Here is a 72089-nt window from a genome sequence, read left to right as displayed (position 1 = left end):
GGTTAGCATCCCAGCACTGGGGTCTTGGGTAGGGTGGCCATATTTTTATTTGGGTAAACCAGGACACCTGGTGGGGGGGGGTTGGGGGAGCGTTGTGTGTGTGCTCTTACTGTGAGACTGCACTGGAAGGGGGGGAGGGGGGGTCCACGCTGACAGTCACGCTGTCTACTGCTCTCCAGTCCAATGAAGATAATTTAAAAACCAGGACATTTCCTCACTTTTTGAAAAAAACCCGGGACGCGAAATACGGACGTTTGGTCACCCTAGTCTTGGGTTCAATTCCCTATCTGGGTGGAGTTTCCTTGTTCTCTTGTGTCTGCGTGGGTTTCCTCCGGGGACACTGGTTTCCTCCCACAGTCCAAAAATATGGAGATCAGGTACATTGGATACTGAATTGAACGGAAAAATTGAGTACTCTAAAATGTATCTGGTGAGTATGTGTGTGGTATGTATGTAAGTTTTTGTGTGTGTAAATGTGCGTATGACAGTATGCAGTCATTTCTGGTTGAGAGTATGCTGTGCACTATTGGCTGTCGCTTCTCAAGGGTGTGTGTATGAGTGATAAGTATGAATGGTCGCGTGTAAAACGATTAAATTGTAAAGCATACTTGAGTTTCTAGAAACGCGCTATATACGTTGAACTTCATTCATTCATGTGCCCCATGTTATGGGACAGAATTATTATCCTAAAGATAATAATTGTGGCATATTGAATGTGGATGTCATTTCTTGTTCGCACAGGTCATGCCAGTTGCCGCCGGTCACAATCATTTCCATCCACGGCGCTGTCCACTGTGGGTGGTAATGACTTCACATATTGGTATATTCCCTGTAAACATTTGACACTCTGGATCTAGTAATGTTTCATTTCTGCACTTTGGAACTTTGGAATCGGCCCTCGCTCAAATTGTGTTTAACCTCACTCACAAGATAGCACCTCACTGTAAATACAAGTGTGGACATTCCCAAAAGCAGAATTTGGAATAAAATAAAACAAATTTTCAGAGTCCTACACTGAGGTACCAAATTTTTTTTTAATTTACATTTGTGTATTTTGGTATAAATCAGATGTTGACAAACGCAAAACTAATAGAGATAAAGAGCGGATACGCTTCAGTATTGCTTTAGTAATGTTTGTTGTTTAACTATTGTTTAACATACTGTACTGTACTAAGTGTAATTTAGAGAGAGCCACCATTAATTACAGTTAGGTGGAGTGAATGTCTCTCTTCCGTCCGCCGACTGTTCCTGACAGATGTTGATGCTGCTGACGTTTGAGTTTGCTGCTGAAGCCGCCTCTTATTTGGAGTAAACAGGTGTGCACACTTGTAGCTGGAGGGAACTATTTTCATTGCTGAGAGATTTTCACTGGCCAAAAACATTTACCCCCCTCCCTTCACCCTCGTGTGCGTAAGTCAGAATAGTCTCCCATCTGGAGATTTCCATTATGCAACCTATTATACTGAACTGCAGTCAAATTCAGTCCAGCTCGGGGACCTGAATCAATAACGCACAAAACGACTAGTTGTCTAGATCCTGAGGAGGGGATGTCTCTTATTTCCACTGTATTGTTTGAAAGACGAAAAGGTGCAAAAAATTTCGACGTTTAAATCCGCCTAGGTTGAGGGCCGCGTCAGTAATTGGGGAATTTGGAGCGCTTTCAGCAACGTGAGGCAATCCTTTTACAGTTTGCATACTTAAAACCGTTTTACGAGTTTGAAGCAGCGGAAAATAACTGAGCCTCGCAGCCATATCAGCGCTCATGTCTACTTGCGGCAACAGACAGCATGTGCTTGGCAAGGCGCAGCGTATGAGTGAGGGAAAACAGTTGTTAAAGCTGGAATGTGTTAGTCACTGAGGATGACTCAGAGGAAGAGCGGGAGCAGGAGAGCGTAGACTGAAATATTGACCAAGATAAATCAACGGCTGGTGAAAATATGTCTGCTATTTTTCAAGGGTGATATTTTTGCAGTGTCAATGCTCTCTTTTTTTTCCGGGCTTTTTGGAAATGCTCGAGCGAGGTCTGAGGTGTCTCGCCGACAGACAGTAGAGTGAGCGATCGTAGGAAACCTTGGACAGACTCCTGCAGCAACCTCAGAAACGCCTTGTGTGGTGTTCTGTTCACCTGAGTATATTACACCCAAGCTAAGGCAGCTTACCACCCAAGAGAGAGAGGGAAAGAGTGCGAAAGAGGTCTAAAGAGAGTGCATGCTTTACATAGGCTGTCAGTTTTGACATTCTCAGCAAAATTATACAGTGTGGTTTTGCAGGTCTGTTATTAGTGGTTAGGGAGCGAGTAGAGGCAGAAGTGTATTGTAAAAAAAAAAGTATGATAGAGTGAAAGAAAATAAACTTGTGAAACTGAGGCGGCCATATTACGGGCAGATTTTTCACCGCACTTTAAGTTAAAAATTACATAGTCCCTCTCCCGTGGCACATTTCCATTAACTATATAACGACAGCTTGATGATTTAGGACAACTGTCTCAAAAATGTTATTGAATAATATTACTTTTTGGTTTGGTTCTTGGGGGAATAAGATCTGCTTTCGAGCCAAAACCAAACGAAAACTCAAAGCCATGTGTTAACAGAGAAAAATCCAGCTGTTGACATTTAAGATAATTTGCTTATTTTTCTCAGTGTGCTTATACTACACACCGGCTGTTGAACTCTCTAGAGCGCCTCGTACAGACAAACATGGATGAACGCTGTGACATACAGAGGTAATAAGGCCATACCATGCCCATTGTCGAAGAATTCCGTGACGTAAAGGGCGCTGCACGGCGACCAGGGAAGAGTCTTGTTGAGATGGACAAAGAAGGGAGCCATCATGTGGTGTCCATCGATATGCCCAAAGAATTTCTCACAGTTCCTGGAATCATCGTGCGGCATGCTGAGAACGTGGCCTGGGAGGAGAGAGAGGGAGTCAGTGTCAGGGTGACAATGGCGCCATGTGATGCCAAGGTTAGTTGACAGTTGTGCAGAAGTATGTTTCTATTTTACATACTTCAGTATACAGTACTACATACTGATCAAATATAGAAACACTTTGGCGCTCCATAATTACAAACTGTGGTGCACGTGTAGTCCACCACACACTGGTCCACCACAGAGCAGGTATTATTTGGGTGGTAGGTTATTCATTCATTCATTCATTCATTTGTTCATGGTGGTGGTGTTTGGGGTGTTAGTGTGTGTTGTGTTGGTAGTATAAGTGGATCAGATACAGCAGCAGTGCTGCTGGAATTTGTGTCAAACACTCACATTCCTCCACTCTTTTAGACAACCCTACCTACAATAGCTGCTCCACCTTGTAGATAAAGTAAAGTCAAAAAGAGACAGAAGATCTGAATCTGTTGCTGCACAGTTTGTTTTGGTCATATTGGTGATATTTGTAATTGGTGTACTGTTCTCAGTTCAGCAGTGACACTGATATGTTTAAAAACTCCAGCAGCACTGCTGTGTCTAATCCACTTGCACCAGCACAACACACGCTAACACCTCATACACCACCACTTGGTACTATACACTGCAGTATTCAGAATGACCCATTACCCCAACAATCCCTGCTCCATGGTGGTCTATCCTATGGGGTCCTGCCCATTGAAGAACAGGGTGAGAGGAGGATTAATAATAAAGTATGCAGATAAACAGATACAGGACTGCAGTTAGAGAGTGACATTTCTGCAGAAACTGCAAATATGAATGTAGCTCAGCTGGAGCTAATAGCATGAAATATTAGTGTATAAAACAAAAAGGTAGATTTAATGTAGAATTATGTTTGCTGCTGTCCTTAAATGCATAGTACCAGTCAAAAGTTTTATTAAAGACATTAAAATAATTAAGGAACACATATGGAATTACGTAGTAAACAAGTGTTTGTCCTCCACCTGACCTAAACCCCTGATCTAAACCTGATGAAGTGAGATGGTGATTTGAGGTGATTTAGGATGAGCTGGAGCTTCACAGCTTGAAGGAAAAGCAGCAACTATTGTTCAGCACCTCCAGGAACTCCTTCCTTTAAGACGCTGACAAAACTATTCCAGGTGACTCTCCCTCATGAAGAAAATGAGATTAAAATACCAAGAGTGTGCAGATCTGTCCTCAAAGCTGAATGTGATACTTAGAAGAATCTAAAGCATAAAACATATTCAGCTTTGTTTAACACTTCTAAATATAAATAATTAATTATAAATATACATATGAGACAAACTTTCCTTTGGCACAAACAACAAGAAACTCAATTCCTTGATGCTAAACGCTTTGCAATTAAGATGATCTAATGGAGCATAAATATTCCCTTAAGTCATTACAGTTCGGCCGTTCCGTAATGGTACAACTATGGCCATGGAAACTGTTCAAGCGAAGCTGAGAAGGTTCAACACACATTAATGAATGACTGGGTCTAAATTTGGGGCATCCACTCTGGTCCAGACACTCAGTGGGGGTGAGATGTCAGCCAGAGACATGAAGTGGAGTCTGGTGGCATTCAAGCGTGTGTATGTATGTGAGTGTGTGTTTGTGTGTCAGAAAGAGAGAGAGAGTGTGTAGTATCTGTATATATGTTACCCATACCAAGCTCATGTGACACGGTGAAGGCTGCTTGGAGGCCGTTGTCCTCAATGACTGAACAGCTTCTTTTGGGGTCACACATTGTGCCTACGTCCGCTACGCCAAGGGTATCACAATGCTGGTGACCACAAATATCCTGGAGGTGCAAAATAAAGAGAAAGTTATGGAGGATAGTGGCCAGATTGAGAGGAGGACAGGCAAGGGAAGGAAAGGGTTAGACCGAAGAGGAGAGGGGGGACAAATTTCAGACACTGATATCCAGACATCGCTCCATTAGTTCCAGACAGACCTTTTTTCCCCTAAGTAGACTCTTGCCAGCAAAACATATTTGTCAGTGTTTCCATCGTAAAACGAAGCAAATACATGGCAGACTGTGTGCTAGAAAGAGAAAGGGAGGGAATTTAACCGTGTGATGGCCGGAACACATGGTACACTTCCAGGGCCTTTCAGACGGCTTTCAGAGATGAGCATGTGTCGACCCTGACTCGAGTGACCCTCCGAGAAAAGGATGCGTCTCATGAAGGCTCTCGGAGATAAGCAGAGACGCCCTGACCTCCGCTAAACAAAACCACCTGCGTCTCCATCCGGCCCCAAAGCAGCTGAGACCACCAAGAGACCACGGGAACGGCTTGCCAAAACTCAGCTTGGGATGCAAGTTGTGCTCGTGTACTGCCCTAACCTTATGTACTTGGCAGCAGTGTGGACTCGCACTCGCTGTCTGCATGACTGGACAAGGGGTTCCCTGAAGAGCCGTGCGGTCACGATTCTGCCAAATCATTTCCCGTTTTGAAACATCTCAGGCGCCACGCAAACAGGCAAGCCTATTTTATCAAATGATTGAGATGATCGTATCTGTCCGCTCCACTCTAATAAATGTGTTGTTGTGGTTTTGTGTGGAGAATTGTTGGGGAGACTTGCCTTCAACGATTGTCCCGACTGCTTAATTAATCAAACGACCCAGATACTTTTGATCTTAATGGTGAATATGGGATTAGGTGTTCCACTCCTCACATTACCAGACCTTCCACAAGTCCAAAACTAAGCCTGAGCCAAGACCAGCAGAGGAAACTGGAGCTCCACTGCAACGATAGCATCATTATTACCTACGGAATAATAAGTCAACTATTAAGGAATTAGCACTAACATAACATCACACATCACAAACTGCTAACAAATGCAATGTGGGGAGTCTCCTACATGCCTTCTTATTAGAGAACATTCTGTCCTGAAAATGGTTATTGATTTAAGTGTTTAATCCTAAAGTAGGACTGCAACGATTGATTGGTATTGATAATACACTACTCAAAGTGCTGGGGACAAAAATGCAATGGGAGAGGGGTAATAATGAGCTCACTCACACAGTACAGTTTACCCTCAATCTGGTCTGTGTCTCCAAAAGTGCCCAAACACAACAGATTACACTCACTCACATTTACTCACTACATATCAGTACTTTCCACATTTGATCATCTTCTTGCCATTTTTGTAGACCATTAAAATAATGTCTATAATTTAAATGAAGTGATGCATGGCAGAAATAGACTAAATTAACCAAAATAATCATTAGTTGTAGCCCACTATTTAAGAACTTATGGGTCTATGATTCTGTTCTATGACTTATTTTTTTGGCTCACCTCTCTGGTAAACAAGATGGCAGTATCATAATGCTCAGGATGGCGCTGGCTTGAGGGGTTGAAGAGTTGCTGCCAGGCGCAGAAGTTGCGTAGGGCCACGCCTCCATTGCTGGACAACTCGGGGCCCAAGTCCTCGTCCTCAACTACCAACATCTTCACCACCACAACGCTGACTGCATTCTTCAGGCTGGGATGGGCATACAGTTGAGCTGCCATTCCCATCAGGGTCAGGAGGTAGTGCTGCAGAAAGAGAGACGGAAAAGAGAGAGAGAGAAAGAGAGAAATTAGCTATACTTATGTTATTTAGAACTTTTTTTTACAAATTTATTCTACGGAAGGTGTGAGTTTCATGTTTCTTCGCCATCAGCAGCCGGAGTCTGAGAGAGACAACAATTGGTCATGCTCTTTCTGGCTCAGTAGATGATGGCACTCTCTCTCTTCTCTCATCATAAAGCGCAGGCATCTGTTAGCTGTTGTTTTAGACCTAGGGATCTGGTGCTTTATTCTGCACAGTAATGTGGCATTGGCAGTGTTTGGCTTCACATGTATGGAGGAGGCATTTGCTTGTGTCGAAATAGCGGGAGTTAATGAATGGGTAAATTTGCTATAAAAGAAGATGATTTGAATCTAACCACAAACCAAAAATTGACAAAATGCAATCCTAAGTCTTAAGCACAGCTGAGAATGTGAGTTTCTTTGGACTGGACACTGCATTTTGCTTAAAAAACGACATCTAGGACAACATCCAAGCTAAAGGCTAAAGGACGCCTCTAAATCTCACCCAACAGAGAGTTTCCTTCACCCTACAAAAACTGAAACAACAACGCATTAGGGACTCTTAATCAATCTTTAGATTACAGTAACATGGAAATGCTGGTCTCTAGATCTGTGTTTGGACAGGTTCTCTTAAGTGTATCAGTGCTGTGTGCTGCTTTAATATTTCACACTTTTGGAATTCCTCTTGGTGAAATTCGCGCCAGAACATTTTTGCACATGCAGATGCGACACAAAAATGCTGTTTGCACGAAGAACGTGACTTCCCTCATCATCAACCCTGAGGACTGACCACTCCTCCACAAAACACAGCGGCGGAGGGGGGGGGGTGCGGGACGACCCAAATCTATAAGCCTCTGGGACTCAAATATTTAAACATTTGTGTTTTTCTTTCCGTCAATAAAATGGGTGGAAGGAGCTCAAAAACAAACTCCTCTTGGCCTCCTCTCGCTTCCAGATGGTGCTAAGTCAAATTCGAGCCCCTCATGCCAGCAGTTTTATTTCATCCATCTTTCTCTCACTCACTCTCTTTCTTTCTCTCTTTTTCTCTTTTTCTGTCTGTTTCGCCCATTCCCTTGATGCACCAACACACACCACTTCGCGACTGAGAAAGTGTACATTTTAAAAGCGTCACCTTTAAGAATACAGTATATCAATATGTTATTATGACAGAGGTCGGCGTGGAGGCTTGCAGTGGCTTCAGACCACAAGTTTAGTGAGAAAGCCAGCCATAGACCACTTCTGAGTGGCTGGTGGTCTGTGCGGTTCGTACTGTATTTCATATTTCATGTGTTTCAACAGCCTGAGACGTTCTGAGGCCAGTGGGTGATATTCACGGTTAGTCTGAGGCTAATATGAGTGCTGGAGACAGTAAAAGGGGTAACCCCGTTACCATTTTTCTGACCTCTGTTATTCTTTCATGGTCTGAACTCTGAAGTGTTTAAAAGAACTGCTGCGATTTTGGCAGGAAGAAAAACAGCTACTATAATGGAAATATCATATGACACGTACAGTTTCCTGAATCATCCTTCTCTCCTGAAATTCCAGTCAGCGTTCTAAAAGCACATATGTTCCCTATTCGATTAAAAAAAAAAACAGAAAGAAAAAAAGAAATAAGATAGAGGGAGGTGAGAAAAGAAGGGTTCAATCAGGTCTGGCAGCTGTCACCTTCAGTTAATTATACACCATTGAAAAGTATCAACAGGATAGTCTTAAAGAGCTCTCTACATCCTCTGTTTATGGAGGGACATGCCAGTGGGTAAGCACGATCAACAAAACATGGAGGGCTGTAAATATTTGCGGCCACTAAAGGTCCCCGACTAGCCTAGAAGGCTTGACTGTGTGGTTTCATTCATTTGGAGAAAGGCAATAAAGACAGTTTGTGCGCTTAGTAAGCAGACATTTACGTACGTTATAAACCATATATCCCTTCTCAAATCAGCCGCCTCTGCATTGTGAAGTTTGTGAAGTGTTTCAGCACCATGTGGGAATCCATCAACTTTCTTCTGCAAATTGGGCCGAGTGCAGGAGGGCACGTACGTACAGGAAACAGATTTAATGTTTACATCCACAGCAAGAGACACTTATTTTCCTTCGAAAGAGGTAAAGTGTCTGCCATATGTGTTATTCTTCGCCAAACCAGAGACTCGACCGAGGAATGCTGGTGGACCGCTATGTGGGATTATGGGATTGCGCACCAGTCCACGTTCACCTCACGCTCACGTGAATTCGTGGAAAGCAGGAAGACGGAAAATCACTACCGTGCATGACGCTGAGTGACTGACACATTTATGAGATAAGGGAGTGAGAACAGAATTAGGACCAAACATAACCCACATGTTTTGTAGCCGACTATAGACGCAGACGGACCACAAAATACAGAGCTGGTAGTACTAGTCTGCTTTTGTTTTAAACAAACAGACTTTTCTGAGCTTCCTGAGAAGTTTCCACCTAACCCCAAATGTAAATGATTAGCCTCAGGTGTACCTAGAACTGCAAAGTGAATGGAATAGATGTCACAGACCATTGTTTCATGCAAGAAAAAATATATTTTGTGATGAAAGGACCAATAAAAATGCTCCCAAATGACTTCTATTGCAAAGTTGACATTTTTAAAAATCATTTTTTTCCTTCTCTAGTAAAGTTTCTATTTTAGAGATTTTTAGATTTCTCTAAAGTTTTAGCCTAGCAGCGTCAAGAAAACAATTTTTAAAACCATGATTAAAAGCCACTATTTGTTAGCTAGCTCCTGTACATTTGCCTACTGTACAAATCCAGTGCACAAATAACTAAAGAAGAGAACATTAGATAGATTGGCAGACTGACTACATTTTAACCTATTGGTGTGTGTTTTAAGTATTTTTCAGCAAACTACTACTTTAATGCACTTGTAATGTACTGGAATCTGGCTGAACAATATGGCCAAATTCTATGTCACAAAAGCTTTAAAAAAGTCATTTACGTTGATATACTATAATAATGATATCATTAGAACAATCTGGCTAAAACCGACAGATGAATTACCAATGATGCCCACAACTGTACAATTCAAAGCACCCTGCCTGTAATGACTGTCAGTCAAGGACAGAATGCAATAAATCAAGGGTGTACAATCTTCTTCACAAAGGCTGTAGCTGCCAATTTCCATTCTAAAACAATCTGCAGCACACCTGATTCCACTTGTTTAATCAGATGCTCAGTGTTTAATATGCTTCAGCTTGGCTGGAAGGAAAACCTGTAGCCGTTGCTCCTTGAGGATAACATTAAAAAATCCTGCTGTAAATAATGTGTATTGAAATTGACTTGTTGGACAGTTTTTAGCTAAGAGTTTTAGAGTAAAATGTCTGGGCAGAGATTAAGCTTAGTCTTGGACTACGCAGCTTTTTGAACTGAGATTCTCTACTGAAACACTTGGAACACTGGAACACTTTGTCCAGGACTGGAATTAACCCCTGCCAGGAAATCCAAACCATAGGTTTGCTTTCCACAGACAGGGATTAAGCATACTCCTAGGCTACATGTATTTTACAGTGGATAATATCTATTTAAAAAGCTGTGCAGTCCAAGTCTAGGCTTAATCCCTGTCCTGAAAACCAACCCTTCTTATGGAAAGTTCCTAGACATGGATTAATCCTAGTTTAGCCACACCTAGCCACACTTATTGCTTAACTTCAACTTAAGTTATTTATTTAGCTATTTAAAGCTATTTTAGAGTCTGTTTTCTGGGCAGAGATTAAGCCTAGTCTGGGACTAAACACCATTTTAATTTTAAATATAGTCCAGGAAACCAAACCTGTGTTGGACAATTTTCATCCACAGGGCTGTATTGTCCAAGACTTGTCTTAAACCTTTTTATGGGCAGTTTCCTAGACAAGAATTAAGCCTAGTCTTGGACTAATGTAGATTTTAAATTGAGATTTCCCATTGAAAGGACTACTGTATAATCCAGGAAACCAACCCAAAGTGCTGTATAGTCCAAGACTAGTTTTAGGCACTTTCCTAGAAAAAGATTAAGCTTAGTCTTGGACCAAACAGCATTACATTTAAATATAGTCCAGGGAACCAACCCCATGTCTTTTTCAATAGAGAATCTCCACCCACAGTGCTCCATAGTTAATGACTAGGCTTAACCCCTTTTATAGTCAGTTTCTTAGACAATGATTAAGCCTAGTCTTGGACTAAACAGGGTTTTAAATTTAAATATAGTCCAGGGAACCAACCCCATGTCTATTTTCATGAAAAATGTCTATCCAGCATGCTGCATAGTCCAAAGACGAGGTTTAACTTTTTTAATGGGCAGTTACCTAGACAAGAATTAAGCCTAGTCTTGGACTAAACAGCATTTTAAATTGAGATTTCCCATTGAACCCAACACCATGTCTCTTTTAAGGGAGAATCTCCATCCACACTTCTGTACAGTCCATGACTAGACTCAACTCTTTTAATAGCAAGTTTCCTAAACAGAATTTAAGACTAGTCTGGGACTAAACAGCATTTTGAATTGAGATTTCCTATTGAAAGGAAATATAATGTAGAATGTCAATCCACATTGCTGCGTAATCCAAACAAGAGGTTTAATTGTTTTTATAGACAGTTACCTAGACAAGAATTAAGCCTAGTCTTGGACCACACATCATTGACATCATTGAATTGACATTTAGTCCAGGACTAGGCTTAATCCTTGTTTGGGAATATGGTCTTTGGTGTAAAGGTTTATTTAACCTTCTCTTTAAGCACTGTTAGCTATACAGTAGGTGTTTTTTTTTTTTTACCTTAATCTCCTCTCCATAGAATTGAGTCATGGAGTAGTCCGCCACCACCAGCGTCTCGATGTATCTCGGGGATGAGACGAATCGTTTGTCCCGCTGTTTCCGGTCATCCCTCGCCTGCTGCTCATCACCTGGCCGCTGGTGAAGTTCGCTCTTGCTGGTGGAGGGGAGCACTCTTCTTCTGAGCAGGTGAGGCTGAGAGGAGGACCCTCTGTTCCCGGTCTCGGCGGGCTGGATGAAGTACTCGTCCCCTCTGGAGATGAAGGTTCCTCGGATGCCGCTGCACAGGCTGAGGGAGACCACGGAGTCCGGGTCTCGGTTCACCGTGCCCGAGTAGAAGCAACGCTTCAGCTCCTCTCCTGCGCGCGCTTGGGGCTCGGAGAGTTGCTTAGCGCTGATGCGCTGGATGCGTAAAGCCGGGGATACGAAGCTGCTGTCCGGCTTCAGGTCGAGCGTGAATACCTGGCCGTACGCGGAGAGTCTGAACACCTGCCTACCACCAACACCGCCGAGTCTACCGGGGCTCAACCGAACCGGTACCGTCTCCTCTGACTCTTCCAGATCACACCTCACAGATTTTACCAGCAGGACCACCAGGAGGACGGCCAGGACTGAATGAACTTGAGGAGCCATGGTAGAAAGATTGATAAAAAAACGTACAAAACTTTTTCTGACAAATAATAGTTTTCAGTGATTTTTTTCTTTTTTTAATCTCAGTTTATTTGCCTTCAGTAACCCAAAGGACACAGTTCTACACTTCTACCGTTGTGTCCATCAGCAGTAAAGACCCGCAAAGCTGCAGCTCCCCTGCCTCTATCCCGGCGTTGATAGCTCCAGCGTGTCCCGCGCCGCTATTTATACGCTCGTGATTCCGCTCGAACGTGCGCGCGCGCCCCGCTCAGAGCGCACCGCGCGGTTTTTTATTTTGGATGATGTTCACTCCCCCTCCTCGCTCGTGCCGGGGAACGCCAACGGTCCCGCGACTTCCCCGCCACGCCCCCTTCCCCGAACACGAGTACAGCCAACAGGCTGCCTCAGGCCACGCCCCTCCCGCGCCGGGATTGGCCTGTAAAGTCTCAAGTGCTGCGCAGGTGGGCGGAGTTTGCCGAAATCCTAAATACAGATGAGATGTAGATGTAGTGGTCCAGGAAAGTCTAGATTACACTGGGTGTACACAGTGTGTACAGTATTACTTGAAATAGAGATATTTTAATTCTTTGCTCTTTAGTCTTGTTTCTTTTTTTATTTATTAGGTGACAAAATTGTATCTGGTAGATAATATTCCCTGTAGAACCACGTTGGATGACCAACGTTTTCAAGTTTCAACAAATTTGCAATACAACATACTATGAACTTCTGAAAGTTCTAAACATATGGAAGTAAAATATACAGCTCTGGAAAAAAATAAGACACCACTTCAGTTTCTGAATCAGTTTCTCTGATATTGCTATTTATAGGTACATGCTTGAGCAAAATGAACTTGTTTTATTCTATATTCTACATAACTACAGACAACATCTCTCCCAAATTCCAAATACAACATTGTCATTTAGAGCATTTATTTGCAGAAAATGAAAAATGGCTAAAATAACAAAAAAGATGCAGAGCTTTCAGACCTCAAATAATGCAAAGAAAACAAGTTCATATTCATAAAGTTCAGAAATCAATGTTTGATGAAATAACCCTGGAAATTAATCAGATTTCGTGCATCTTTGCATGTTCTCCTCCACCAGTCTTACACACTGCTTTTGGACAACTGTATGCCACTCCTGGTGCAAAAAAAAAATAAAGCAGTTCATCTTGATTTGATGGCTTGTGATCATCCACCTTCCTCCTGATTATATTCCAGAGGTTTTCAATTTGCTAAAATCTAAAAGACACGTTTTAAGAGGTCTCTTATTTTTTTTACAGAGCTGTATGTGTTGTGTAGAGGTAGAGTTGGTATTCAGTGAATAGCTCTATTTGAGTAATGGTTTAATCCATATTATGGCAAGAACTACTTACCTAAGTAAAGAAAAATGATTTTAAGAAATGAAGGTCAGCCAATATGATACATTTCAAGAACTTTGAAAGTATCCTCAAGTGCAGTCACTGCAAAGACCATCAAACATGTTATGATGAAACTGGCTCTCATCAGGACTGGTCCCGGCATGGAAAAAAAGAGACTGGGTTGGAAAGAAAGACCAAGAGTTACCTCTGTTCCACAGAATAAGTCCATCAGAGCTACCAACCTCAAAACCTAAAAGTAAATATCGTTGCTGTTCATTGAAAAACACTTATGTCCAAAACAGCAATTTTACAGGAGAGAGAAAAAACCTTGTAAACTTTCAATGGAAGTCAGTGTAAAAAGAGTTTATTTCAGGTCATTTTGAAGTGTTTCTATTGGTCCGTTCATCAAAAATTTTTGGCACAGTGTAAAGGACACTTTGTTAGTTTAAATTATGTAGTAAACTAAAAATCGACAAAAATGGAGATTAGGGTTTTTCAAAGGACAGCGACTATATAGGAAAATAAGAAATATTAGAAAGTAAAATTTGTAAACAAACTCTTATTTCTGCTTTAGTCTGAAGAAACTTCTCAGAATGTAAATTTTTTTGAGCATTGATAGTTCTATATAAAACACTGTCTTTAGTAATTAAACAATAAAAGTTGCTTATGTACATATATGTGCTTATAGACAAAAGTGAATGTATCCACTCCCTCATGCATATCTATGTACTGCACCTCTATAAAACTTTGCAAAAGAAAAAAGAAAAAAACTTTAAATGGAAATCGATGTAAAGTCATTTGGAGCATGTCGATTGGCTGAGCCATCATGACATTCTGAAACAATGTAAATAACAACTGATAGATTACAATATACATTCAAGACATGAAATGTGATGCCAGTAGAATAAGAATAAGCGGCAGATAAAGATAAACATAAACTAAGTTGCAATCAAATCCTCACAGCAATGTGAACGAAAATCTAATTGGAGGCAATAACTCCAGCATACTCTTGATTTTGGGAAAAAAAAACAACGAATAAACAGGTGTTCCAGTACCTTTTCCATATAGTGTTAATGTACCACAGTGCTGCTACAGTGTTTGGGTGAACTTTAGACTCTCTGTACTTTAAATGATTTAGAGAGTTGAGTTGCAGTTTCAAGATCAAGCAGTGGGTGGCGCTTCTCTACCAGTTTTGGTGTCTTGAGTTGGACGAAAACACATTTCCAAACCTTCTCTCACTCTACTCTATTATGTTGAAGTCATAAATCCCTGTGTAGATAACATGTCATGGGACATTATGTATTTATATTGAGATAAAAATAACAAATATTAATAAAAATAAATACATTAATACATTAAAAATAAAATGCTCCATTAAATTAAAGCAGGTGCTTATTATGAATTTATACAAAATTTTAGATGACATGAAAAGCATTGAGGTGACTGCTGTGATCTGTGATCTTGTCTCTGTCAGACAAAAACCTCGTATCTCCAGAATATTACCTGTACACGAGAAGAAAAATGTTCAGTGGAAGTCTGTATTTTATTCAGTATTTAAGTCATTTAGAAACTCATTTTCATATCCGTTAAATAAAAAAAAGCAATTATTTCTGTCTGACAGCAACAACATGAATTTCCAAAGGTTTCAGGTAATAAATAAATAGTCATTTTCAGCTATGTGTACTACATAAGCTTTTTTTCTTGAACTGGATACTACAATACTCTGTACATTTATTTTAAAATATAAAACATATAATATATACAATATATAAAAAATAAACACAAACAATACACTGTGTTTATTTTATTGTAATTAGAGATATGTGCTATTAATAGACTAATCTTTTTTTAACACAACTAAACCAAGAAGATCTAGAAGATTTGGAAAAAAACTGTGCTGTACTTTTCTTGTTCTCACCAGCGGGTGGAGCTCAAGGATCTTAAAAAGATTTTCTCCCAGTCATGCATTTCCTTATTACCCCACTGACCTATCACATGTCCTTATTACCTTATTACCATTACTGTCCTCATCATATCTCCTAATACCCATCATTGACCCATCACATCTCCTTATTACCCATCACTGACCCATCAAATCTCTTGAATCTACCTCAGAAATAACCCTGCACCTTACTCTCCACACGTTTACATGTCAAGGACATTTCTCAGAGGCACATGTTCACTTTACTGCAAAAATCTTAAAACTGCACTACTGAACTTTCTGCATTTTTTCATATTTCACTGTTGTAGATAATCATGTACTTACTTGTAAATAATATCCATAACACATTACTGTAAATTTAACACTAATTTAATATTTATATTTAGTTACTTTGTTATTATTTTCTTTATTGTATAAGTTTTACTTTTTTCTTTATGCAGTATACTTGGTAAGGAGCAAAGAAAGAATTTTATTGTATGAGATTTTTTTTTCTTACTATGCACATGAAACAAAAAAACTCTTTGAATCTTGAATCTCTCGAATCTCCTTATTAATCATCACTGACCCATCAAATCTCCTTATTATCCATCAATTCAATTCAATTCAATTTTATTTGATTTATATAGTGCTTTTTACAACAAATGTTCTCACAAAGCAGCACCACAGAGATGCCAATTTTATGGTGACACAGTGGCAAGGAACAACTCCCTTTAAGAGGAAGAAACCTTGGAAGGAAACAAGACTCATCCTACTTGGGTTGACCCGCTCAATACAATATACTCAGAACAACTCAGTATCATCACCGTCCTCTCCATGTCTCCTTATACCCATCTTTGTCCTCTCCACATCTCCTTATACCCACCATTGAGCCATCACATCTTCTTATTACCCATTACTGTCCTCACCATGTGTTTTTGTAACCACTATTGACACATCAAATCTCCTTATACCCATCCCTGACCCATCATATCTCCTTGTTTATATCCTTGTCCTCAACACATCTTCTTATACTCCTTATTGAGCCATCACATCTCTTATACCCATCACTGTCATCTCCATATGTCCTTATACCCATTACTGACCCATCACATCTCTTATACCCATCACTGTCATCTCCATATGTCCTTATACCCATTACTGACACATCACATCTCCTATACTCATCACTGTCATCTCCATATGTCCTTATACCCAATACTGACCCATCACATCTCTTATACCCATCACTGTCATCTCTATATGTCCTTATACCCATTACTGACCCATCACATCTCTTATACCCATCACTGTCATCTCCATATGTCCTTATACCCATTACTGACCCATCACATCTCTTATACCCATCACTGTCATCTCCATATGTCCTTATACCCATTACTGACCCATCACATCTCTTATACCCATCACTGTCATCTCTATATGTCCTTATACCCATTACTGACCCATCACATCTCGTATACCCATCATTGTCCTCTGCACATCTCCTTATTATGTATGTGGAGCAGACAGGAACTGCTGGCTATGGGAACTACCTGAGAGGATACATTTCTTTGCTCCTTGTTCAAATTTTCCAGTCAACCTTAAAAGTGGTTACCTTAAATGGTGAGCAGACACTAGAATACAACTGCTGCACCATTAAAGGTGGAATGGAAAATTTGATTATGAAGCTTAGTCGAATGTAGTTTTATCTGGAACTCTGAGGTTATGAGTAATTTGAAAGCAGTTTGATAATTGTTTGGTAATGGTTACTAAGAAAGGAATAAGTACGATATTGGAATTAAAATGGAATAGATGCAGGTTTAACAGTTGAAACCCTATAAAGCACATTTCAATGGAAGTTTATCTTCTGTCATTGCAGCTGCATTTGCATTGTCACCTGCAACTTTTTGACTATTTTTCCCAGATATAAGCAGGCCTTTGAATGACCTGACTGGCCTTTGAATATGTATTATGGACATTTGAGTACACTCAAATAGACTTTGAAACTTTTCTTTACACTGTATTTCATACTACATACCTTAAAAAAACTTTTTTTACTACCTCAGGGACACTTTAGTAAGAACCTTTCACCACTAAGGGACTGGGCAGGCTCATAATAAGTAAGAATGTCTAACCAGTCATAATATCAAAAAAAGGACAGAAAAACCCATTGATTACTCCAAAACCACAGACTATACATGACAGTGTGTCTTATGATCAGATGACATGATGTTATTAGACAACCCACATGTTGGAACAGTGTTACATAACCCTAAAGAACCAGTTTCTTTTATCTGGCCCATGATGAAAATGCTTGCTGTTTGGATAGCTGGGTCTGAGATCATGTGGATGTGTTAATGGACATCAAGTGACACCATATGACGTGAGGGATCATATGTGTTTGTGCTCGTCTGAAATGCAAACCATGTGGAAACGTCACATTTATTGTTCTTCTGACTTTCATCAAGCTACATTATATCTCCAAATGTTTGTGGACACCCACACTGTAAGCCCGGATAAGTTGAGTTTACTTAAAAAATTTGAGGAAACCGGTTGCCTTAAAAAAGTTAAGTAATGGGCAATGAAAACTTAAGTTAACATAACTTAAAACATCAAGTTAATACAACTAAATGGTAAGTTGATTTAACTCTTTTGTTTTTGTTACACCAATTCATTTGCCCTACAATTCTACTTAGTATCTTGAGTTACAAGTAAACAAAAATTTTGATTTCTTCTTACTTTTCTTTTTTATTAAACGTTACTTAAATATTTTTATAAATATTCATGGAAAAAACAGAGAAAAACTCGCGGGGCCGACGGGCGTAGCTCGCGGAGCCGGCGGATGGAGCTCGCGGAGCTGGCGGGAGAAGCTCGCGGAGTCGATGGGAGATGGCAGAAAAAAAACTTTTTTTTTTTGCATTTAAACCTGCCCTTTTCCCAGCTTGCTGTTGGTGAGGCGGCGGGCGAAGCTTTGCGTCCTCCGTGCCTCTGCAGTCTAAACTGCAAGGCGGGAAAATGTGGGCAGCTCAGTGGACCAGTCACAGCTGCCGCTCTCCGTGTCGCTGAGCCTGCGAGCCTGCCCGCCGTCTCCGCGAGCTTCTCCCGCCGGCTCCGCGAGCTTCTCCCATCGGCTCCGCGAGCTCCGCCCGCCGGCTCCGCGAGCTCAGCCGAAGCTTTGCGTCCTCCGTGCCTCTGCAGTCTAAACTGCAAGGCGGGAAAATGTGGGCAGCTCAGCGGACCAGTCACAGCTGCCGCTGTCCGTGTCGCTGAGCCTGCGAGCCTGCCCGCCGGCTCTGCGAGCTCCTGCCCGGCGGAGCCGATGGGAGAAGCTCGCGGAGCTCGCGGAGCCGGCGGGCAGACTGGCAGGCTCAGCTACACGGACAGCGGCAGCTGTGACTGGTCCGCTGAGCTGCCCACATTTTCCCGCCTTGCAGTTTAGACTGCAGAGGCACGGAGGACGCAAAGCTTCGCCCGCCGCCTCACCAACAGCAAGCTGGGAAAAGGGTGGGTTTAAATGAAAAAAAAAGTTTTTTTTTCTGTCAAATAACTTAAAAAGTTAAGTCAATCAGTTCAAAAACTTAAAATGTTTAGTTTATTAAACTAAAAACTATTAACACGTTTAAATACGTGCTGAAATGAGTACAATATACTTACATTTGACAGTAATGGACTAAAACTTAATAATTTATGTACATTGAATATACATTTTTAATTAGAAATAAAATCCGGGCTTACAGTGCATTCTGAAGCCCATTCACCAACAAAAATAGGTTCTGGAACCAGGAACATTTGTTCACAGTGGAAACCAAAGAAGACTAGGTTCTTCAGTGTGAACCATGTTCACTGACACTGTGCAATGCACTATTTGGACTGGTGGAAACATGGGCTGGTTCGCTATAAAGCACCACAGTTCTTATGAGCCCGAATGGAACTAATTCAAGAACCAGAGCTCTTTTGGTGTAAAAGCTCTCTCTGTAGCAGATAATCCTTAACCTATTGGCACCATGCCTAATGCCAGTTTTGGGACCTAATGGGCTATAGAGATCCAACATTCTGGTCTTACTAACAATCTTGTTCCTAAATGCAATCAAATACTCACAGCAATGCTCTAGAATCTAGTAGAAGTCATTTTCTGGTGGCAAAGACAGTTACTCCAATAAAATCAGCATAAACTGTTTTTAATACCCTTGACACCAGAAGAATATTTTTGCTTATAAAATGCATCTTCTGACACTTAAATTAAATTAAATTATTCATGTTCATCCATTTATCCATACCCATACCTGTCTTCTTATGTGCTTCTTCCTGGTCAGGGTTCCAGTAGGTCCAGAGCCTACCTGGATGACTGCTGCCCATTAAATCAATGAGCAATGAGCAATTAATGAGCCAAATCACACTATGTTAAGTATCTGTTTATGAGGCTTATGGAGCTAATCTGTCACCATGCACTGGGAATTATGTGCAAAAGTAGTTCTGAGCAAACAGCACTTCTAAAAAGGAGATAAGACACTTATCTCCTCAAACCCTCTTGGAAGCCTAATCTTGGACTACACATCATTTTGAATAGTAATTTTCCACTAAAGGGAAATTATAGTCTACAACTAGGCTTAATCCCTATCTGGGAAAACGAGCCTTATGGTGTGTTCACATCTAAAAAATCTGAAATAGAATCCACACCAAGATTTGAATTGTTGTTACATCGTATATATTTGGTTCAGTTAGTTTTGATTTCTCACTGGAGTTTAGTGAGCAAACTAAAGAACTACATCCTGTTGTCATTAGCTCTGTGGGCGGAGTCTCTCTAGACTTCATATTAATTGGTTTGTAGAATGTTATTTATAAGTTTGTACACACAGCCCCTGCAGCAGAATGAGTGTAAAAGATTCTAGATTTTATTTCTGTTTATAAATAGGGGTTAATCTACTGTTACAGTAAATAAATAAATTCCCAGTCTAAGTGTTCGTGTTCATACTGCTGCGTGACGTACCAGACAACCAAGGGGAGTCAGATTTTGGCACACCATCAGTTCTTTTTTGCTCTGTTTTGTTTAAAGACTGTCTGAACTTCCTGTAATTGGTCTGAAATTCCAGATCATCGAGAAAAGTGCTTTCTCACTGCAGTTCAGTAGATCCAAACTAAAACCACCTCATTTGGTTTGATCCAAACTCTGGCCCGATGAAAGTCCAGACCAAACAAGGTAGGTGTGAAAGTACCCTTAGAGTTTAGTTTCTGAAACTGTGGATTTGCCAGGATTAAATGAACATAGAAAGTAGTCAAGTAACACTTTGAATGTCAAAATATAACATGTTGATTTAGCAATTCACTGTGTATAAAAATGAAAAGAAGATCATTGTATAGTTAAAGGCAGAAAATGATTGGCCCACTATAAAATTGGCCAAACCTGGAATGGGAAATTTAACAGCATATCATTTCTTCTTACCTTTAAAGTAATCCATATTGAAAGGAAGTTAAATGTATTTTGAAACCATCAAATCTTGCACAATAGTTGAAATCAATTATTATAATGATGAATGAATGAAGCAATGAATGCTTTTACAATTTTAAGGAACTTTAAAGAAGTGTTTGTGAAAGTCTACAGATCAGACTTCACCACACTTCTCCATATGGATCAGTTTTGGGGAAGCTAGTAACATACCTCATGTATGATGATCTCAGACAGAACACCCACTCTGGACATCCCCTAAACTACAGTTTGAGAAATTGTTTATTACTGAATTCCTCTTTTGTTGTTTGTGTTGTCATGGTTTTTGAAGTCATTTTCCAAAGTCCTCAATGATGATAAATGATCAAATTCTGCTCTGGAAAAAATTAAGAGACAACTTCAGTTTCTAAATCAGTTTCTCTGATTTTGCTATTTATAGATATATGTTTGAGTAAAATTAACATTGTTGTTTTGTTCTACAAACTACGAACATCATTTCTCCCAAATTCCAAATAAAAATACTGTGATGTAGAGCATTTATTTGCAGAAAATGAGAAATGGCTGAAATAACAAAAAAGATGCAGAGCTTTCAGACCTCAAATAATACAAAGAAAACAAAGTTCATATTCATAAAAGTTTTAAGAGTTCAGAAATCAATATTTGGTGGAATAGCCCTGTACCCAAATGTACAGTCTTTAAAAGAGTATCCTGCTCAGTTTTACAGAACGTGAGCGGCTGGTGGAGCAATGGAGACTTCAGAAGAGAAAACTCAGAGCTCAGTTGTTCATTCGGTAAAAACTCTCTCTCTCTTTGACTGAACATAACCTGGAATCGGATTAATCCGCATTACACCTGCCCAGTTTAAAATTATTCTTCCGCATGCTCGGTGCAATTACCCATTCACTCCAGAGAGGCCCTAAATCCCCCAAATCTCAAAACCTTAAGACATCAGCTTTAAATAAGTTAGCTAAATTATTGTAACAAGGGAATGTAAATCATGTTACTTAAGAAGTTATATGTATTTTAAACTTGAATTGCTATGATGAAACTACGTACATGTATTATTTAGCCAAATACACTTGCAGAAAGGAGTCTAAAGCCAAATCAGGTATACATTTGTGAACTGAAGTAGATAGTAGATGCAATTTCATTTAACTTAAAACTTTAAAGCATCTTTTGAGTTTATCTTTACTAGAGAGTTATATTCTCCTTTTGCAAAAGTTTATTTTCTCTACAGGGACTAAACAAGCTACATGTGCGCATCTGTGTCAGCCTTGCACAACAATGAGTTTAGTAAAACATAAAGAACCAAAATGCATTTGTTGGAATGGGTGTGCACAAACATTTGTACATATGGTGTAGGTTGAGTTGCACATGAGTGAGCATGACTGCATGATTCATTCCTTAAAACACACACACGCACACTGCCACACACTCAAACACTCTCGCGCTCCAGAGTGGGCGTACTCGTGGCGCGCGCGCGCATCACAAGCTGACTCTACGCGGCGGAGGAGTGCGAGAGAAGCTCAGCCGCGCCTCCACCCAATCAGCGCGCAACCTGTTTACGTATGACGCGTGCTCATAAAGGCCACGAGCAGCCGACAAAGCAGTAGAAGAGTGGAGGAGAAGAGAAGAGCGCGAGCACACACACAGGCACACACAGAGAGAGACAGACAGGTGGGACCGAGCGAACAGTGGAGAAGGGAACGGAACGGAATGGATCGCGCGCACCAGTGGTCTCGGCACTAAGAGACGTACACGCGCACTTATTGGATTTAAATAGTTTTTTTTTTCACTTTTAGCCTCCTCGTGATCGATCATCAATAGCCCATCTCATCCTATAGCAGCCATGCGCGTGCCCGTCAGGACTGCCATCCATCTGCTCGTGCAGTGCGTTTTCCTCGTGCACTGCGCTCCCGAGACGCAGCTGTGCGTGCCCGTGCGCTTGGACACCGAGCACACCGACTTCTCCTTGTTTGGCACCGCGAGCGCGCACCCGCGTTTTCGCGTAAGCGCGTTCGACCAGGACCTCGTGCTCGAGCTGCACCCGGACTCTTCTTTCATTGCGCCGGCACTGGTGGAGACGCGCGCTGCGAACGTGAACGCGAACGCGCAGTTGAGCCGGTGCTTTTACGCGGGGAGCGTGAACGCGGACGAGCTCTCGTACGCGGCGGTGAGCTTGTGCGGCGGCATGCGCGGCGCGTTTGGGTACGGCGGATGGGAATACTTCATAGAGCCCACGCAGGGCGCGGAGGGCGCGCACCTGATCCGGCGGCGGCGCGCTGACGGAGAGCGGCGGTGCGCGGTGGACGGAGACGCCGGTGGTTCCAGCGCGGCCGTGGCGCGCGCTCTGGGCAAGCTGCAGAAGCGCGCACAGGAGGAGAACCAGGAAGACGAGGACCAGGAGAACGCGACTGCGCAGAAGAGCCGCGCCAAGCGCTTCGCCTCGGTGCCGCGCTACGTGGAGACGCTGGTGGTCGCGGACGAGTCCATGGCCGACTTCCACGGAGAAGACCTTAAGCACTACGTGCTTACGCTGATGTCCGTGGCCGCGCGCCTCTACAAGCATCCGAGCATCCTCAACCCAATCAACATCGCCGTGGTGAAGTTCCTGGTGATCGGAGACGAAGACAAAGGGCCCAAGGTGACCGGAAACGCGGCCATGACCCTGCGCAACTTTTGCACCTGGCAGAAGAAGATGAACAAGAACAGCGACAAGCACCCGGACTACTGGGACACGGCCATCCTCTTCACTAAGCAGGTAAGCAATGGGAAGGGGTAGAAATGCTCATACGCACCGATAGGGGGCGATCCAGCTATAGTCCAACCGAGCGTGCAATCTGCAATATTCTCCCAAACAGCTGGATGCAGTTTATGTATTATATTCCCAACAAACAAACTACCTGACAAACACGCTGAAGAGCTGCTGATGTACCTCAAGACCCTGGCTTGGGAATTCCACAATCTAGTGTTAACACTGACTGAGGGCCACTGATTACAGTTTATGTTCTTAGTCCAGAGAAGAAAAAAACAAATGATGATAACTGGACCAATGCAGATTTGAACATTTGACCATTGAAGTGTTTGATCTCCAACAGCAGTCTTGCATGCAGTTCAGGTCAACAGTGCAATTCTAGGATCAGAGGGTTAGGGGCGCTGAAAACCAAGGAACCCAGCCCCATCGCTCTCCCGTTAAAAAATAAAATAATTTAGATTCAAATCAGACAAACAAACTATTATGTACAGGAACAGGATTGATTCTTTTCATTAGATAAGAATATAAAACAGTTTGCTATACTTTATAAAAAAATCCCTCATCGTCATCTAGTCTAATTTAAATAGCTAAAATCTGAAAGCTACTCAAAACTCAGTACAGATAACATTAATGAGCTCATACACGGACAGACAGTACTAGTCCAGCACCTCACCATAATATAATAAACACTCAGTCCAGTTTAACCAGTGTCTGATTATCAGCCTGCAGCGTTAGTTAGCTTACAAAATTTAAAAACAGTCTTGGAAGAAGTTCAGAACATTGAATCCAAAAATGCAGTAGAATCCATAGAAAAACGACCACAAATTATCTGTCCAAGCAAACAAACTGCTGTAGTGCATAGTTGACAAGTACAAAGCAGTATTGCATACACTTCAAATATGTGCTGCTATTCTAGAATGTGCTTAATATTAATAAGGGGTTCCTGGCCCACTTATCTTACCACAAAAAATAACTGACTGTTTAAAACTTAAACAAATACAGCACAACAATCAGTATAGCCCATTGAACGTTTTAATTGGCTCTTGTTGGCTCAGGAAGTTTTTTTCTTGTGAAAGACCCTGCTTTTAACCGTTTTACTACAACAGGACAAAAAATATATATTTTAAAAATAGCTTACCAATCTACATGCTACCTTTGTAAATCATGTTACTGTTTAGATCAGATAAAAATAAGTTTTTGCTTTACAGAATATTTTATATGACATTTTTTAAATGTCAAATGTTATAAAATGCAATGATTCTTATTTATTCTTATTTAAAAAAGAAGAAACTACATTTTTGACAGTCCTCTATCAGTACCACTGCGGCCCACTGGGGGGCCACAGCTAACAGGATGAAAACCAATGATCTAGAAGAAACAATGATAATGCCTTACAGCTACATAAACCATAATAAACCATCATAACAAATGATACAAACCTACTTACATAGTATACCTCATAAGGGTAATTATCTGGGCAAAATTTCAGGTTCAACTTATTATGAGAGCCTAACATATTTCAAACTAGCGGAGTATCTGATAATTGGGTCAGATCAAGGTCAGATCGAGTTCATTCCTCTTAGTGTGACTGACAGGGGTCAGTTCACTTCTGGAAATGTTACTGGGTGCATCACAAAGGCCTTTAGTAAAGTGTTAGATCATTTATGGTTATTCAGTAATGTTTGGTGTTGTTATGGAATCAATGCTGCCGAGAGGGGGTGCTTTTCATGGCGGGGGTGTAGATTTCTGCACTACCTGATGAATTCAGCATCCTTACATGCAGAAAATTCATTAGAAAATCAAGCAACAACCAACAGCACCAAGCGGAACAGCCTTGCATACTTTTAATCTAGAAAAAAACAATGGTAATTCCTCCAAACTGAAGGGCTTGGGTTTTGGTCACGTCAGGGGTCACCTCACTTCCAGCAATGTTTGACAACTATCAACGCATGAAAAGACTTATAAAGATGTAGGTGTTATGTAGCCTCATGAATGCCGTCCCTCACAGTTATACCCAACAAAACAGCAAAACAACTAACCAGAAGCAGGGTCACACTGACCACATCTTCTCCCCTGCTCTCTGGCTGCGCAGTGGACAGGCTGCAACAGGAGCAAGCTCCCCTGTTAACCTCCTGTCCCCCAAGGCATCACCCAGGGTTCACGAGATGTTGTTATAGTCAAGGGTCAGAGGCTATGTCCAGAGGCTAGTGCCCCCTGTTGGCTAAAAGAGAGGATGTGAAGAATGTGCGAAGACCTGGAGAGAGCCACAAATCACCCAGGCTGCATAACTCCTATAGCGTAACTGATCTGAGGTCAGCCTAAGTGGGGTCACTCGGTCTGGGTCTGGGTTATGGCATGTTAGGCTTTGGCTGGAGAGGGCTGGAGGAGCTGCTTTGTTATGCTGTGGATATGAGCTTGACTTTGTAGTCAAGTGCTGTGTGAAGTTTAAATGGCTGTTTGGTTTTGACAAATACTGTTCTAGTAGTGTCAAGTTCTAACCTGGATCAGAAAGCCTAGAATATTTAATTTCCTTGCCTAGATCCTGATCACAGGCATGGGATAGATATAGTAATCCATTTTTTTTTATCCATCAGCTCTAGTAAGGATACATCATTGCCTTGTGGTACCATAATAACAGACTGTAGGACCCATAGGACCACCAGAGTTGGTAATATTTGGGTAGTGGGTCATTCCTAGCAATGCAGCATTGTGCTGTGTGTATGGGTAACTTAGATGCAGCAGTGCTGCTGGAGTTTTTAAACACTGTCTAGTACATTCTATTACTTTATTACTCTATCACTCTATTAGACACTACTCTGTCTCTCTAGCTGCTCTACCATCTACAGTCATTGGCGTAGGAACCAAGGCCATTCAATATAAGAAATAGGTGGATTTGCCCCCCCCCCCAAAAAAAAACAAAAACAAATACAGCCGAAAAAGCAGAAATTGCTTTAAAATAAACTTTTATTTTGATAGTGCACCAAAATCTGCACTCCCGCCATTAAAAAAAGCACCCCTCTCACATTTATCTTCACTTTTATAAAAAAAACAGTACATGCTGCCAAGAGGGGATGTTTTTTTTGTTTTGGGGGGGGGGGGGGGGGGGTGCAGATTTTGGTACTACCATCATGACGAATTCAGCACGCCTGCAGGTGACATGTTTCTTTTTCCTTATCTCATAGAAGACAGCATAGCTTAGAAAAGAGTATTTCTTGGATATTTCCCTTTTCTAAGTAAAGTTAAAGCCAAGAACATGTGGGTGCATGCTCCTGAGAGGAGATGCTTTTCCTAGCGGGGGTGCTGAATTTGGTACAACACCGACTTTACACAGGAGGTCAGTGATGAGAGCAATGAATCGCAACAATAACAATAAACTGCAATAAAATAAAATTTTGGGTAATGTATTGTTCTTCTAACAGACTGGAAGGGTTTGGGTTATCTGATGTTTATATTAACTGCTGCCAAAAATCTCTATTACATTATTCTATTACATTATTCTATTACATTATTTTAATAAAAGAACCCTATTGTAAGATCGTAAGTGCTTTCAATAGAAAAAAATACAGCGTTGAGTTTTTTAAAAAGAGTATACAACAGAATTGCCAATGCATAATAATAATAGTAATAATAATAATAACCAAATATATTATATTATTTTAAATATTAGATGATAACTGATAAGTTTTTGTCATATGTGTATTTGTCTACAGCAGATGTAAAGATGATCAATTAATCAATCATAATCAATCAATCAGTCTTTATTTAAACTTGGAGTACCTTGAGGGTGGCCCTTATTTACAATGTAGCCAAGCAATTACATAGGGAAGGGATTGACATTATTTTTTAATATTAAATAAATAATAATAATAAAGATTAATTAGAATTAATAAGATAAGATATTATAAAAAAGACAGATAAACAAATAAGGTAAAAAAAGGATTTAAGAGTAGAAATCCTAAAATCATATGTAAAAAAAAATTCAAAGTTAATAAAACCAATAAAATGCATCTACAGATGAATAAATAAAATTAATCAAACAAAAGAGTAAAATATAAATAAACAATAACTAAAAATATTAAAAGAAAGGAAAAAACAATAAAAAAACAAAATATAAAAAAAAGTAAAACAGTGGCAGGCTGTCTGAAGGTGCATTAATGGCTGTAGAAACAAGGAGGTGGTCATAATGTTATGCTTGATCAGTGTACTATATGTTGAATCGCTACCACAATGAATCATCTCACCACCATAGTCCTAAATGCTTAGTTTCATTTCACTGCCAGTCCACATACACAGCGGCAGGCACAATTACAGCATGGCAAAACAAAGCCCAGCTTTAGCGTAACTTCTCAACCTCCTTCGTTTATTTGTTGAACTGAATATGCAGAGAGAAACACCAGGCTTTGCACCGATTCACCCCAAACAAACTCAACTGAACTCAACTTTCTCCGTCAGCTGTTGCTCGGGAACACCCACATGTGCGGACGCCCTGCCAGCCCCTCACACGCCAAATGAGCGAAGGCTTTTTTTTTCCTCCCCGAAAGCTCCTCCGAGTCACACATGGCCGTCTCAGCTGGTCAGATCTCCCGGGACCCTGCAGTTCTCTCGGTCCAGGCCAGCGGTTCCGGTGGCAGTCGGGGGTTTAGCTACACTTTCCCTGCCGTCGGCCAGAGCGAGGTGTGGGAGAGAGAGAGAAACCCAGAGAGCGTGCAGGTCCCTCCCTGCATTCTTCTGCTTATTGCACTCATTACTCTATACAGATAGAGAGGTGTCCTGACATTTTTGGTGTGCAGAGAGCCACTGCAGGCCAGAGGGGGTGGGGCTGGGTGTGGGAAGTCAGGAAGTCAAGAGTAGTGAAGTGTCATGGCTTTAAATTGGGCGGACTGAGAGTAAGGGGTTAGGGATGAATAGTTGGAACATATGGATGGTTAGAAGCTTTGGTTGGATGGAAAAAGAGAAAGTATAAGTGGATACGGATGCATAAATCCATAGATAAATAGGTGGTTGATGAGATGAATGGATGGTGGTTTGGATGGAGGAGTGGATAAGTGGATGGACCATAGGATTTATGGATGGATGTATGTATGCCTGGATGAGTCTATGGAAGTTGGAATGAATGAATGACTGAATGAATGAATGAGTAGATGTTTGGTTGAATGGAACTGAGATGAAAAGAAGAGTGAATAGGCAGGTGCTACGTATCTTTACATACATTTAATAAAGGTATACATACAAAACTAACAACATAAATACTTAATGGCAATGACTTATCAATCTATAGCCAGTAACTAAGTTTTTACTTAGACAAAGATAGTAAATGAATCAATGCATTTTTTAAGAGATGTAAATAAGTTTAGCCCATTTTAATACTTGGTTACCTCATTACCTTCTTTATAACAAACCTTTTTTTGTGTCAGAAAGCCCTTAGTACTCTTGGTACTATCAAAAAAACCCAAAACACCACCAAAACACAGTCAGTGAAGTCAATAATTACACTTAATGAAGACCAGTGGGTTGGTATTTGTCTGACATATAGAATAACTCACAAAACAACACAGTTTGGTTGTCATACACTGGAAAAAATATAAGTTAATTGAGAGTTTTAGGGTTTTTTCAGTTTATAACTGTGAAGGAGCCCCTGTGAGAATGCTTTGAGGTGTCATCAAGAAAGTTTTAGATGCTCCAAATAACATTTATTTCTAAAAATAAACATTTCTCAAAAGTTTACCTTCAGTTTTAAACTGAACTGCTAAAACTCTCCCAAGGAACTTTAGGAAGGCTTGAGAAACACCAGAAATAAACTTGAATCAAGTTTATTTCTTGGACTGTGTGATTCTTCATAGGTGTGCCATTGTACAGTGTATATGTTTCCTTAATTTCCAATGATTACAGACAAATCCAGCATGAGAAACTGGTTTCAAAGTCCAGATTTCATAACCTGGACTTTTAATAAAGGGGATCAAATTCCTTTTTAATGACTAAAATCTACAAAATAATTCAAATAATGAACCCTGATCTTTTAAAAGCAAACCCAAACTCAAACTCAAATGTGGATAAACTTGTGTATGTCCTAAAGGGTGGATTTCATGGTATAAAGCCAGATGGCCCTGGTATGCATGTAAACAGGACTATAAATGGACTAGTCTTTTATACAGCTCATGAAATTGGTCATAAATTGGTTCGTTTTTTTTGTCCAAAAATGTTAAGAAGGGCAATTTTGTGCATGGATACATAGGGCCCATTTCCCAAAGAGGGTTTAAGCCTAATCCTGGACTTTACAGGAGTTTAAATGAAATGGAAATCCAATGAAAGAAAATATGAAGTCTAGGTCTAGGCTTAATCCCTGTCTGGAACATCATCAATTATGGTCAGTGTATTCTTTGGTATACTTTTCTTTCAGCGGAAATTCACCATTCGAAATGCTGTGTAGTCCAAAACTAACCTTAATCCCAATCCGGGAAACTGACCAATAGCGTCTAAATCTCAACTAGTCCAGGTAATGAACAATTGAACAATTGAAGTGCATAAATATAAACATAGCTAAATAAAAACACCTCCAAAACAATGCATATTGATGACATTTTCAACATCTGTCAGTGATCTGTTAGTCCGTCTTCCAGCAAATCTGATTCTGCATCAGATCCTATAGAGCAATCCAGATTTCCCCCAAATTCTGCCCTGAGGTAAAAGCTTGTGAGATCAGGTTTCTACCCTTTATGAGTTTAACAGACAGAGAGGCGAGCTGAGTTGGCCGAGCCCGAGCCCCTCTGAGAACTCTTGACATGTGATCTGATCAGAAACGCTGCACGCCCCTCACAGCAGCTATTGCCTTATGTCATTCTGATGATGTCTCAAGTAAGGTTATGTCATGCCACGGGTCTTGTCATGTTTGGGAAGTTTCTCACGTCGGCAGTTTTACGGCACAGAGAACGCAAGGCTTTATACAACCACCTACAGAGAGAGGAAATTGCAATAGCTATTGCAGAATCAATCATGCCTCTAATTTGAAGGAAAAAGGAGAACAACGGCTCAGGCCTTCAGTAACACCGACTTAAGCAGCTCTTATATTTCCCTTTCTCCCATGCGGCCGAGGGAAAGGCCCTTAAACTCTGCGATACAACAGATGAAACAAGCAGAAATGTCCAATTTCTGCAGGATCTTCCCTCAACCACACTTACAGCTGGGAACAATCTGACTTTCCTCTCCCCACTCCCTCTCCACTCCTCCACCCATCCCATCCCTGCAGAACAAGCCTGTTTCACATTACCACAGAGGAAAAATGGAAAGAGAAAGAGGGGACCCCCCCCTTTCCACCCCCAAATCCCATTTCGTAAAGGCCCACCTGCTGCATCAGGCCCTTCTCAGCTGCAGCCTCGGGAACGTCTCTCTCTGGGGTGCTGCTGCGCTACTTCCCAGTCGTTCACTTTTCCCATTACAACACTTTTCACTACAGCCTCCTTCCTCATGCCCAACGGCCCTGCTGTCTCCAGGATGTGCCCTCTGCACTCAGGGAGCTAGTACGTTGTGCGGTTTCCTCTTTCAGGTCTTGGCAAGCGCAATAAATTCCTAATATTCCGTCTAGACGCCTTCACATCACCTCTGATTAAGGTAGTGTTCACTTAGAACTACTGTGGATTAGCACTTCTACTAATGCTCTACTTTGGTCAGAGCTGATTATAAGGTCCAAAGCTTTGGATGTATGATATATCAGGACACATTTTGGAGTTTTGTGGAGTTTGTGATTGTGTTTCTTCAGTTTGTTGAGATATTACTAAGGATAAACCAAAATATATTGGTTTGATTGAAACCAAAACCAACAAAATGCAACATTCTGGCAAATACCTATTACCAAACATGTTGTTTTTTGTCAAATTTGCCATCATTCACCATTAAAGAAAGTTTAATATTGTAATTGTAAATGTTCCTGTCTTGCTTTTTTCAAAGAAAAAGCAAGTGAAAAACTACCTTTTAAAAATATGTATTGCACATTTAACATTTTAATAAGCCAGCAGACATGCAATACCAACAAAACACAGTACCTCACAGCTCTAATCTCAGTATTTCAGTAGTGCTATTCTAATCACACATTTAGCTAATTAGCTCCCACAGTCATACATTTACCTCAGTAATGCTTTTTTAATCATACATTTACCTTAGCAGTCAAGTCCCATATATTAGTGGAATTTATCGTAGACATTCCATTGGTTAACAGACAAATAAGACACGAGTAACAAATAAATAAATAACTAAGGCTAAGCTAGCTCAGTTAGCATTACTATCCTAGACCTTTCCAGCTTGTATCTTTCAACTGGAAAACAGACAGTTTGTGAAATGGTAACATACTCTTACTAAGCGTGAAAAGTGATGCCGAATGCTTAAGTTTCTTTAATAAAAGTAGAGTAGAGCAAGAAAAATGAACTTAAACATGCAGTTCTTTAGCTGTTTTTGTTAGCTTGGTCCCTGCTCTGATATGCAATGCCATCAGGGACTGGGGCAGAAGGGGTGGAGTTTGGGCATTAGAGGAAATGCTGCATTATGAATTCAAATAAAGAAGTACATTATTAATATAAATAATGTATCCTTTTCCACTTATTTGACACTGAAATATTTTTTTTGTTTGCCATTTTCAGCCAATATTTTGGTTGCAAAATATCCAGTGCATGCCTAGGTATTATTAAATGTAATATTTTTATTAGTAGTACTTAGTGAAATTAATGCTTACCCATTAGCACATAGTCAACTTTGGAAAGCAAGCAATGGCATGTCTTGCACAGCCAGTGCGATCGTTGACCTCGCTTCCTCTTCTGCGATTGCTTAAGAGTCTCCCAAGCATGGCCAGCACTTCATAAGATCCATCACAAACCATGTCATGCATCTTTTTTTAAAATAAAAAACAGAACAGGGACTGTTACCAAGATCCTGGCACTGAGTGAGGACTTCCATAGTGATTCTGAGAGGCCTTGTAGATCATTCACAGAGCTGAACATGCAACATGGAATATCTTACCATCACATGGTTGACTCACAGCAGATTTCACAGAGCCTCGAGCAGAGCAGTGAGCAGTGAGTGTAGCAACAGGGGTGCATAAAGGCATTGTGGACATATGGGTGTCTGATACACTATTACTGTGTACCCCAGGGGTTCTGAACTGGTCTGAGGCAGGGACCCACATTTTTCATAGTCATAAAGAGTTTATATGAATGGGGTTTAGGTAATTTGTCACCTGGATTGTTGAATTAGATCATCACAAATTAACTGTTCGTTTAAGTTAGTTGTGACTAGATTGGGACCACTTGTTCTTAATGGTTCCTTAATTAGGGCTGAACAATGAATAGTTTTTTAGTTGAAATTGCGATTTGAATGGATGCGATTTTTCAATCGCATGTTTAAAGACACAGCCTGCTTTTCCAGAGACGCGTCACGACATTGTGGCAGGTTTGCTGTGACATTACCGCATCCGTAGATTACATATATATATATTTTTTTTTCCTTGAAATTTAAAAATAAAACTGGCAACCACATTTAATCTTAGAACCCTGGGAATATTTTATGTGAAAAGAAGTTAATATAATAATATTTGATAGATATGTTAAAGGAGAAATTCGGTGTAAAATGGACTTTTACAAAAGTACTTACCTTTGATGAATAGCACACCTCCGTTCTCCCACAGTGTTCCCAGGTACAGAAATTTTAACAGTTTGTCCAAACACCCTTCAGACTGGGTGACACGGGGCATATTTAGTCCCAATAAATCACTTTTTCCAGCTCAAAGTATCTCCACACCTTATTTCTAGAATCTGGAGAGCCCTGACATTTAAAACGAGGCATTAATAACTTAAAATATACAAATGTGGCGGCGCACAGAGCTAAAACTAGCGTTATAGGATGTGAACAGTGTTTTTTAAAAAAGTTCTTGTGCAATTTTTAAGTTATCAATGCCTCTTTTTAAATATCAGAGCTCTCTTTAACTTCTAGCAAGGAGTTGTGGAGCTAGTCAGGTGTGCTGATCATTAAAGGTAAGTACTTTTTGTCATGTTTTACTACACCAAAAGTCCATTTTACACCAGAGTTCTCCTTTAACCATTAAAACAGGTTTAGGGTTTAAAAGATTAAAAATAATCACAATATAAATCGCAATCGCAGTATTCTGTGGGAAAATCGCAAATTCTATATTTTGCCCAAAATCGTGCAGCCCTAGTCTCAATGTAGTTGTAGTGAAGTCTGATTTACCTGGACTAAAAAGTTCACACTCTCAAAAAAGAGGGCTGGAATTCGGGAGAGCACAGGACCAAGGAAAACAAATAGTTAAAGAGCGAAAGAGAGAAAGAAAGAAAGGAAAAAAGAAAAAGAGAACGATACAAACGGAACAGTTTGTATTTTCTAAAAAGAGTAATGAAAGTCGTATGTTTTCTCCATTGGGTGCCAACTGGGTCAGCAAAGGAGAGAGAGTCGCCCCTCCTTCTGCATTCTGCATGCCGTTAATGGAGAGGTCTTGCCAGGCCTGGAGGAGATGTCTGGGAGCGATGGAGGCGTTACACAATCCCAGAAACACCTCTGATCTGAGCTCAGCGCTGCCCACTGCTCTCCGCACTCTAACCGCTGAGGTTCAGAGAGTGTTTTTGCCCATGACTTCCTTCATGAATTTTGTGTCAAAGCTGGTTACGCTCTATTAAATCCAGACTGACACCCACAGCTAAATTAGAGCATCCACAGCTCATTTTAAGAGGATAATATGACATCAGGCACCCGTCTGAAGGAGGTATGCTTTACTGTGTTGGCCGGCCGGTTCTATCTGCACACGACCGCAAAGCCTTGTAGGGTTTGGTAATGTAATTAGGTAAATTTCTCTTTTTTTCAGTTGTTTTTGTATATACTTGTTACCAAGAGTGAGGGCTGACTCATTTGGGCATGCGTTTGGAGCTGGTGATGGAAACACCCAGAAGCTAATGAGGCCAGAACTGCGGTTAGCTTTAAAACAGAGTGGGTGTATGCACACAATCTCACACCATTCCTGTTAAACCTTTCAATGCTAGCATTGGAAAAGTGTTCTATATATTCTAGATACAGAGAACCAGTCAAACGCTGTAACACTTTCTGGTTACACATTTACTGGCTTTTCTTTATTTCTTAATTCATTTTCTATTACAAGAACACTTGAATCAGTTAATTCACAGTAAGTAACAAACTCGTCCTGAGGTAAAGCTAGTGTACAGTAGCTGTAGCAAAAATATATGATGATTTATGATGGGAAGAAAACCTGTTGGAGGCTGCAAAAGACTTCAGACTGGAAAGGAGATTCACCTTCCAGCAGGACAATGACCCTAAACATATGGCACAGCCAGAGCTACCATGAAATGGTTTGTATCAAATCATTTCAAATGATATTCATATTCAGACACTCTCCATCCAAACTTGCTGAGCCGGAGCTGTTTTGCAAAGAAGAATGAGCAAAAATCTAAAATCTCAGTCTCTAGATGCGCAAAGCTGGTAGATACATAACCTAAAATACTTGCAGCTGCAAAAGGTGGCTCTACTTAGGATTGATATAGGGGGCTGAATACTTTTGTCAAACGTCACACTTTTCATTTTTATTTAATTAAAACCATGCATCATTTTCCTTCCACTTCACAATAATGTGCTACTTTGTGTTTGTCTATCACTTAAAATCTCAATAAAATACAGTTACTAGAAATAGATAGATATAAACTAGTAGTGCAGAATAGAAAACAACAAAATAATGTAATAGGGAATCTCTGTAGAGAGGGTGTGTCTGTAGAGATGGGGAAGTGTCCATGGAGTGACCAGAGTTGTCGGAATGATGTGTTGTGTTGGCCTATCACTCAATCACTCAAAATCTCAATAAAAGACAGTTACTGCAAGTTTATGGTTGTAAGGTGACAAAATGTGATTAAGCTCAAGGGGTATGAATACTTTTGCAAGCCACTACAGTATATTAAATATTGAAACCAGGGCTCCATGAGTCAGGATTCACTGCTCTGGAGAGTACATATTGTGTGTTGTTGAGTTGTGTTGGAGGACCTGGAGGGCCCTGAGGACCTGATAATGATGAACTGACAAGCAGAAGTGGTTCTACTTTAGAAAGCTCTCTAAAGAACCCTGTACTTTGTACTTTGGATGGTCCCAACTTTCACACAGGGCCATTTTCCAGCAGGATCTTTGGTTCTTCTGGATGCAGTTTATCCAGCCCCTCCTGAACCCAGAACCGCAGATAATCAGACACAGACAGAGAGTCCCATCTTGATCCAGCTCTTTGTAGAGTCTTAGAGCAATACTCCCGCATGGTTTATTGGAATGCCATTAGGCTGAATGAGAGAGCTCATTGTGTGAGACTTGTTTTAATGCTTTTAATGCTTAATACTGCATAAGGGCATATTGTAATAAGTGGGTTATTATCAGAATCCTGTACTTTTATCCCCTTAAAACTAAAAAAACAAAGTATGAATGTAATCTGGTATCACATTGCTTGAATGATCCATTATATGTGCCTTAGAGATTAAGCTGGGCTATCGTTCCACTAATATCTATTAAAAGCATCTGAACTCTTAACTAAATCTAAATGATTCTCAAAGAAATCTAACCTTAAACCTAACCCTAATAATAACCTCAATCACAACCACTAATCAACTATAAAATGTAACCACAATCCTACTGTTAGTCTAAAACTTAACTAAAACTAAACCTTAGTCTAACTCTTAAAGAATTTAGGTAGGTGTAAGTGTAACTTTCAATAGACAATCATTTATAATTAACTAGGAATTCAGTTACATTTAATTGACATTTAGTTGAAAGGTTGTTCAATGAGGAATAAACAAAGTGTTACTTAAACTCTATAAAACGTCATAGAAATCATGTTTTCCCAGCTCAATCACTTGCCATGCATGCTTCCACCCTGTCATGGCAAGCTGCATAATAGGGTGGATAATGACAAGCTGGAAAATTATAGTGAAAATTGGCATTTAAATAAAAAGTGGCTGAGTTAGGGGCGCCGAGGGGTCCAGCGGTCTAAAGCGCTGCCACTATGAGCGGGAGGTCACAGGTTCGAACCCCAGCTCATGCAGCTTTGCAGTCAAGCTGCCGGCACCTCAGAGGGAGCAAAATTGGCGCCGCTGGGTGGATGGCACTCTCTCTGCCCATCACTTCTAGGGTGATGTCCGCAGCACAGGGCGTCTGTGAGCTGATGTATCACAAAACTGAGCCGCTGCGCTGTCCACCGAGCGCACCAATGCTGCATCAGCAGCAGCTTGAAAAGAAGCGGTGGCTGGCTTCACATGTGTCGGAGGAAGCATGTGTTAGTCTTCAGTTGGGGCATTACTATTGATAGCGGGAGTCCTAATGAGTGGGTTGGATAATTGGTTGAGAAAATGAGAAAAATAAATAAATAAATAAAAAGTGGTTGATTTGCGTTCATACATTTTGATTTTCTATTTTTTTTTTATTATTATTGTGATATTTTACCATAACAGGGTGAGCAGCTTTAGATTTACCCCATCTAAGAATAGAGAAAATATGAGAAATATTTGGTGAAATTAATATAATTAACTGTTGAACATGCAGCAAGCATCTACAATCCCTTTTATGAAAGTTGAGATATGAGTTATGAGTCATTGATATCAAAGGTTTCTTTCTTAAAGAGGCATTTATAACCCAAGATGGGTATCAGTTAAAAGTTTGGACCCACTTTCTCATTCAGTGTTTTTTATTTTTTACCATTTTCTACATTGTAAATGAATACTGATGTCATCCAGACTATGAAGGAACCTATAAGGAATCATGTAGTAACTTAAAAGTGTTAAACCATCCAAAATACTCAAATTATGTATCCCGTGCAACAGAGGTAACTCTTGTTCTTTCTTTCTTGGGGCAGTCCTGATGAGTGCCAGTTTCATCATAACGTTTTTGATGATCATTGCAACTGCACTTAAGGATACTTTCAAAGTTTTTTAAAAAATTCTGATAGATTAACTAAAAAACCCACCTCCCACATTAAAGAAAAATTAGAGTAAAATTTAGGTTACAAAAATACTTATGAAGGTGAAGATTAAGGTGAAGTTTCCTCTATATTTGTAATAAGGTATTCATTGAAAATACACTTGGAAAATGTATTGTTTAAACAACTATGCTGCAGACACAAAAGGCACGTTATAGTGATACTGACCCGTGTACAACGCTTTCTCATAAATTGTCTCCCTCTGGTGCACTACACACTACAGCTGCTGCTGCGTAGGTGTGCAACTCCTCCAAAGTTTGACCACTTTGACTTTGATTGCTCATTCCCAAGTGTGGCAGAGAGGTTGTAGAGGACAAGCCCTTGGTCTTTTGTAGAACTTTCTTTGATTTCTACATTCTTCAAGACAAGAAACCACCAAAAATCAGGGCAACGAGGGCAAATTGAAGGTTTGTTCATGGTTGACCCACACAGACCCTGGTAACGCAACAGCTGGATCCTACTAAAACTACAAGAGGAGGTATAGCGGATGTTAGAAGTAGGTCACAGTTAAAAAACACGAGCTTGTTTCATAAAAAAAAGAATAGTTTTTCTTCTTCGTCTTCTCTTTTTTTTGTTGTTTCGCTCAAGCTGTCTAACGCTTTTTTGTTAATAGCCATCCTCCCTCTCACATACCCACATCTGGTTCGGGTTTTCAACAACTGCGGCACATAAACAATTTGTCACACTCATTTGGGATTTCGGCTTAGATAACGCTCTTTAGCGTTTTACTGATGCTGTCAGGATGTTTGGCTCCAGAATTGAAGCCTGGGATCCGAACTTATAGCCATAAAATGAATTCCATCGCTCTTCACATACAGTATATATATATCCTGTCTGTGTGCTAATGTACCATCACTAAGCATCTCCCCAAGGAGAGCTGATCTGGGAGCAGTGTCCACATGCGTGTGTGGATTTAGTGCTACACTAAGCTAATAGACCCTAAAACTGACCCTAGAACAGTCTGCAGAGGTCCATGTCGACATTATCTTGCAGCCTTTGACTTATTATATAAAGCAGTTCCAACTAGGGCTGGATAATATACTGTATTATAAATTTCGATATACAGTCTTATGCGAGATATAAAAAATGCTAATATTGTTGTTTAAAGGTGTGACCTTAAATGGTGTACCGTATTTTTTTGCACTATAAAGCATACCAAAGGCTCATTTTAAGTGGCACTAGTAAGGAACAGGGGTGTTGCCATGTTTCCCTTCTAATGCAGCTTGTAAAGCTAAGCTAACTAAAGTAAACAAAACTGTAATTCATAAAAAAAAAAATCAGACGAGTCAGACAAGTCAAACCAGTGCTGGATGTTAAGCTACACAGATTTCTTTACTGAAAACTGTTCATTTGGGTGAGTAAAGCACTTCCGTTTATTTACAGTAAGCTTAGATGGCTAGCACAGTTAGCTGGTAATGCTAATGCTGCTCCAACAGTGGTAGCCAGGGTTAGCACCAGACTACAGGCTAATAATACTCACCTCTGAATGGCCGAATGGCTAGCGCTTAGCAGGTGATGCTAATTTTGCTCCAGCAGTGCTAGCCAGGGGTTAGAAGCAGACTTCAGGCTGATAATACTCACCTCTGAATGCCCAAATGGCTAGAGCTTAGCGGTTAATGCTAATGCTGCTCCAGCAGTGCTAGCCAGGGTTAGCAGCAGACTACACGCCAATAATTCTCACCTCTGAATGGCTGAATGGCTAACTCTTAGCAGGTAATGCTAATACTGCTCCAGCAGTGCTAGCCGAAGTAGGTAGCTGACTACAGCATGATGATACTCACCTCTGAATGGCTGAATGGCTAGCGCTTAGCGGGTAATGCTAATTCTACTGGAGAATAAACTAAAACTCCTGTATAATGCTGCACTTCAGTGGAATGGCTTTACTGCTCCTTAATACCTGACTGGTAAAATACATACTCAAGATGCACCCAATTATGAGGCGCACTGATGATTTTTGGGGAAAATTAAAGTATTTAAAGTGCGCCTAATAGTCCGAAAAATACGGTACAGTATTCTGCAAATGTCGTAGAAATATCGTAATTAAAGAATGACATACATCGGTGCAGTCACTGAAACACCATTAAGAGTACAAGAAACATGTACAGCAATATACAGCATATTGTATTTTTTTTTACAAATGAACACTGATACATTTATATTCTATGAATGTTTTTTTTATATTGTATCATATAGCACTGCGGGGCGGCACGGTGGCGCAGTGGGTAGCACTTCCGCCTCACAGCAAGACGGCCTGGGTTCGATTCCCGGCTGGGGCGACCCGGGTCTTTCTGTGTGGAGTTTGCACGTTCTCCCCGTGTCTGCGTGGGTTTCCTCCGGGTTCTCCGGTTTCCTCCCACAGTCCAAAGACGGCACGTTCAGGCTAATTGGAACTTGATTGAAATTGCCCCTTAGGTGTGAGTGTGTGAGTGAATGTGTCTGTGTGTCTGTCTGTCTGTGTCTGTCTGCCCTGCGATGGATTGGCGGCCTGTCCAGGGTGTATCCTGCCTTCTGCCCGATGCCTGCTGGGATAGGCTCCAGCCCCCCAACCCCCCCCCCCCCCGCAACCCTTCACGGATAAAGCGGTTGACAATGAGATGAGATGAGATACAGCACTGCATATGTTGACACTGACAGTGTATGAGGTGTTAGTGTGTGTTGTACTGATATGAGTAGATCAGATACAGCAGTGCTGCTGTAGTTTTTAAACACCTCAATGTCACTGTTGGACTGAGAATAGTCTACCAATAGAGTGCTGTGGGTAGCATCCTGTGAACAATGATAAAGGACTAGAGGATGACCAACACAAACTGTACAGCCAGAGATATGGAGTTTCTTTCTCTGACTTTATCTATAAGGTGGAGCAGCTACTGTAGAAAGGAGTGTCTATTAGAGTGAACAGTGAATGCACAACACAGTGTTTAAGAACTCCAGCAGCACTGCTGTGATAAGAATGATCCACCACACAAATAATAGCTGATAATAAAGTATGCAGAGGAACAGATACAGGACTACAGTCTGTAATTACTGAACTACAGTTACTGAAGTGCTAATGGAGATGATAAAATGGATAATATGTGTAGAAACAGGGATATGGTCATGATGTTATGCTTGATCAGTATGTATATCACCAAATGTTTTTAAGCATTTCGAGATTTTCATTCTCAGATTCTCAGTTTTTAGTCACATCACCCAGTTCTATTGCCAGAACAATGCCCCTCACTGTCAATTAACTTAAATCCTGTACTGAGCGGTTGGTCAGCGAGGGTGTCGCACACTAGGATTTGCACGACAGAAAACCCTGTTATTAAGATGTACAATCGACAGGGATCAACAGATATTTCAGGCAAATGTGTTTTAAACAGTGCGGTAAGAAAATATAGGTCAGCTGGAAACTTCTCTCCCTTGGCCGGAGACACCGCATTTTAAGAGCAACGGTTACCTCATGTAGCAGAAAGAAAGAAAAAATGAGAGAGAAAAAATGAGAGAATTTTTTTAACAGGCCATCTGGAATATCTCTCAGCGAATCAAAAACACTTAGAATGAGATTCCAGAAAGAAAGGGAGATTGGATGATTGGCTCCTCAGGATGCTTTATGGTCTCTTAATCAGCAGGTCTATATTAACCACATTTCGAGGGTGATTTTTTGGACCGTGCCATGGCTCTGATAATGCCTTGCGTATGAGCTCGGATGAAGGGGATCTTTTAGCAGACTGGAATAGTAAATCAGGCTTCCTGAGTGCTCTCTTTGTGTGTTTGTTATTATTCAATTACACCAAATAGCTAGATTGGTCACAAATTGCTCGGCTTATAAAATATGGACACAAACAAGGAAGTAATTTGCCCGGAATCAAAGAGCCCAGTTTGCTAAATGCTTTCCTGAAGTCCTGTTTATTTTCACGCAAGATATCGCCTAACCAGTTTACTCTCATTCTGGTGTAACAAATAGTTCTTTTTTTACTATATTTTTCCTATTTTATTTCTCATTTTTATCCCAAATTTATACCCAAATCACTCATTAGGGACTCCCCCTATCACTAGTGATGCCCCAACACACCAGGAGGGTGAAGACTAGCACATTCCTCCTCCACACATATCATGTTCCGATACATCAGCTCACAGATGACTTGTGCTGATCGACATCACCCTTTGGAGTGATGAAGAAAAAAAGAGCACAATCTACCCACCCAGAAAGAGCAATGCCAGTTGTGCTCTCTCAGGGCTCCGGCAGCTGATGGCACAAAAAGCTACATAAACGGGATTCGAACAATCGATCTCTCGATTGTAGAAGCAGCGCTTACCCAACCCACTCCCCTTATATCACTAGTAATATAACACTATTTTAATAACACTAGGATGCAGAAGACTGGCACATGTCTCCTCGACACGTTACGATACATGTTTCCAATTGTCGCTAATGATGTAGAATCACTTTGTTGACCAGCGTTTTTGAAGGAACTTGCTGAATCTCCAGCTCTGATACATCAGCTAACAGATGCCTGTGCTGACCCACATCACACTAGGAGTAATGTGGAAAGAGAGAGCGCCATCTACCCACCCACACAGAGAGCAAGGCCAAGTATGCTCTCTCTGACTCCGGCTGCTGATGGCAAAGCAGCATGATCTAGGATTCTATGATACTGGAGATTATCTCTATCATTCTAGTGACAGCGCCTTACTCTGCTGGACCACTTGGACCAATTCTGGAAGTGTTCCTGAACTTATGCAGTGATTTCCAGTGCACAGTCTGTACAGCCTGTTTTAAAGCAGTGTCACCTGAGGACCCAAAGATCACCAGCATCCAGTATTGACTGTGGATGGTGTCATATCCAACGTCTTCTCAATTGTTGAGGAATGTTTTGTATCTGAAATATTTCCGTAATTATTAGATGCATTAAATTTCAAATTGGGTGAACCTTTGCCGATTTTGCTTTGGAGAGAGTCTGTTCTATTTATATCCAGTCATGTGAGTTAGTTAGAGTTTGATTCTGTTGATACTGTTGTTATTAGTACCACATACCACTTACTCTGCTGCCTTTGTCCCACTTTTTGGAATGTGTTGCAGGCCTGAAGTGCAGAAATGGATGTAGTCGCTTTGATTTCACATTTGATTGGGAACATTTTAAAGGGAACATAGACTCTGGGAGTGTTCCCTATAGGGAACATTGGGTTTTGGAACACTGTTATGTCATTGGCAGTGCTTGCCAAGTAATGGGCACTGTACAATTTTCCAAACCGTTATCTTGTTAAAGCGCTGTTCAACTAACCTTTTGTTCTTAACATGGATGTGTCCTACCACTCTATGCAATTCTACATGCAGTGCTCCAATTTCCAATTAATGCTTCTAATAGGAACTCACTCTGGACTTTTGGATGTTTCCATGGAGTCTAGGACCTGTGTGGTCTGACAAATGACTTCCATGTACAGTTGTCCATAATTCTTCTCTAATGTTCTCTGTCTGATCCAGGATCTGTGTGGGGCCTCCACCTGTGACACTCTGGGCATGGCAGATGTCGGCACCATGTGTGACCCTAAGAGGAGCTGCTCTGTGATTGAGGACGATGGTCTGCCATCCGCGTTCACCACTGCCCATGAACTCGGTTAGTATGTTTCAGGTCAAGATGTGCAAGAGAAAAATCAGCTGTGGCTTTAGGCCAAGGTTGAGATTATAGAGGTTTTGGTATCACTTTGGGTTACAGTTAAGTGTAGAGTTACATTCAGTAGAGAATCATTTAATAGTTCAGTTACATTTAATAGACATACAGTTGAGTGTTAGTTAAATGTTAGTTGAGCATCTATGATGGACCATTCAAGTAAAGTGTTACAAAGGGTTTTAACAAGTTAAAGTGGGAACATCAAGGTCTTTGAATGGGTTGAACATACTGAACTATCATACTTATAGTTGCAAAAATAGTTGCACCCAGAAAGAAGTGTTGAATTACACTGCTATTTGGAAGGAAGATAAAGGTTGCCAGGAACATTGGAAACAGTTAAAAGCAAAATGTGAATAAGCATTGTCCTTTTGGAAATGCACACCAGACTGGTTGCAGCACCTCATTAATGTAACGCTGGTCTGTCAAAATGCCTGTAAAGAAGGACAAAGGTGATTTGACAATTGCATCCTACATAAAAGTAGCAAGCCTTTTGGACATGTGATGCATGGCAGCAAACCAGTGATCTTGGTGCTCACCACAGTGCCTCCATACATGGATTCATTGGCGCATCTCCACCAAGACAAGCTGAAGATTGAGGTGGGTGAAGTGGGTCATTGAAGATGAAGCCATTCTGATCACTCCAAGACATTCTGGCAGAACTACCCACCAAGGTTCACTCCTGTCAGTTGATTCTTTCTGGGTGCAACTATTTTTTTATGATGAGTGTATACCAAGTGTTGTTTTAAGGATATTTAGGTGGCGTAGTCGGCCAGGAACATTCAACATGTGTATCCAGTAGTCAAATAGTCTCCCAAAAATCTTAAAAAATGACATTTTTTCATCATAAATTAGGCCTTTGTTGAGATATGTGGGCCATATCAGACTGAAATCTCTGCGGAAATTTAAGAAACAGCTGAAGTCAGATGATTAACTTTGCTGTTTGTCCATGCGGGAAGCTCCATCTCTGCTTTTGGTAAAGCACATTTAGAGGTACTGGAGTAATGACTCACATATCTGTGGTGGGATCACTGACAAGATAATTGGCGAGTTGAGTACAGCAGTGATCCCAAGGGCAAGCATCAGATGTTGATTCACTTAAGGCCTGTAAAAAAGTGAAATACACTGGCAGAGAGGAAAGATCATAAAGTTTCACACTTGTCTTCGTTTCTCAGGACATGTCTTCAACATGCCTCATGATAACGTGAAGGCCTGCGAGGATGTGTTTGGAAAACTGCAGGACAATCACATGATGTCTCCAACGCTCATCCGGATCAACCGCACCAGCCCCTGGTCTCCATGCAGCGCGGCCATCATCACAGACTTCCTGGACAGTGGGCACGGTGAGTCAGATCAGAATAGTTGCTCTATTTTCTCTTGGTCCAGACTTAACCTGCCAGCTGCCAGACTGTGGTCGTCTAGTTTCTCCTGCTTTGCGAACTGTGAAGTTCAGCTTGGGCTAAATCTGTGGCTCAGTTTGACACTTTGCACTTAGCACTTTGTTGCTGTCTAGTTTTTGTCCCCTTTCTGGTAACACTTTAATTGGATGGTCCATTTTATGGCCTTGTTGATGCTCAACTGACATTCAACTAACACTGAATTGAATGTCCATTAAATTTAACTTAACCCTTTGTTGAATGTAAATAATTCAAAATAGAACCTAACCCTTTACCTAACCCTAACCTTAACCCTTAATCAACCATAAAATCAAACCCTACACCTAACCCTAACCTTAACCCTTAATGAACCATAAAATCGAACCCTACACCTAACCCTTACCCTAACCTTAACCTAAACCTTAAACCTAACCTTAAACCCAATCCTTAAATATTAAGATAAGCGTTTGCATTTAATAGACATGTAGTTGAATGTTAGTTGAATGTCAGTTGAACATCAAAGAGGCCATCAAATGGACCATCCAAGTAAAGTGTTACCCTGTTTCTTATTTGGCTCCACATTTAATATCTTTGAAGTTAAACTTTAGGTCTTAAGTTTTAATCTTTAGTCTTAACTCAAGATTCAGTGCAGGATAATCTCCTTAACAACAGGTTGATATTAGATTTCTGAAGATCAACTTGTGCCAAATCTGATGCTCAATTCAAGTTTTATCTTGTGGTTGTGGAGTTTTTTTCTACATTGCTAATTGTCAGCTTGTGCTAACCTTGAGGATTAACTCAACTTGAGTTAACAATGCACAAATACTATCAACATGTGCTAAGTCTGACTCTAGCTCAAAATCCAAGTATCAGCTTGAGTTAAAGAATTCGCAATGCAAAAAATGAGTAGCTTGTGCTAAATCTTTGACACTCAGCTCAACTTCCAAGGATCAGCTTGGGTTTAATAGTTAGAAATGCAAACAATTGTGTGCTAAATCTTTGACACTGAACTCAAATCCTAAGGATCAAATTTAGTTTTAGAGTTAGCGATGTAGGAAGACTCCATTACCACAACTCCTAAAGGTCAACTTGTGCTAAATCTGATGATCAACATAATCCTTAACTTGTAGTTGTGGAGTTTTGTCTGCATTGCTAAACTTGTAATAACTTGAGGTTCAACTTGAGTTTAAAAAGTTAGCAAAGCAGGAAACCAAACACCACAACTACAGGTTTTCTCTTCTTGCTAACTTGCTAAAGGTCAACTTGTGCTAATTCCAAAGATCAACTTGAGTTTTAGCAGCTAGCGATTGCAGATAAAACTCCATACGTTCACTCTCAACTCAAAAGATCAACTTTTGCCAATTCGGATGCTTAACTTGAGTCTTAGTTTGTGTAGTTTTATCTGCATTACTAACTTTAAAACTCTAGTTTGTAACTTAATCTTTGGAATCAGCTCAAGTTAAGATTTAGAGTTAACAATTCAGGAGAAACTCCACAATTACAAGTTCAAACTTAGTAACTCTAAAGATCAACTGGTGTCAAATTTGATACTCAGTTTGTGCTAACTCTAAAACTCAAGTTGTTTTTTGGAATTTACTCTGTAACCACTCTAAACTTTAACTCTTAAGATCAACTGGTGTTCATCTGACACCTAACTCAAGTTTGTGTAGTTTTTCATGAACAGCTAACTCTAAAGTTCAACTTGTCTCACATCTGTGGTTCAATTTGACTCTCAAATATGGGGATGTTTAGGTTTGAGCTGCTTTGCTAGCTCTGAAGCTCTACCTGTGTTTACTCTGAGGTTCAAGTTCTCTTAGTAATTGACCACAATGGAGTCAGACTGGAACATTTGTAGGCCAGTGTTAGTACATTCAGAGTTTTGCAGACATTGCAGTAGTTATTCGCCACAATGGAGTCAGACTGGAACATTTGTAGGCCATTGTTAGTATGTTCAGAGTTTTAACACAGAGTTTTAGACATAGCAGCAACAGGTGGCTCATTCCTCAAGCTCATTCTTGCGTTGGAATCCCTCTAAACTGGGTGAAAATACACACAGACACTCCCTCATCACACCAAACTATGCATTTAGAAGTTGCTTGGATGGAAGCCATTATCCTGCGAAGTTCCAGGGTGAGCCCTAGACCACAAATCTCAGGCCAATCAGTGTAAACCACTACGTCTGCTTCCGAAAAAACACCAATTGATGGTTCACAAACTCGCTGCAGCGCTTTACGGGCAGCCGTCCAGACCACTTGTCTGAAAGTAGCCTGGGTTAGGACAGCCATTTGTGGTCTGGCTGTCATTGTCTGTAGGTTTAGGTCGGCCCAGTTTTCCCACACAGGTTGAAATAGAAACTCTGGTCAAGTTTCCTCTTAGGATCACTCTGAAGAAAAAAGTGTGAAAAGGCTCCTTGAGTCTTTGAAGTATGAAAGACAGGCAGATTTAATGGGAGTGGGCGTTTTATATCAGCATGTCATACATAATATAGATTAATGTCCTGCTGTATAATCCCAGACCACAGAAAGAAATAGCTAAAGCTTACATTAGATATAGTTGTTTTCCCAAGACAGAGGCAGCTAGGGAACAGTCACACCTGTATAAATTGTGAGGTAGTATCTATATACACAGCTATGGGAGAAAATAAGAGATTACTTAAAAATTATGAGTTTTTTTTATTTTACCAAATTAAAAGCTCTGGAATATAATCAATAGGAAGATGGATGATTAGAAGCCATCAAACCAAACTGAACTGCTTGAATTTTTGCACCAGGAGTAAAGGCATAAAGTTATCCAAAAGCAGTGTGTAAGACAGGTGGAGGAGAACATGCCAAGATGCATGAAAACTGTAAATGAAAAAAACAGCGTTATTTCACTAAATATTGATTTTTGAACTCTTAAATCTTTATGAATATAAATTGTTTTCTTTGCATTATTTGAAAGAGTCTGAAAGCTCTGCATAATTTTTCATTTTCTGCAAATAAATTACAATATTTCTATTTGGAATTTGGGAGAATTATTGTCTGTAGTTTTATAGAATAAAACAACTGTTCATTTTACTCAAACATAAGTAAGTGAAAGTTTTAAGAGTTCAGAAATCAATATTTGGTGGAATAACCATGTTTTTTAATCTAGGCATGTTCTCCTCCACCAGTCTTACACACTGCTTTTGGATGAATTTATGACACTTCTGGTGCACAAATTCAAGCAGTTCAGTTTGGTTTGATGATCAGCTTGTCATCATCCATTTCCTCTTGATTATATTCCAGAGGTTTTCAATTTGGTAAAATCAAAGATACTCATCATTTTTAAGTGGTCTTTTATTTTTTCCAGAGCTGTATTTAATACATAGTGTTTATATCATGATGCTCTTATTTAACAATACCCACTGGCTTAGTAATGCACCTTTAAAATAAGCTTCTCAAGACAGATGACACAAGATCCCTTTGGAGTAACACACACACTCACACACACACACTCCCGTACTGTAAATACATGTACCATGCACCGTATACTGGTGATCACAGTGTGATCTACAACTGTGTGAAAGGAACCAGAGAAAGAGCAAACAGGCCTGACAGGCCAGTGTTTGTGTGAGTAAGGGCCCGGCGTGGTTTCGCTGATTGGGAGGTTTACAGTAGGATCTGTGAAGCTCTTAAAGCCTCGCACTAATATTCACACTCGCCTAGACACCCATCATTCTAAACAAATAAACACAGACCTGCTGAATCTAAAGATAGGAGTTAAACAAACACGTCTGATTCATAACTCAGTCATTAAGTCAAACTTTTCCCAGATTAATGAAGCCAAATATCAACATCATTAATGAAAGCATCTGAACTGCTGTAGTGTGATGAACAATTATTATCAGGTTTATCTTTGAAGATCTTAAGCTAGTTTGAAGATCAAAAAGAAAATGTGAATTAAGAACATTTTATCCTGGCATTGGATAACTGAAATATTGAATTAAAAGTTGAACAGAAATATTAGATTGGAACTTAGAAATTAACTATTGGGTTAAACAATAGAACTAGAATAATGGGTTGAAAGTTGAAACTAAAACATTTGAACTGAAAGTTGGAACTGAAAAGATTAAATTTAGGATTGAAATTAGACAATGAACAATTGGATTAAAATTGGAATTAAAAAAATTGGTTGAAATTAGAACCAAATGAACTGAAAAACTGGATTAAAAAGTATTTGTTAGAACTAAAATATTGAGTTAAACATTAGAACTATAATATTGGGTTGAAGATTGGAATTAAACATTTAAACTGAAAATTGGACCTAAATCGATTAAATGTTGGGTTGAAATTTGCCAATGAACTATTGGATTAAAAGTTGAAATTTAAATATTGGGTTGAAAATTGGAACTGAGATATTGGATTAAATGTTTTGTTTTGTATTGAAAGTTGGAACTAAAATATTGGGTTGAAAAATTGAAGTTTAACATTTGGATTGAAAGTTGAACCTGAAATGTTGGATTGAAATTTAGAACTGAAATATTGGATGAACTGTTTGATTGAAAGTTGGAACTAAAATATTGGACTGAAAATTGGAACTGAAATATTAGATTAAATGTTGGATAAAAAATCTGAACTAAAATATTGGATTGCAAATTGGAGTTCAACATTTGGACTAAAAGTTGGACTTAAATCGATTAAATGGGTTGAAATTTGGCAATGAACTATTGGATTAAAATTTTAAATTTAAATATTGGGTTGAAAATTGAAACTGAATATTAGAACTGAGATATTGGATTAAATGTTGGATTGAAAGTTAGAACTGAACATTGAGTTGACAGTTTGAATGGATAATTTAACTCAAAGTTGGAACTGAAATATTAGATTAAATGCTGGAATTAAATTGGGCACTAAACTGCTGGATTGAAAGTTTGGAGCAGAAACGTTTATAGAAGTTTTAGAATATAAATATTGTGCTAAACATAATTAAAATGTAGCATTGAAAGCTTGAAATTTGTGATCGAGAAATCATAAAAAATCTGACATCCCTCATGTAAGCCTAAGTAGCCCTTCCTGAAATCAGCTGTGGAATAACACTATGCTTCCTTCCTGCAGGAGAGTGTTTGCTGGATCAGCCTCAGAAGCCTCTGGCTTTGCCTGATGGTCTTCCTGGAGTGTTCTATGGTCTGGAGAAGCAGTGTGAGCTGGCGTTCGGGACGGGCTCTAAGCCGTGCCCGCTCATGCAGGCTCCGTGTCAGCGGCTGTGGTGTACGGGCAAGACCCGCGGCCAGCCCGTCTGCCAGACGCGTCACTTCCCCTGGGCGGACGGCACCAGCTGCGGGGAGGGCATGCTCTGCATGCGTGGCGTCTGTCTGGAGCAGGGAGAGGTCACCAAAGCAAAGGTGGGAGACAATGCAGACCTACAGTAAACACAGACACACAGAGTACAAACATGTGGCTAAATTATATAAAGATGTCCGGATATAAACAATGATGCACGAATAGCAGCTCACAAGATGTAACTACTAAAATCTCCAGCTTAAAGTGTGTAGATAGATAGACTTCATTCACCCACAGGTAAAAAAAATGTCCTAAATATGTTTTTTTTCTTCCTATGTGACATACAGCTCTGGAAAGAATTAAGAGACAGCTTTAGTTTCTAAATCCGTTTCTCTGATTTTGCTATTTATAGGTATAAGAGTAAAAAGAACATTGTTGTTTTATTTTATAAACTACAGACAACATTTCTCTCAAATTCCAAATACAGATATCGTCATTTAGAACATTTATTTGCAGAAAAGGAGAAATGATTGAAATAAAAAAAAAGATGCAGAGCTTTTAGACCTCAGATAAGGCAAAGAAAACAAGTTCATATCCATAAAGTTCTAAGAGTTCAGAAATCAATATTTGGTGGAATAACCCTGGTTTTTAATCACAGTGTTTTATACATTTTGGCATGTTCTCCTCCACCAGTCTTACACACTGCTTTTGTATAACTTTATGCCTCTCCTCGTGCAAAAATTCAAGCAGTTCAGTTCGGTTTTATGGTTGCAATCGTCCATCTTCCCCTTCTATTAAATTCCAGAGGTTTTCAATTTGGTAAAATCAAAGAAACTAATCATTTTTTAAGTGCTCTTTTTTTTCCAGAGCTATATATTTGTATCTGTGTGGCAGTTTGAACAACAAAAACACACATGAATTGGACATTTTCAAATTTTCAGATTTTGATTTTTGAATTGTTATTAGAATGCCTTCCTGTCCGAGTCACTCCATGATAGTCTGGCTCGACTTCCTACTAAGTTGTATTCCTGTTGATTCCTTCTTGGTGCAGCTATTTCGTGGATGATGAGTGTGTTTGGGCTACTTTAAGACGGCCCTAGTGTTTTGGCAGGAGTAACAGCAGGTAGTAGGAACATTTCTGTGAAGAACTTCAGTACAAACTTTAAAGAAGAAAACTCTGGACTCCAAACATTCCTTGGTCAATCAAACTACGTTTTGACATTTGAGTTTTCAGCGAAACATTCCTCTTAAAGTGGGACCCTCACTACTGTCACATTCCACCATACACGTTTTCATCTTTCCAGGAAGTCTCACCCTGCTGTGATAGAACACATGAGTACTGACATTCGACATGTTATTGCAGACCTGTTAAATACACTTCCATAGACCCTTTCATTGCTGTGTTTCGTTGCTAAGTAACATGAACATCAATAAGAACTACTGTTTTTAAGTTTTCTTTTTTATCTAACATTCACTTTATTCTGCGAACCTGATATAATTCTGACTTAAAGTGTGGACTGTAAATAACTGTATATTCTCCACTGCAAAGCCAAAAAGACATCATCATGTTTGGAAGAGTTTTTATGAGTTTGATACACTCTCTCTTTCTCTCTCGCTTGCTGTCTTCAGGTGGATGGAAGGTGGGGTAAATGGGGGCCGTTCGGGAGCTGTTCCAGGACGTGTGGTGGTGGAGTACAGCTGGCGAAGAGAGAGTGTAATAACCCAGTGCCAGAAAACGGAGGAAAATACTGTCAGGGAATGAGAGTGAAGCACCGCTCCTGCAACCTCATACCCTGTCCTGATACAGGTAAGAACTATCTATGACTGATGTATGGATGGATGGATGGATGAATAAATGAACAGATGAATGGATGGAAAGATGGATAGATTGATTAATGGATGGATGGATTAATGGATGGATGATGGATGAATGGATGGATAGATAGATGGATGGATAGATGGATGGAGGAATAGATGAATAATGGATGGATGAATGGATGGATAAATAGATGGATGGATGGAATAGATGAATAATGGATGGATGAATGAATGGATAGATAGGTAGATGGATACATGGATGGAGGAATAGATGAATAATGGATGGATAAATGGATGGATGGATAGATGGATGGAGGAATAGATGAATAATGGATGGATGAATGGATGGATAGATAGATGGATGGATGGAATAGATGAATAATGGATGGATGAATGAATGGATAGATAGGTAGATGGATACATGGATGGAGGAATAGATGAATAATGGATGGATAAATGGATGGATGGATAGATGGATGGAGGAATAGATGAATAATGGATGGATGAATGGATGGAGGAAGAGATGGATAATGGATGGATGAATGGATAGATAGATGGATGGATAGATGGATGGAGGAATAGATGAATAATGGATGGATGAATGAATGGAGGAATAGATGAATAATGGATGGATAGATACATGGAAAGATAGATGGATGGAGTAATAGATGAATAATGGATGAATGAATGGATAGATAGATGGATGGATGGATATATGGATGGAGGAATAGATGAATAATGGATGGATGAATGAATGGAGGAATAGATGAATAATGGATGGATAGATACATGGAAAGATAGATGGATGGAGTAATAGATGAATAATGGATGAATGAATGAATGAATGAATGGATAGATAGATGGATGGAGGAATAGATGGATGGATAGATGGATGGAGGAATAGATGAATAATGGATGGATAGATAGATGAATAGATGGATGGATAGACTATGGTTGTAACTATGGTTGTTTGTCTTATTATTTTAAGGTATTATGTCACAAACTTTACATTATAGTGTAATTATGACACAGAATATCTTGCAGTTATGAGAGAAAGATTATAAATGCAGCAGATCAAGTAGAATAGCTTGACTTTTTGACTTGAAGCAATGGTTCAGAGTGAATTAACCTGATTACTTTTTGTTAAGTACATGATAACTTTCAAAAAAAATTACAAATCACTGTTCGTATGGTATCTCATAATAGTAAGACACTTTCTCAAAGTTACTTTTACCATAAATATGACAATACATTATTTTAGGTTTCATTACTTTAAAATAACAAGATACTTTCTTATAATTATAAGAAACTCTTGTAATAAAGTATCCTTACAATATACAGTATTAGTCAGAAGTTTAGACACATCTTATATTTAGTGTTTTTTCATTATTTTAAATGTTCTTTATTGTAGATTAATACTAGTCATCCAAACTATGAAGAAAAACAAAAACGTGATAAACAAATCAGAATATGGTTTATTTTTTAGATTCTACAGTAGCTCCTCTTGCTTAGATGACTTGCTTAGCTTTGCACATCTTGGTTGAATTTTTTTTAGTCAGCTTTATGAAGTAGAGTCACCTGGAATTCAGGCTTTCAGTTAACAGCTGTGCTGAACTTTTCAAGAGTTAATTATTTGAATTTCTTGCCTCTTAATGTGTTTGAGAGCATCAGTTGTAAAGTAGTGAAGAGGTAGAGTTACAGGTATACAGTGAATAGCTCTATTTGAGGAATGTTCTAATCCAGATTATAGAAATAACTACTCAACTAAGTAAATACAAAAAAAAGTTAATTCATTTCTTGAAATACATATTAAGAACTTTGAAAGTATTCTCAAGGTCAATTACGATGAAACTGGCTCTCATCAGGAAAGCCCTGGTAAAGGAAGAGCAGGAGTTTCCAATGTTGCACAGGATAAGGACATCAGAGTTACCAGCCTCAGAAACTGCAAGAGTATTTTAGGTTGTTAATCCCTTTTACGTTACTACATGATTCCTTATGTTTTCCTTCATAGTCTTTATTACATTACACTACATTACATTACACTACATTACATTACACTACATTACATTACATTACATTACACTACATTACATTACACTACATTACATTACACTACATTACATTACATTACATTACACTACATTACATTACACTACATTACATTACATTACACTACATTACATTACATTACATTACACTACATTACATTACACTACATTACATTACACTACAATACATTACATTACACTACATTACATTACATTACATTACACTACATTACATTACACTACAATACATTACACTACATTACATTACATTACATTACACTACATTACATTACACTACATTACATTACACTACATTACATTACATTTGGCAGACGCTTTTTTCAAAATAATGAAGTACAAAAGTAATAGAAGTTAAAGGTAAAAACATCTTTAGACAGGGCCTGAAGGAGGTCAAAGGGAATAATGGGATAGAGGAGTGAAGGAGGGGAAGAAGGAAATGAGGTTAGAAGTAGTTAGTGTGTTAGAGGTGTTAGGAGAGTAAGTGCTCTTTGAAGAGCTCTGACTTCAGGAGTTTATTGAAAATAGTGAGAGATTCTCCTGATCTGGTAGTGGAAGGTAGTTAGTTAGAGGTGTTAGGAGAGTAAGTGCTCTTTGAAGAGCTCTGTCTTCAGGAGTTTATTAAAGATAGTGAGAGATTCTCCTGATCTGGTAGTAGAAGGTAGTTAGTTAGAGGTGTTAGGAGAGTAAGTGCTCTTTGAAGAGCTCAGTCTTCAGGAGTTTCTTAAAGATAGTGAGAGATTCTCCTGATCTGGTAGTGGAAGGAAGTTTGTTCCACCATTGGGGAACTCTGTAGTGGCTTTAGTATTAATTTACAATGTAAGAAAGGGATAAACACATACTTGGTAACTAATTGTAAATACATTATTGTGGTTCCTGGCACTGTTTTTTCTGTTTTTACCTTCTAAAGCCATTGTTTTTTAGCTATGCTGAGGCTGAAGTACAAAACTAAAGCAAGAAAACGTTGGACATCAGAGGTGTTTTGGCTGATTTTTGGCTAAACAGTGAAGCAGATGGGTAGTTTGGATCTGAATCAGTAACTGAATCTGGAGACATGCACTCTTAGTGAGTGTGACAGTGTTTCTTGACCTGCAAATCTGGAGCCACTTAAAACCTTTATGCAACATCAATAAATAATACAGTGATGTCTGGATCTGGCTGTGCTCCACTCCAGAGGAGAGCGCAGGGAGGCCTGACCTTTTCACTACTTAATGTATTAGAGAACACTTTGACACGTTTGTATTTGTTGCCCATTGAGTCTGTATATGATTGAATTATTCTAGAGAACAGCCAATATTCCAGTATTAGAAATCAGATAAACTGGGGCATATAGCGGCAAATACATAGATCACAACAGCATGGGTAAGAGGAAACTTTGAAAATTATGGTTTTTGACAATCTTTTCTCTCTGTTTAACTCAGGGAAGAGCTACCGTGAAGAACAGTGTGAGGCCTTCAATGGATTCAGCCTGAACACCAACCGCCTCGCGCTCACAGTAGTGTGGGTTCCCAAGTACTCAGGAGTGTCTCCTAAAGACCAGTGTAAGCTGATATGCAGGGCTAATGGAACCGGCTATTTCTACGTCCTGGCCCCCAAGGTGAGTCATATATAAAACTTTCATTTATCCACCATTTATCAATAGGTGGATAAATATCTGACCTTGTAATTATTCCTTTGATTCTGTTTGATTTTATTCATTGGTACTAGATTAAATTGCAATTTTGATAAACTTTGATTGAAATCCAGTGTACAATAAAATCAGAAATTTCACCAGGATTTGATATTTTATATCTTTATAAAATTACATTAAATGTTTAGTAATGGAAAAAAGTATTTATTAGTATTATATATTAAGAAAACCAAACAAAGTCAGCTTTGTTACATACTGGTAATCTAGCAACAATGCAGCACTTACAAGCCAAACAGTGCAGCCGCAAACAGCACAGCTAACTAACAGCACAGCTACAAACAGAGCAGCAATGGAACTATTTTAACTCACAGACTGTTTTTAAACAAACAAATCATATTTTCTCCTCCTCTTTAACTAAAAATCTTTCAATAAACAGAGATAATGGAAGTGTGTAATACTGGCACTGCTGTGCTGATCTACAGTACTCTGTCTTTTTACATTGACTTCCATTAATTCCAAAAAAGTTTAGAAGTTTTTTTTCTCTCTTCTATAAAGTAGCTGTTTTTGAGATACTTGTTTTTTATTGGACAGCGACAATATAATATATGTTTTGTTTTTTATTTACATTTTTTACCTAATCTTTATCATTTTATTGAAACCACACTTATACTGATACTGATACTAATATCATAATCAGTTTTATATTATTAAACTACTGTACTAAAACAAACAGCAAAAACCCATAATCCTAAGTAATATAATATTCGCTATATGGACAAAAATAAATAATAAAAAAGGGGCATCTGCTTTTTCTGTCTTTCTTCAGCACAGCAATGGATGCAACTTAAAGTAGCTGAATAATGCATTCATTAGAAGAGCTGGTCCCACTTTATAATAAGTGTCCCTAAGTACTATGTAGTTTTCAGTTTCAGCTCATATTGTTTTAAATAGTTCATATATCATCCCATATATTTAAACATTAAAAGCCCCACATGGTGTGTTCCTGGTGGATTATACATTTTTGAAAAATAGTTTTAAAAATGTATTTAACTTTCAAAATCAGTGCAGGTGAATTGGCACCGTCTGACATCCCTACTCATAAAGCATCTGACAGCTTTCATGCACTTTATTCATTTTTGGCGAACTGCACAGAAACAGAAAAGAAAGCACAGATGAGCCATAGCTTTGTTTCAGCCTTAATGTTTTTGAGGAAATAGTTCATGTCTCATGAATCAGGAGCTCCTCTTTCTCTCTCGTGAGTTAATCTTGAGTGGTTTACGAGAACGCATTACGCACATTTCTCTTCATACTTCATTCATCTCCCACATAGCCATGAGCTGTCACTTCAGCAGGTCGTGACATACTGGAAACAATGCGCTTACCAAACAACCTAACCTAACAAAACAACTTTATCAGGTCAAAGTAGTGGACATACTGTACCTTCACAAAGAATGTTAATAAAAGTGGTAAACACTTCTTTAAATAAATAATATCACATGGAATGGGGTCATTAGTGAGGGTCCCTATAGGCTACTTTGTGTTTTTCACAGCTGGTGTGGATATAGTATATAATAGACAGGGAGGGAAAGAATGATGTAAAGAATGGTGAGGAAGGAGGTGTTAATCTGGGGAAGATATAGAGGTGTAGAGTGAGTCTCCACAGAGACGTGAGGCATGAGAATAGAGCTTTAACCATGCCTGAAATGCTGGTGTGTCACCAATATAAACACACACACACATATATATATATATATATATATATATATATATATATATATATATATATATATATATATATATATATACAGCTTAAAAAAAAGAGACCACTTAAAAATGATGAGTTTCTTTTTATCATTTTACCAAATTGAAATCCTCTGGAATATAATCAAGAGGAAGATGGATGATCACAAACCATCAAACCAAACTGAACTGCTTGAATTTTTGCACCAGGAGTGACATAAAGTGATCCAAAAGCAGTGTATAAGACTGGTGGAGGAGAACATGACAAGGTGCATGAAAACTGTGATTAAAAACCAGGGTTATTCCACCAAATATTGATTTCTGAACTCTAAATATGAATAAACTCTGAATATGAATATGAACTTGTTAACTTTGCATTAATTGAGGTCTAAAAGCTCTGCATATTTTTTGTTATTTCAGCCATTTCTCATTTTCTGCAAATAAATGCTCTAAATGACAATATTTTTTTGGAATGTGGGAGAAATTTTGTCTGTAGTTTATAGAATAAAACAACAATCTTCATTTTACTCAAACATATACCTATAAATAGAAAAATCAGAGAAACGGATTCAGAAACTCATAATTTTTAAGTGGTCTCATTTTTTCCAGAGCTGTATATTTTCTTTTTATTTAAAATCTCCATCTGTGTAGTCCAACACTAGGCTTAATCCCAGACTGGGAAACTGCCCTAAATATTTTACAACATTTTTTTACCCTATCTTGTTGTTTTAACTCCCACAGAGTTCATTCATCAGTCAATATATTTGAGCTCTATGCCAGAAGATTTTAGTCTTGAAACATTTAACAGCAGCGATTTTCAATGTTTGGAATCAGGCACCTTCCAGGATCAAACAAAAAATTGGACTAAAGTATGGTCCTTGCCTGCTTTTGCATTATGCCTACTGAGGGAAATAACAGCGTGAAATAACGGCTATAGTGTAAAGTTATGTAGTGATCTACAGTGTGCACATGACATGCTATTATCTATCCTATCATCCGTCCACATTAACCCTAGTTTAATTATTCAGCTATTAATCCTGAAGAAAAATACTATTGGAAAATGTTGAGTTCCACAAGGTTCAATTATAGGGCCTATGGAATTGATGTTCATAATGATAGTACTGTATATATGAGCCTGAAGAACTGAAGTGTGAACTTACATAGAGATTCTATATTGGTAAAATGCTAAATACAAACAAAGATAAAAAACTTTTTTATAGAATTTAGAATTTTATTGAATTTACTTTAAAAGATTTGAGGAAACCGGTTGCCTTAAAAAAGTTAAGTAATGGGTAATGAAAACTTAAGTTAGCATAAGGGAAAAGGGGAAGGGGAAGTTGATTTAACTTTTTTTATTTTTGTTTTACTGTAACAATAGAGAAGTTGAGTTTATTTAACTTTTTTAAGCCTTTGCTCTATTTTTTTTAAGTATTGGGGAATGAAAACTTGAGTTAGCATAAATTAAAACATCAATTTATTAAAACTAAAGGGGGAAGTTGATTTATTTCTAAGGTAGCCCAGCAGGGGGAATCACTACACACTGATGGTGAGTGTTGGCCAGAAACTGTTGGACACATCCAGTATACAAATTGATTGTAACAGAAGCCAATGAAAAAGAAGCTGTTAATGGAAACAGACTAAACTCAGTTATTATAAGTTGGTTCAACTCAAAGATCTCAGTTTGAATGTTTATATGTGCCCAGAAATCAGTTCAACTAACTCAAAATAGTTGAGTATTGTTTAGAAATATACAATGTTATGTAAAACAGACTTAAATCATTTGAGTTCAAACAGCGTATGGGTTTACAGTGCAGGACGTGTCGTCCTCATGCTAACCTTTTTACCTCAGAGAACCTTCTAGCTATCTGCTGCTAACAACACCAGCGACTCCAGCACACAAGATTATAAAATAAATAAAGAAATAACTTCACGTAATAAAAAAGCAGAGCAGAGTTAACTCCAAAGCCAAAATCAGTTAAAGGTGCTAGACGGTCTAAGAGGAACCTAGATGTGAAATCTGAACCCGACTTGAGCATGAGAAATATTTGAGAAATGATCAGAACCCGACGTGAGTAGTGAAATATTTCAGACTCTAATCAGGACCAGTTTATTCAGGATTCATGACTGTTTGAAAAGTTTGGCATGTCTACTTTGGGAGAGATTCAGAGACCAACAAATCCTACACTCAGATCCATTTCACGCATAACAATTAATATGACATAGCGAAAATATGGAGGCATAAAGTTAAATATTTAATAATGCAACATAAAATAAAAACTGTTGAAGATGGACGTTTCTAACTTTTTCTACGTTTTCTATTTATAGATACAGTATATGTTTGAATAAAATGAACAATGTTGTTTTATTCTATAAACTACAGACAACATTTCTCCCAAATTCCAAATAAACATATTGTCATTTAGATAATATATTTACAGAAAATAAGAAATGGCTAAAATAACAAAAAAGATGCAAAGCCTACAGAAAAGTTCATTTTCATAAAGTTTTAAGAGTTCAAAAATCAATATTTGGTGGAATAACCCTGCTTTTTGTTCACATTGTTTATGCATCTTGTCATGTTCTCCTCCACCAGTCTTACACACTGCTTTTGGATAACTTTATGCCACTCCTGCTGCTTGTGATCATCCATCTTCCTCTTGATTATATTTCAGAGGTTTTTAGTTTGGTAAAATCAAAGAAACTCGTCCTTTTAAGTGGTCTCTTTACGTACCATCACAATAATACAGATGTTACAGTGTAGTTTTATGGACAGTGCAGGCTAGCCTATGTAAAAGGTTACATAAATGTAATGCAGACCCAGAAACCTGAAGCAACGAGCGGTTTTTAGCATGCCATGCGCAAGCTGTTGGTATCTGAGTAAGACAAGTCCAAAAAAAAAGGACAGAATTTTCTTCTTTCAAATCAACAAGCTGTTTCCACAAGTTTTATCCTATTTCTTTGTATTTTATTGCTTTAAAACAGTAACATAATTGATGCGTTCTGCAATTTTGTATCCAACCATACATGTTTTTTAGACCTGCAGTTTATAAGATGGTTAAATCGGACTCTGGTTTGTTTGGTTTGCCCTCAGTGCTAACACATTTTTTTGCTTCGTTCAGGTTGTGGATGGGACTCCATGCTCTCCTGACTCCTCAGCGGTCTGCGTCCAGGGCAAGTGCACCAAGGCAGGCTGTGACGGCAAACTGGGCTCCAGCAAGAAGTTCGACAGGTGTGGGGTGTGTGGAGGAGACAACAAAAACTGCAAGAAGATCTCCGGACTCTTCACAAAACCAGCGTAAGCCAAACCTGAATCCCTGACGATGAACAGAACCCTGCATTCCAATCATACTAGCTTACTATTCCATAGAACTACAGGTCACGTGTTGCTATTGCAGCCAGTAAAGTCTTCATGGTGATTTTTACTGGGGAGGGACCTTATATTCACATGATGAGAAATGTGTGTTTAGCAGGGACTGATTGAAAACCACACTTTTTCATAGAGGCCATCATAATAAAACTTTGATGCGTTTGAGTTTGGCTGACTCAAAGAACTTTGAAGAAATGTTAAGACCTTTGGCATTTGACAGGCACTCTAGTACAAAGTATGTTGTAACCAACCAACCAAGCAACAACTAAGCAACCACCTAGAAAACCATAGCATCCACTTAGGAACACCATGGAAACCACATGTGATACCACAGCAGTCACCAAGAAACACCACAATAACTGGTGATCTGGTATACCAACACAACAGCCTAGAAACCCAACCAACACCTTACAACCACTAAGTGACACCATATAAACCAGCAAACAACTAGTAGCAACACCCTAGTAACAATCTGGGATACCACAGTAACTGCCAAACAAAAATCTTAAACACCATAGCAAACAATATTTAACATAATAAAACTGCCTGGGGTATCAATGCACCCACACCATAGCAATCACTAGTTAGACCATTGCAACAACCTACCAGTTAAAATGTCTTATCATCTACAGACTAAATGCACTGTAACAATTCAGAGAGTACTTGTTGTACTAATTAAGCACTGCTTTCCATACTTATTTTTATTATTAACTCAGTATATAAATATTTATAAACTGGCCTAACAAGCCATGATGCCCATGTTCACATAGGTAAGGACACATGCCCTAAACAATATCCTTCTTGCTTCCCTCAGGCACGGCTACAACTTTGTGGTCCTGCTTCCGGTGGGCGCCGCCAACGTCGACATCCGCCAGCGCGGCTATAAGGGCATAGTGAGCGACGACAACTATCTAGCCGTGAAGAACAGCCAGAGCAAGTACCTGCTGAACGGAAACTATGTGGTGTCGGCCATGGAGAGGGACATCCTGGTGCGGGGGAGTTTGCTCCGCTACAGTGGCACGGGCGGGCAGTCCGAGACCCTGCAGTCAGTCAAACCACTGGGGGAGGCTCTCACAGTGGAGGTGCTGTCCGTGGGCCAGATGACCCCTCCACGTATCCGCTACTCCTTTTACCTGAAGCGGGATAACAAGGAGGAGAAGTCGCTGAAGAAGGAGGGGAAGGAACGGGCAGAAAACAGTGTCCTCCCTGAGGACGGGAGGATCATCAAGAAAGAAGACAACCTCAAGGAAAAAGTCCCAAAAAGTGTTTATCCCAAAGAGCCACCATCATATGGGAAGTGGGCAGCGGGTGGGTGGGATGAGTGCTCTGTGACTTGTGGGAACGGCCTCCAGAGGAGGTTGGTGCAGTGCCTGAGGAACGACGATAAGCCAGGGACGGACTGCGACCCAGCCAAAAGGCCCAACGCCATGCGGGCTTGCGGGGACCCCTGTCCCATGTGGGATGTGGGCGAGTGGTCTCCTTGCTCTAAAAACTGCGGGAAGGGCTTCAAAAGACGCCTTCTTCGCTGCACCTCTCAGACTGGTATGCTTTTGCCGAGGGAGCACTGCGTGGGCCTGAAGAAGCCACAGGAGCTGGACTTCTGTTCCTTAAATCTCTGTTAATGACTCTACCCCCCTAAAGCACCCACTTCCTTGATCTTGTACCGTGGACTTGTCGCTTTGTCTAATGATTTTCGACAAGATAAATCAAACGATCCAGAACTTTGTTTGTTCTGGTGCATTTTGTTGTTAGTTTTCAAATTATTTTTGTATACCTGCAAAAGGGGAAAGACATGATGAAGAAAGACAGGGTTACACACAGTTGCAGACAGTGTTCTACCAAATTGTTAAACATTCATTTGACCCAGCTTAAGCCAAATGACAAAAGACATATCCCAACAATCTGCCCTGGCTGTGAGGAAGCAATGGTACAACATGGAAGCATATCCCAGTATAATCTAGACAATCTAAAGTTGCCAGCTGCCAGGTCCGTTGTTTTCAACCTCATATGGCTATACATATATGTAAGATTTCTCTTTGCCAAAAACAAAAATCCAGCATGTTTCTGTGAGCAAGTAATTGATTAATGGCCACAGTGACACCCTTCAAAGCATATTTGTCGTAGAGGCCAACCCAAACACTGATAGTCTCCTGGGTCAAAAAGGAAACATTCCACAGCTAGATAGGGAACTAGCACAGAAAATGCCCTTGTACTGCATGGAACTGGCTGCAACTGTCCTCTTCGAGTCCTCCTCTGATGTCAAAGACACAGAGACATTGGTTAAAAGAGAGAGAGAGAGAAAGAGAGGCTGGTGAGACTTAACTGGGGTCAAGTTAGAAACGAACAGGGTGAAAAGAGAGATTCACTTGCCTGGGGTACATGCTCAAGATCGTACTAGCGCACAAGAACAGCTTAATATCAGTTTAATCATTCAAAATGTTTTCCTCGTGACTATTCTGGAGAAAGATTTGTTTAAAGAATGCCTTCAAACTACACAGGTTGTTTTGATTACAGACGTTTGGCTAAAGACTAACGTTGCTACAGTATCTCCAGGTTGCAAAAGCTTGAGCCAGGAGTTAACTGTTGGTTCTGGTTCTTTTTTATTAGGGAAAACGTGAGACCAGTTTAAACTGTGTTACAATGCCATGCATGGGACATCATCAGTTCTTGATTGAGCACACATTACAGTCAACATGAATCCAGTTGGGAAAGTAGAGTGTTTATGTTACTTAAATAAGTAGCTAACCATCTCTTAATATATCATGATGATACATATTCACTAGAAACACCCAATCAACCAAGTGGGGTACCACTTTAACCTTTTGGCAACATCATGCCACCCACATAACAACACCATTGCTATTACTTAAAACATCATAGAAACCACCTGGGATACAATTGCAGCCACTTACCAACACCACAGCAACAACCTAGCAACCACCAAGCAGTGTCCTAGCAATCACTAAACAGTATCTGTGTAGTAATCTCTTTGCAACACCACAATTTCATTCTGGGATGCAAATGCAACCACCTAGGAACACCATAGGAACACTAAAGCAAATGTTTATTATGAATACCCAATAGAAACAAACTGGAATACCAAAGCTATAGACACAACCTAGCAACCTTGTAACAGTCTACCACTATGTTTAGCCATGGGACACCAACTATGGGACACCATTTCAGCCACCCTGCATCCATCTAATACCTACTACCTAGTAGCTCCACCACAGCAACCATCTAGGATACCATATCAGCCACCCAGCAAATTCATGGCAAATACCCAGTATACTCAATATCAATCAGTTAGCGAACATTTAAACTTCACAATTCAATATCAGTCTGCTAGGAACACTAGCAACCTCACTTGCAACCACTTAGCGACACCATAGCAGCCCCTTAGCTACCCTATAGCAACCAGATAGCAAAAGCAGCCATGTAGAGCGGCCTCTTCTAAAGTTAAGTTCTTAAGTGTAATGTGTGCTTGGTTGAGACTCGATGAAATGCAAACAAATGATTTTGTTTGCTGTGGTGGTTCTGAGGGTGTCAGTGATGTATCGTAAAGCTGCACACTTAGCTGATACCACACAGAGCATGGATATAAACTGATAGGTTTTTGTGTATGGGTTCAGTGGATGTGTGACAGAGGAAGGCTGTTTTCAAAGATGAGCTCAACCGTTGTTAAGAAGTTGTTAAGAAGTTGTTAAGAAGGACTTTGCTTCCATATGATCTTTATTTTCCTCAGTTAGCGGTGTACGAGCATGTTGAGAGCCATTATATTTAAACATCCGTCTCCTTTCGTACTCTACAGCTCCATTAACCGCAGTATTTTGTTGCGCTTAGGTCTGAAATGTAATTTCTTGCTTCAGAGACTGTCGGAAGTGGCGAGCTGGAACCGTGGATGGACCTATAGGAGACATAAAACGTTAAAAGCTAAAACAGAGCCAAGAGAAGAAAGTTCTCCTGAGGCTGCTGATTCTCTCAGTGTTAAACCCTCTCTTTTCCAGACACTTCCACACTTCCAGACACTTATCCCTCTCAAAAGCAGGCCTAGAGTACCAGACCACCAGACCACCACTTTCCCTTCATCAGCTGTGCCCCAGAAAACAAGTTCCTCATCTTGTTTCGTCGCCTAGCTTCTCCTTTCGTCGATTGTTTACTCATATGTATTTAGTTTCAACCGAGTCGTCCTCCACTCTTTCCATTGAGCCAGAGGTGCAGCTGCTACGATCAAGCCCTGTCTGGTACAGTTGCCATATTAACTAAGTTATTATAACTATTAGAGCGATTGTTTATTTTATAGAAGTGGCGGCTCATAAAGCCGGGGCCGGTGCGATTTCTGCTGCCGACCCGGCGCCGAGCCATTCTTTGTACACAGTTAAGTGTAAATTCCTGTAATGCATCATACAGCAAAACATATACGCGCGAGGTTCTTCAGAGCAACCATATCGTCCATCTAAAAGATGGTTCCTGTATTACTTGGAATGTTCTTGTTTGTTCTGTTGTTCTGTTTCCGATGTGTTTATTGTTATTGTTTCGTCTCGTTCTTCTTTTGCGCTTTAGTACGGCAAAAGATTTCAACGTCCTGCATGGGCTGCCCTGTATACCATGTATACATCCATCTGGCTGTGCACAAATAAGTCATGTAAATACCTTTTTAAGTCTTTAATTGTTTTATATGTATATGTTTTTTAACGCTGGCATTTTGAATTGTCATGACTTCAAAGGTATTTATTCCAAATAAAACATGTTACAAACGAATGTTTCGTCTGCGTCGTCCACTGTGTTTACTCGCTGTCTGAGAGAAAAGCTACACAAGAGAGACTTTCTGTGAATTTAAAACCAGAAGCAGGTTTTTTTCTCGGGAGTAAGTGCTTGGCTTCATAAACATCTAGACTGAAATGACTGACGTCAGTCTGGTGCAGCTTTTTAATGATTGTTACCCCAAACATTCAATCCATTAATCAAGCTTTACTTTCACTTGGGAAAAGAAATACATTGAGGGTGACCCTTATTGTCAGAGCATTTACATTACATTTAAATTACTAACATAAAATAAAGAAAAAAAAAACATTAAAAGAAAAGTAAAATAATAAAAAAATGTTATATTGTTATAACTGTTATTTTGACCCATTGCAAAGTTTAAAAATACAGAAATGTTTTCTTTCCTAGGATTAATTAGTGTATTTAAATTCCATATGTGCTTATTTGATTATATTACATACTGTCCTGGGCTGAGCTTCTGATCTTGATTACATTAAACAAAAATGATTCAAGCTTTAAAACTTTAGTTAGAAGTCAATTTTAAAAAGAAAATGAAATGTATTTAATATAAAATATCTCAATCAAAACAGATTGGTAAGGGGTGCAAAAGAATAAAAAGGAATAGAAGTTACAAGGCATGAAAAGCAAATGACAAATCTATGAAACAGAATTATGTAAAATCATCTAAAATGTGTATCAGCTAAAGTAGAAATATAGAAATAATACATAGAAAACATGGAGTAGATACATAATAAAAATGTATTGGTTCTTATGGAGGGGGAATGAGAAAAATGATACACCTGACAACAAGAATTTGATTTTATTTGATTTATTTGTTTAAATAACAGGGACAATTCACATTAATCAACATCATTATTTCAGATTGTAAATGTGTCAGATTTAGCCAGATGGCTAATTTACATCTGCTGTCCCTGGGCAGGCTGATGTTCAAAAGGAAACCATCTAAAACAACACAGTAGACGTAATCAATTAAAAACACACAAGTTACATAAAATACAGCATAAAACAAAGTCAATTATTATGCTGACAAATCTGTGAGCTCAATAACCAGGCTTTCAATCTTCTGCAGACCAAACCAAACCAACAGCTGTTAATCCTTTTACTTCAGATGGGAGAAAATTCCAGTCATGTGAAGCACAGAATTTAAGTAGAGTGGATATGGAGCTTATTTGAAAGTTTACAATGATGGAGCGACACCATGGAGTTGCACCTTGATGTTTCCTGCAGTAATTTTCAGTTTACTGGTGAACTGTGACTGAAAGCAGAGCTTCCCAGTTCAGTTCAAACAAACAAACAAACAAACAAACAAACAAACAATAAATAAGTGAACAAATAAATAAATAGCATACATTCTACTCGTCATTCTATACAAACTCCACTTTAGTCCATAGACCGTCCTGTGCATTCCTTTTTTCACTTTCGATACACTTTCTCCCAAACTGAAGCTCTCCTCTCCGAAGCTCCCTGCTCTGCTGGAAGAGAACACAGAGAGGGAGGGATGGAGGGATGGATGGAGAGATGGAAAGTAAGGGAAAGAGCATGTGGAGCAAATTTCGAGCTCTAGAATGCAGCAGCTGTATGCTCAGTGTCTCAGGCCTTATAAGGCAGTTCGGCTTCATTAGGTGATGGATATATATATAGCCGCTGGGAGAACAGAGTGAGGACCAGAGCATGCTGGGAATATTACATCAAGCAGAAGGCATTGTCATGTCAACAGCTCAAAAACGACTGATTTCAGCTGACCTACATATGAATTTATAAAGAAAGAGAGACTATAAAACATGTTTTATCTCTTCTGCTTGGGCCTATCTGCTATTCTATTTCTCTCTCTCTCTCTCTCTCTCTTTTTCTCAGTAACAGCCACATTGACAAATTCCTACTCTGTACTTGGTGTTTTTCTCTCTCTGTCATGGACACACATTCATCTGCTGCCTGGCTGAGAGGCTAGAAGGTATAAGCAGTCAGTAGATGGTATAAGCAGTGTGGTTTCTGAACTGTTAGCATGCTGGCCCTCTATGTAAACTCTTACAGCAGAAATATTCACTCTACAGGTCTGGTATAAAGACCAGGGGCCTGTTGCATCACAACACTTCACAATCTCCATCCATACCCTGGGGTCATTCTAGCCAGTGGCGATTGCTCTAAGACTGCAAGGGAAGCTCAGCTTCCCCTAAAATGTAAAAAAATAAGTGATTAAATATATGTACTATTGTGTGTACATGTCACTGATTAAATATGCGCTACAACGCGCTGAACTTAGTTCAAAATCAGCTTCTTATCTCTGGTAACGACGCGGCTTTCCTCTCACTCATTCCCTCAGTGCTGCTTTAAACAGTGCGGACGCTGAGCGTCCACAGACTTCAATAGCGGAGCAAAGCGAGCGGCGAAACGAGACGAGTCATTGGATAAATGCTGGGCTTTGTCCCGCCCATCAGACGCTCAGCGTCTCTGGGGGTCTATGGAGCAGTGGACTGGACTCGGCCGGCCCGGACGCTCAGCTTCTGCACGATGATTGGATTATCTGCCTGAGGCGGAGTCCCTTTTTGATTGACAGCGAAATAAGCGAATCAGCGATCTTTTAGTGTAAAACTCCATGATGGGAGCATTTTTATTCTGTTCTGAGTTGAACCGGAGACTTTCCTAATCCTTATAGCGGTTATTAAAAACGACTAGTGGCAAATCCAGCTTCTGTTTCTGGTGCTTTTCTGATTAATTTGGTGTAAAAGGTGGGGAAAAGTAACAGGTATTTTCAGATGTCCTGGTATGATCAAGTGAGCTGGCTGACTGTAAGTGCTGTAACAAATAAAATGTACTGTTGTCCATTCCTCTTGATGAAACTATCTCAGGATATAAATGAACAGGGGCAAGAAGTAAGTATTGTGTTATCATTAAAAATAATTTAAATAATTTAAATTAATAAAGGGATTATTCAAGGAAATTAAAACTGTCCAAAAAGGAAATAAATGTACCTGCATTTTTTCCTTTACCAACTTTAAAGGTTTTGCGAAATGTTTTTTTTTACTGATCATTTTATGTTTATTCATGTCATAGTGTCTTTTTTATGTAATTGTTCAATGTAAAGAATGGGTAACTTTTTGTTGTGTAGTGAAAACTTGAAAATAATGCCTTTTGTTTACAAAAAAAAATCTCAGGGAGAGTAAAAATTACGTATAAATAAAACTACATATGTTAAGATGTAGGCCGAAATTGAGCTTCCCCTCCTTGAAAGACCAGCATCCGCCACTGATTCTAACGTCTCTAGTGCTCTTACAAAAATGACCTACCACACATGAACCTTACAGTACTGCTAGATTACATTTACTATAGCAGGCTATACATACAAGGCATCTAAAAAATTACTGTATTTTTTTACGGACTTACGCACTTAAACTCTTCAGTTTTCTTAATAATTGACACTGCTCCTTAAGTATGAATTTTTCCAGTTAGGTTGCAAAGAGCAGTAAAGCCACTTCGCTGAAGTACAGCGTTATAAAGGAGTTTCAGTGAAGTTTCCCCAGTAGTGAGGCTGAAACAGTATTAGATTTAGACTCTAACCGCAGCACTAGCTCTTTCGCTGTACAGAGGTGAGTTTATCGGACTGTAGTCGGCGTGTTAACAGCATTAAAACAAGCTACGTGGGATACACTGGCTTACCAGAACACTCCTCAGGGTTCCTCAGTGTAGTGCTGTCAAGTGGCGTTTACTAGCGCTAAACATGGCTAACTGCGACTAGCATTACTGCTAATCTATTAAAATTATAAAAAAAAAACTGAAGCAATTTACTCAATCAAATAAACAGTTTTCAGGATGGTCTAGATTTGGTGAGGAGTGTTCAAGTGCTTATATTTTTCTGGTGTGTTTTTATTTATTTATTGTGTCTTGTTATTTATTATTCTTTGTCTGTATTGTGTTGTATTGTCTGTCTGCACTTTTGTACTGTTGCACTTATTGTTCTGTCTACACTGTGTTCATGTGCACCATGGTCCCTGGAGGAACGTTGTTTCGTTTCACTGTGTACTCTGTATATAGCTGAAATGACAATAAAAACCACTTTGACTTTGACCTGACTTTATCTTGGCAGCAGAAAATACAAGTGTGCCACTGACTGATTAAAACCCTGACAAGAGTCAACAGTCAGCTGTCCAATCCTATCTTAGCCATGCAGAAGCACCTGCCCTCGCTACATGCCCTTAGTGAATGTACAAACCCACTTGTTAAACACACATGGACGTGCTGCAGAGCACAAACCAAACTTTTACCTTAACAATAAACAGAATAAAGAATAAAATAACATACTGTTCCCTTAAATGAGCTGTTGGCACAGCAGGTCAGTGCACCTGGCTCTGAAAGGGAATGGCAAGTGACACACTGATTGGTTTATTTCACGTTATGCCGTGCTAGGCATATTTTTGGTGCCCTTACCATATCAAAGACACACCAGCAGCCTACACCCTAAAAAAGACACACCAGCACCCTAAATCCAGCAGCATGATCTGAAATTGATGGATGCACTTAAGAAATAGGCCCCTAAGGGTATCAGGCTAGCTCTAGTGATCTGCATGTTTGGGCCAGCCTATGGTTTTCTATGGGGATTCTAAAGGCACAACGTGGGATTCCCTTCTTCCATTCCTCACTCCACTTCTTCCTCATAACTCCCATTGCTTTCTCCATGACCCAGAGCGTTACTCATACCCAGAGACAATGGGAACGAAGCCTCGAGCCAGAGCACAGCTGCCAGGGGATGACAGGATGGAAAGCAGGGAAGGCACTGAATGGGGAAAAAAGGAAAATACGACCTCACTCATGCCGTCCTGTCCCGTATTTCCTGTTGAAATAGCCAGGACCATAAATCTTGTCTTCCCCTCCATATTTTACTGATGATTCTTTGTGCGAGACGTTTTGTGAGAAATCAAAAGTACAAATTTCCATCATGCCCAGATCAGGATACGCTTCATTAGGACAGAAAACACGTCTTGGCTGAGTGACTACACCTGGGGTCAGAGGAAAAGTGTACTAATCGTTTAACTGACCCCATTTCATTTTATTTTACAGACAACCTAAAGTGCTTCTGGCCAGTTTTGGCCATCTTACTCAACCACCAATTATTTTCCATTGTTCTTAGTGTCCTGCACAAATTGGAAAATCTTGTGCAAATTCAGAGGAAAACACTATCCTAGAAGAAAAAAATAGAACAAAGGCCCTTTCTGAGTAAAGATACACACTGTTCACTTTAGTTTGGAAACCCTTCCAGATCTGGCTTCAAAAATATTGTTCATTAAGTTTCAAGTCTTTTTACCCAATAATAATCTTAGCTTTGTAAAGCCATGGGTATATTTTATGACTTTTGAGGTCATAGCAGATTATAAACAGATGGGTTATCTAACACTTCACAATGTAGAATTCTTGATTTCTTTGGGAAATCTGTTTCTGAATCTAAATACTTCATATTTCAGATTCAAAAGTAATTAGTACTGTGTTTATCTGTGTATATATATTTTTCTAGAACTGTAAATTTACAATACGGTTGGGTTTTCGGTTTTCAGTCAGTTGACCAAACAAGTATCTCCATTTTTGTCTGTTTATAGTTTACAACATATATTTAACAGACAAACTGACCCTTAAACTCTACCACAATTTCTTGTTGAACAAACCAATTGAAATACTTAAAAATTACCTTTAATTAACTCTTTTCACATTGACTTCTTTCGAAAGTTCAGATGTTTTTTTCTCTCTCCTGTAAAGTGGTTGTTTTGGAGATACCTATTTTTCATTGGACAGCAACACTATGAAAAAATCAGACTGCATTACAGGAAAACAGCTGGCAAATGTAAACAATATACCTTAAAAAAGATATGCCAACAACTTTAACACGGCTTCCTTTTTAAATTGTTCCATAAACGGACCTAAAATACTCAATGTTTAAGTATTCAAAAGAGATATTCTTTTTCCAAGCTCTATTGCACAAGTCAGAAACAAGTTTAAAATCAGCCACAATTCCCTTCTATCTCCAGTTAACAAATACATTCAGTTTAGTGTGCATTAAACTTATGCTTTAATCTACAGTATTAATATATTTAAAAGGGTTTTGGTTACTTCCTTGTCTCCAGAGTTTTAGGGAGTTTAATCTCTGCTGAATAAATGAGAGTTTCTGGGCTCATCTGGAGGATGAGAGGAACATTTCTCCGAGCTGTGGATCGATTACGCAATTCCACTCCATATTCACATCTATTCTACTGTTAACTCCAGTATGTTAGCTTGTTATTAGTGTCGCCAACTCCTCAATAAGGAAAGTAGCTATTGGCTGTCCTAAAAGTCGCTAGAAGTCGCTAAATGGCGCCATCGCCTAGTTTGCATAATACATGTTTTTGAAGCTGTTAAGGATTAACAAAAATAGTAAGTAAAAAACACTTTAAATATGTTAGAAATGTTAGAAATGAACTCTAACAAATGAACTTCTGTTGCTTTTTAAATAGGCAGTCACTTCTCAAAATAACTTCATTTTTACGTAAATTACATAAAGTTTTTTGCCATGTTGTTAAATGTTATTATAAGAGCAGCAGTTAGCCGGAACTGTTATTCTACATTTTTTTTTCAGTTCTTTTTTTTATTTTCTTAAGTTTTCTTTATTTTTAAACCTATTATAGACAAATTGTTGAATAATGAGCTAGCTAGCTAGATATTTAGCTTTTTACAAAGAGTCAGATGTGGTGAGTGACTGACTGAGACTGAGTTAAATTCAGTGATTTTTTTTGTGTCACACTGAAGACGCATTTATATTTACATCCTGCTCTGTAAATAGGGGGCGTGGTCAGTCAGCGTTGGCTTTGGACATACGCAGTTCATTTACTGTGTGTTGGTGGAGCGGTGTGGGTGTGCTCTGACTGTGAGAGACTGCACTGTGAGTCGCCAAAAGTCTCCAAAAACACCACAAAAACTCACTAGATTTGTCTCTAGTCGCTTTTTTACAAAAATAAAATCACTAGTGGGTCTGAAAAGTCGCTAAAAATAGCGATAAAGCTGCTAAGTTGGCAACGCTGCATGTTATGCTAAATGGCTAGC

At 39.5% G+C, this 72089-nt stretch overlaps 2 protein-coding genes across 2 annotated transcripts in view; one reads left to right on the top strand and one right to left on the bottom strand.

Annotated features, from left to right (window-relative positions):
* The window catches only part of adamts8a (ADAM metallopeptidase with thrombospondin type 1 motif, 8a), a 20911-nt gene extending 8745 nt beyond the window's left edge, over nucleotides 1-12166 (bottom strand). The window contains exons 1-4 of the mRNA XM_007260489.4: nucleotides 11251-12166; nucleotides 6206-6445; nucleotides 4575-4707; nucleotides 2738-2905 (exon numbers count right to left, since the gene is read on the bottom strand). Of these exons, the coding sequence (XP_007260551.3) occupies nucleotides 2738-2905; nucleotides 4575-4707; nucleotides 6206-6445; nucleotides 11251-11880 (1171 nt within the window). The 5' untranslated portion in view covers nucleotides 11881-12166. The remainder of the gene's footprint in view (nucleotides 1-2737; nucleotides 2906-4574; nucleotides 4708-6205; nucleotides 6446-11250) is intronic.
* Nucleotides 12167-22120: 9954 nt separating this feature from the next.
* adamts15a (ADAM metallopeptidase with thrombospondin type 1 motif, 15a) lies at nucleotides 22121-65006 on the top strand. The gene is made up of 8 exons (XM_007260492.4): nucleotides 22121-23361; nucleotides 42825-42957; nucleotides 44184-44351; nucleotides 49460-49746; nucleotides 51254-51431; nucleotides 54930-55105; nucleotides 59998-60173; nucleotides 61060-65006. Exons 1-8 carry the CDS (start codon nucleotides 22450-22452, stop codon nucleotides 61865-61867), a joined length of 2838 nt encoding a protein of 945 aa, XP_007260554.3. The 5' UTR covers nucleotides 22121-22449; the 3' UTR covers nucleotides 61868-65006.
* Nucleotides 65007-72089: the final 7083 nt, after the last annotated feature.

The sequence above is a fragment of the Astyanax mexicanus genome, chromosome 1, assembly GCF_023375975.1.
Source record: "Astyanax mexicanus isolate ESR-SI-001 chromosome 1, AstMex3_surface, whole genome shotgun sequence".
In the NCBI taxonomy this organism is placed as follows: domain Eukaryota; kingdom Metazoa; phylum Chordata; class Actinopteri; order Characiformes; family Acestrorhamphidae; genus Astyanax; species Astyanax mexicanus.
Note: the sequence above shows the minus strand (reverse complement) of the source record. Positions and strands in the feature narration are given on the sequence as shown.

Bases quoted from the DNA above. Each gene is read 5' to 3' on its own strand.
- adamts15a (XM_007260492.4), top strand. From the start codon at position 22,450: ATGCGCGTGCCCGTCAGGACTGCCATCCATCTGCTCGTGCAGTGCGTT. The intron at 44,352-49,459 runs GTGAGTCAGATC...TCCTTCCTGCAG, and splicing joins CTTCCTGGACAGTGGGCACG to GAGAGTGTTTGCTGGATCAG. The intron at 49,747-51,253 runs GTGGGAGACAAT...TGCTGTCTTCAG, and splicing joins GAGAGGTCACCAAAGCAAAG to GTGGATGGAAGGTGGGGTAA.